The sequence below is a fragment of the Nicotiana tomentosiformis genome, chromosome 1 (assembly GCF_000390325.3).
Source record: "Nicotiana tomentosiformis chromosome 1, ASM39032v3, whole genome shotgun sequence".
In the NCBI taxonomy this organism is placed as follows: domain Eukaryota; kingdom Viridiplantae; phylum Streptophyta; class Magnoliopsida; order Solanales; family Solanaceae; genus Nicotiana; species Nicotiana tomentosiformis.
The window spans coordinates 148,315,140-148,387,228 of NC_090812.1; the positions used below are offsets into that span (position 1 = coordinate 148,315,140).

A 72,089-nucleotide genomic window follows, 5' to 3' on the forward strand; every position below is an offset into this window, starting at 1 on the left:
TGTCCGGTTCATTACCTTTTTTCTAATATTCTCCGGTATTCTGAGAGTGTACCGGTCCAAATTCTCCCCTGGTACCACCTCACAATACTCGTTAGTGGTACCAGGGGAGAATTTGGACCGGTACACTCTCAGAATACCGGAGAATGTTAGAAAAGAGGTAATGAACCGGACAAATAGGTGTGTAATCACTATACCAAGATATGGTAGCACTAGAACATGGTACAAAACCGGAACCGAAGAGGGAAGAAATATCCCTCTATCTCTCAGAATATCCATTTTTGCAACATAAACAAGAATCCTATCACAAGCCATTTCTTCAAGCTTTGGTGCTTCATCAATAAAAGGATTGTCAAAGGGTCGTTATTCCATTTATTTGATGGACAAACAAATTCTCACCATTTATCTACCATTGCTTTTCTTGGATCTTTGTCACGACCCAAAATCTGACCAGTCATGATGGCGCCTATCTCAATACTAGGCAATCCGATAATATCAATAACCCCCGATTTCCTTTAAGTTTGAAAAATATAATATTTAAATATAATTAAAAATCCCATAAATACTGATACGAACACTCCCCAAAATCTGATGTCACTGAGTACATGAGCATCTATTATGAATACAAGTCTGGAAGATACAGTCTACAATAGTCTGAGACCAAATATAGTAAACAAGGAGATAGGGAAGGAGAGCCAAGGTTTGCGAAATACGACAACTACCTCAAAATCTCCGGAGAAATCAACTGCGCGAAAGAATCAATACCCTCTATGTCCGGGAACACTTGGATCTGCACACGAAGTGCAGGTTGTAGTATGAGTACAACCAACTCAGCAAGTAACAATAATAAATAAGGAACTGAAGATAGTGACGAGCTACACAGTTATAGTTCACTTTCAGTAATTCCAGAAAAGAATAGACATGCTTTCGAACCAGCAGTTTAAGTCAAATCAATTTTATATAGTTCAAGTTCATGTATTCCGGATATAAAATCTTTCAGAAAGATTCATAACAATGACAAATAGTAACTAAGTGCAACAACAAATGAAGATCAAGTACAACCTCTCAGGACAACAATCACTCACTGGGCTCTCCGCCCTCAACACTTACACTCAATGGGTACCCACACTCACTGGGGGTGTACAGACTCCGGAGGGGGTCCTACAATCCAAGCGCTATAATCCGCACGGACAACTCACGTGCTATAGTATCAATATCTGGATCCGCACGGACAACTCACGTGCTGCACGAACAACTCATGTGCTATAGTATAATATCTGGATCCGCACGGACAACTCACGTGCTATAATATAATATCTGGAACCGCACGGATAACTCACGTGTTGCACAAACAACTCACGTGCTATAGTATAAATATCTCACAATCAGGCCCTCGGCCTCACTCAGTCATAAATCTCTCCAGTCTCTCGGGCTCTCAACAATCATGAAATCAACCCAAACAACAATGATATGATTCATCAATAATGAACAATAGAGACTAGGATAAAATAATCAAGTAAACTGTGACTGAGTACAAAATAAGAATTAAGCAGATAGTTCAATATGTACACGACCTTTGTGTGTCCCAACAGTACCAACATATAGTCTAAACATGATTTCTAACATGAATTACTGTCAAATTTTTACAACACATAGAGAGCACATAGCTAACAACAAGTTATTCAACTTTACAGTTTTTACGGGACGGACCAAGTCACAATTCCCTCGGTGCACGCCCACACGCCCGTTACCTAGCATGTGCGTCACCTCCAAAGTAATCACATGATACCAAATTTCGGGGTTTCATACTCTCAGGACCAGATTTATAATTGTTACTTACCTCAAAATATGAAATTCTTTACTCTGCTATGCCTCGCAAATCGGCCTCCGAATGCCTCGAATCTAGTCATAACTAATTCGTTTCTGTTAATAAAATTTATTGGAATTAATTCCATATGAAAATATAATTTTCCCATAAAAATCCGAAATTTAACTCAAATATCGCCGTCTCGGAACCCGATAAAAGTTACAAAATCTGAAAGCCCATTCAACCACGAGTCTAACCATACCAATTTTATCAAAATCCGACCTCTAAATCTTCAAATCTATTTTTCAAATCCCTAAGTTCAACTCTCCTATTTACTCCTCAAAAATATGTAATCTAGTCGGATTATTCGATGATAATTCAATATTATGGAGTAGAAATGATCACAAAGGACTTATCTTAAGATTTCCCGTGATTTCTCGCTCAAAAATCGCCTCCCCCGCTTTTGGAAATGTCAAAAATAACAAAATCTCGGACTCCTCTATTTTTAACATTCTGTCCAGGATTTTTGTGTCCGCGATGATTTCTTCGCACCTGCAGTCTTCGCTCCTGCGACAAAACTCTCGCGTCTGCGGTGTCCGCGCCTGCGATGGATTTCTTCGTGCCTGCGTTCTTCGCACCCGCGGAAAAACTCTCGCGCCTGCGGTCTTCGCACCCGCGGTGCCTGGTCAGCCCATGTATTTTCGCTTTTGCAACTCATGCCTCGCTTCCGCGAGCTCGCACCTGCGGCCCTGTTTCGCGTATGTGCGATCATACCAGATGCCCAGATGCTTCAACTCCTCATCCAAATCCAAATTCTATCCGTTAAGCATCTGAACTCACCCGAGGCCCCCTGGGACCCCCAACCAAATTTTAGGCAATTCTATTTTCGATATCAATTTTGGAACAGTTGAATCAAAGCTCATTTCATAATCTTTCTCACATCATCTTATTTCATTGGCAGCATTGGCCACAAGTATAACTTTTACTCTTGGCACATTGGCCATACTTTATATTCCCAATTCACTTATTTCACTTCCAACCATCTTTATCGATTATCAACAATAAGAAATTTTCAATCAAAATTTTAGGTATACATATGAGCAATTAAGAGTCTTAAGCATATTGAGATTTTCTCACATAATTTGGCATCATAGCCTTCATTTGAAACATGACACAAAGACATAGCATTTTAATACACATATCATTCTTGAACACATTCCCAAAGGATAACATAATGTGATAGGAACATTCGAAACACGTTTTGAATGCATAATTCTTGACACTTTGCTTATTCAGGACAATCGAATTTATTGGGAACATCTTGAAACATAAAATAAGGAACTTAAGACAACCATATTTGAAACTTACAGGAACATCATGGAATTCAATTCTAAGAGAGTAGTTTAGCCAACTTACCTTACTTTGAGCTTTCCTTAAATTACTACAACGTTCCGGAAATTCTAATAATCCAAATTTATTTTGAGATATAACAAAATTGAACCATTATTAAGAAGATATTCATGGTCTCAGCTCATTTGAGCATTTTATCAAACACTAGGTGTGCAAATTTACCTACAAGGTTCTTCTATAAGATTTTCTTCACTCCACAATCCAATCTTTACTTATTTGAGCTCAACAATCTTTTCACAAACCTTATTAGTACAAGCATGTATAAATAATACTTTTACACCCAAGAATCATACTCCCAATCACCCATCTTTTACCCCAAACTCGAAATCGAAGACTAGGGGTTTGAATCTTACCTCTTAGATGAAGATCTTGTGCGTACTCATTTGAAACTTTAGTCTATCATGAAATTTCCAGCTTGACTTGGACTTAGGGATCTTCTTAGACCATAAACCATTCTTAATGCACCTCATACATATATTATCATGATCAATTGATATCATTCATATAATAGTCCTTGTCTACACACAAAATAATACAATTAGTGTATATCAACTTTCTTAATAGCGCTTAAGTACTTCGAAATTTGTAGGGGTGTTACAATAAGTTTGGCCCGAATAGCTATAAATAAATTTTGCTCTTAGAAATACCATAATGTGATGCAAGTGTAACCAAGAATACGACTCATGCAACGTTATATCTCCAATAGCCACTTTTAACACAAGCAGGGACGCTATTACTCTTTCAGCCCCCGGCGATTACTATTACGTCTGCGGAATTCCTGGCCATTGCCAAATTGGCCAAAACGTTCATATAAAAGTTGGCTCTCAAACAAATGGTGCATCACCCCTTTCTTTCTTCTGGTTTTCCATGGGCTTTCTAGGGTTCTGCTTTTTCTTTGTTTTGTAGATTTTAGATTTCTCCACTAATGTTTAGTTGGTGCTACTACTAGCCATATAGGTTTTTTCTTTTCCTTTATTTTGATACCAACACCAACTGAAGAATGCAATGTTGTTACAATGCAAATAGTCGTAATAAAGGAATACATTCAAGAAAACATAAGCATTTATCGACTCCTCAAAAGAGAAGTTAAACAATGTTACCAGTGTTATCGGAAAATATTCAAGAAAAAAAAGTTGTTGAAAATTTGTTTTTCCATTTTCTGTATGTCAATAACTCTAGTACAGTGTTCTCTATATACACAATGTCATGTGTCTGATGTGTATTACTTTAGGATCCTTTCTATCCTAACAAACTGTGTAATTGACTAGTAAAGATAAAACAAATATAATTTTATTTACAGGTATCCATACTATTCTAGACTCCTTACAGAAGAGGGACGTTGGCTTTATCTTAACTGTATATTTGAGATGTTGAGTGCGCGCCATGTTCCGTTCAATGAGACCAAGATTTTAACATTTTGGTCGTCTCTCTCAGACATAACCCAAAGCCAATCAATAGAATCTAAGTCTCTTCTCCTCCACCATCTTCCCTATTTATTGTACCACCAGTGAAGAAATTATTTCCAGCAATACCCCCCCCCAAGTGGGAGACAGGAGCTCGGACTCCCAACTTGTAAAGAAGAGATCGATGTAATAGACTTGCAAGAGCTTTTGTGAATAAATCGGCGAGTTGAGACGAAGATGGAATAAAAGATAGAGAAATCAAGCCTTCAAGTAGTTTTTCACGAACAAAGTGACAATCAAGCTCGATGTGCTTGGTTCGTTCGTGAAAAACTGGATTCTTTGCAATATGAATCTCCGATTGATTGTCGCAATGGAGAGGAACTGGTAAAAGAGGGGAAAGCACCAATATCATGAAGAAAGCGCACTAGCCATGTAATTTCCGCCATAAGTCGTCTCATAGAACGGTATTCTGCTTCTGTAAAAGAGAGGGAAACAACCGCTTGTTTTTTCGACTTCAAGAGATGGGCTGCCTTCCAAACTGAGAAAAACTCCGCTCACCAATCTGCAAGTATCAGCACAAGATGCCTAATCAAAGTCGCAAAAGGACAAGACCTGTAAAAAAGACCGGGAGACATGAACAAACCAAGGCTAGGATCCCACTGATGTATTTGAGAGTACTTAAAGCCGCTTGAAAATGGCTAGTGTGTGGAGATTCCATGTATTGAATCAAATTCTCAATATCATAAGAATGATCGGGTCTCGTATTGGTAAAAAATTGAGCTTTCCAAGTAATCGTCGGTAAACCATGGGATTAGGTAAAGGTGCACCCTTTGTGTAATTGAGTTTAAAAGTTGGTTCAAGAGGCGTGGAGATTGACCGACAATCTATGCAGTTGAATTCTTCAAGCAACTTTAGGGAAAATTTGTGTTGGGTTACAACCAGTCCTCCTCCTTCCCGTATTAATTTCATACCCGAAAAATAGCGAGCCTCTCCTAAATCCTTAATTTTGAATTCAGTATCCAAAAATTATTTTTCACTAACTTCTTGTGTATTGTTACTAGTAATGAGAATGTCATCAACATACACTACAAGAAGCTAATCAAATTTCCGGTCCTTTTGAAGAATAAAGAATAATCATTTAGCAAGGAAGTGAATTCCCTGGTTGCGAGTGCGGAGGACAAACAGGCATACTATTGGCGTGAGGCCTGCTTTAAGCCATATAAGGATTTTCGAAGTCTACGCATATGAGAGGAATAAGGAAGAACTAGACCCGGAGGAAATCTCATATAGACTTCTTCGTGCAAGTCACTATGCAAGAATTCTTTATTAACATCAAGTTGGTGAATCTTTCAATCTTTCTTAACTGCCAAAGCTAAGATGCATTGAATAGTTATCATTTTTACAATAGGAGAAAAAGTCTCTGTATAATCAATACCCTCACGTTGTGTATCCCCTCTGATTACCAATCGTGCTTTCAGGCTTTTCAAAGATCCATCTGACTCCAATTTTACTTTGTAAACCCACTTGCAAGCTAAAGGTTTCTTGCCTTTGGAAGCTGAACTATGTCCCATACTTTGTTAGAATTTAGTGCCTCAAACTCTTTATCCATGGCAACTTTCCACCCAGGATGCATCACAACTTGTTGGTAAGATGTTGGCTCAGTAATTTGACAAATAGAAGTAATAAGTGTCAAGTTTTGTGGTGTCATTGTAGAAAAGGATGAATGATAAAAAGGAAGACAAGGTGGATTAGGTGAAACAATAGTAAAAATAGTGTCACATATGTAATCTGATAGATACTTAGGTGGATTGTGATCCCTCTGTAATCTCCTCAGTTGATGCTTAAATACTGAAGGCAACACTTCTTCGCTAGAAACGGATGTAGGAATATTCAAAATAGGAGAAATAGAAGGAGGTGAGTGAAAACTAGGTGACCTACCTGGCTGAGATGTAGAATTGTTAGGAGAAACTACAGTATAGGGAGAAGAAGGTACATACTCATTAGAGGATGAAAAAACAGACTCAATATTAGAAGAAAAGTATGCTGGAAATAGTTTAGACAGTGGAGCTAAATAGGAAAAGGGAAAGGTAGTCTCAACAAACTTGACATCTCTAGAAATGATTACCTGACTTGTTTGCAAATTCAGAATCTTGTATCCCTTTTTTTCCCAAATGGATACCCTATAAAAACATCATGGAAGGCTCTAAGAGTCAACTTGTCTCTATCTCTGAAAAGAGAAAAACTGAAGCACAAACAACCAAATGGCTTAAGGAAGGAGTAATCTGTACCTGTCCCAAATAGAACTTGGTAGGGAGATTTAAGTTGAAGAACTTGAGAAAGGAATTTGTTAATCAAATGAGTAGCTATAAGTAAACACTCCCCCAGTATTTCTTAGGAACATGTGACTGAAACATCATTGCCCTGCAAGTTTTCAACAAATATCTATGCTTTCTTTTAACCACTCCATTTTGTTGTGGGGTTGCTACACAACTAGTCTGATGGATAATTCCTTGAGAATTGTAGTACTCCTTTTGAATATGTCATGTCCCTAGTTCAAAAGTCTTATATGATATGATTATTTTCACTTTGGTAGAAAACTTTCTTTCAGCAAGGGTTAGGAAAGCTTTCAAAGTAGGAAATGCATTAGGTTTGGTGGATAGCAAGAAAGTCCAAGTATTTCTAGAGAAATCATCAACCACAGTTAGAAAGTACTTCTCCCCTGTATATGTTGGAGTGTTGTATGGTCCCCATATGTATGTATGTATCAAGTCAAAATAATTTTTGGATCTAATTGTACTCTTGGTAAATGGTGGTTTATATTGTCTTGCCATAGGACAAACTTCACAAGGGAATTTGTTGTTATTTCTAGAAGTAAGTCGTATTGCTTTAATATATTTCATAGCATCTTATGGTAAGTGTCCCAAACGAAAATGCCACAATTTGTCTGAATCAGTCACATCTATGCCATCATTTGAAGCAAGAACATTCATATTCATATTTTCATTTGAATTTGTAGGACAAACAGAACTCAAGAGGACAAGACACTCTGCCATTTCACAAACAAGCTCTCAAACAGAAGACAAAGACCATGGCAGTCTATACCTTTTACTAGAAGAAAAAGAAGCTGAAACATATGATTTAATTGAGTGTATTCCTAATGTAGAAGTTTCATCCATGAGCACATAGAGACCAGCTATGGTTTCACCAAAGAGAGGCTCATTTCTCGTTAGATCATGAAAAACACATCCTGCCTTAGTAAACAACAAATCATAATTCATATCATTGACAAACTAACTTACTAACAAAAGATTATGCTTGAAATCTGGCACATGTGACACATTGGAGAGTTTCATCCCTTGAGAAAGAAGTATATTGCCTACAACATAGGCTTTTACTTTACAAGAATTGGCCAAATTAACTAGAAGTGGTGTGTGAAATATTCTTAGATCATGCAACAAGTGTCTTTCAAAAGTCATATATTGTGTAGCACCACTGTCTAGACTCCGAGGATTTTTGGTTAAGTTTGAAAGAAGTGTGATAAGGGAAAGTAAAGCATGTCACATACCAGCTACATTTGCGACTGCAATAGGTTCAGAGGAAGTTATAGGGGTTCCTTGAAGAGATTGAAATATTTGGATCAACTGGTCACACTGCTCCTTGATGAATCCTTGTGTTCCAACCGAAGTGGAAACACTTTCTCCTGCCATTCCTTAGCTTAAATCCCTTCCAGGTATTGCCATGTTAGCTTGTTGATTCCCAAAAGTTCCTCTTCTTTGCTGTTTACCTTAAAATGTTGTGGATATCCTACCAATATGTAGTATTCTTCCTTAACATGCCAAGGTTTTTTTTACAGTAGTTACAATACAAATCATTCTTCTTAATTCCAGCATTATAGCTCAGATTAGTTGACTTGTAGTCATTTGTAGTCCTCTGTGCATTCCACTTTTGTCCAGAAGTCCTAAAAGTAGTGGAATCAGTTATAGAACTAGAATTAGAGTGTACCTCCCTTTGTGATTCCTGATGTAGCAATGCAGAATATGTATGTGCAATAGAGGGTAGTGGCTTCATCATCAAGATACTTTTTATCGCATCAAAATAAGCATCATTAAGTCCCATAAGGAGTTGAATAAGTTTTTGATCCTCGTTTATCTTAGCATTGTGTGTCTTTGCTCCACACATACAATCACAATTGCATATCATAAAAGTGTTGAGTACCTTCATTTGGTCCCATATCCTTTTGAGCTTTGTGAAATATCCTACCATGTCACTTGTTCCTTGACTGATATTTTTAAGTTCTCTTTGCAGTTGGAACAACTTGGTACCATCTGCTTGACCATACTTCTCCTCCAATTCATTCTAAAGTTCTTCATCCATATCCGATTAGATATACTCCCTGCAATATCTCTGCTACGAGAATTAAGCAGCCAAGCAATGACCATGTCATTGCACCTCTGCCACTGATCAATCAAAGGAGAATGAGAAGGTGAACACGGACAAGATCCATTAATAAACCCCATTTATTTTTGGCTGACAGTGAAATCAACACTCCCTTACGCCAGTTTGCATAGTTGGTTCCATCAAAATTGATGTTGATCAGGTTAACACCTAGATTATCCGAAGATGTCAAGAAGTAGGGATGACAAGGATCAACTTGCTCAGAAAGAGATGAATAGATCTGAGAATTCCCAACTACTATGGGGTTTTTGGGATCAACATCAGTCACTCCCATGGCTATTCAAAAAGGAAAATCGAAAAAAAGAAAAGAGAAGAAAAAAAATGAACTCGTTTTTACCAGTGCTCTAATACCATGAAAATATTCAAGAAAACAAAGCTGCGTGTAACGACCCGGCCGGTCGTTTTGAGTATTATAATCTCGTTCTCCTATTTATTGCTCAATGTATGCTCTATATTTATTTTATGACTTATCGGGTTAGTTGGTTAGGGTCCGAAAGGAATTCGGAGAGAAATGAGACACTTAGTCTCATAATTAAAAATTTAAGTTAGAAAAGTGGACCGGTTATGGACCTATGTATAAACAACCTCAAAATTGAATTTTGATGATTTCAATAGCTCTGTATGGTAATTTTGGACTTAGGAGCGTGTCCGGAAAATTATTTGGAGGTCCGTGGTGAAATTAGGCTTGAAATGCCAAAAGTTTAATTTTTGGGGAGTTTGACCGGGGGTTGACTTTTTGATATAGGGGTCAGAATCATATTCTGAAAATATGAACACCTCCGTAATATTATTTATGACTTGTGTGCAAAATTTGAGGTCAATCAGACGTGATTTGATAGGTTCCGGAGTCATTTATAGAAATTAGAAATTTCAAAGTTCATTAGGCTTGAATTGGGGTGTAATTCATGGGTTTAGCATTGTTTGAGGTGATTTTAGGGTTCGACTAAGTTCATATGATGTTTTAGGACTTGTTGGTCTATTTGGTTGAGGTCCCGAGAGGCTCGGGTGAGTTTTGGATGGTTAACGGATCAAAACTTTGGACTTGAACAACTGCTGAAATTTTCTGATATCTGATCCTGGTTTCCTTCTACGCGATCACGTGAATGCGTCTGCGATCGCATAGGCTTAGTTGGTCAGTGGGGGGGTTTTGTTCTACGCGATCGCGTGGAGATATCTATGATCGCGTAGGGTTAATGTGAGGCAGTGGCATTTTATGCTTCGCGATCGTGTGAAGAGGGACGCGATCACGTAGCTATGTGAATTTGTTATTCGTGAACGAGTGAAGAAGGTCGTGTTCGCGTAGAGGAAATTGGGCAGAAATGGAAATCACGTATTTGTGTTTCGCGATCGCGTGGTTTGGTCCGCGATCGCGTAGGTCTGTGATGTCGTGCATCGCGATCGCGTGGGAAAGTCAGCGATCGCGTAGAGTTAAATCTGGGCGATGGAAAATTATTCTTCGCGATCATAGGGGAATGTTCGCGATCGTGTATAGAAAATGTCTGGGCAGAGAGTTTAAGTTTTGAAAATGAGACTTCGTCCCATTTTCAATTTTTGACAGATTGGAGTTCGGGAAGAGGCGATTTTCGGAAGTTTTTCAAGGAAATAATGGGGTAAGTGTTCTTAACTCAATATTGGTTAAATTACCCGAATCCATGGCTGTTATTATCATTTAATTGGTGAATTAAGTTGGAAAAGTTTGAAAACCCTCTTGGTTTAAATTGAAGATTTGAGGGTAGAGTTGGGGTCGAATTTTGGTAAAATTAGTATGGTTAGACTCGTGGTTAAATGGGCTTCCGGATTTTATAATTTTTTTCGGGTTCCGAGACGTGGGCCCCATTGGCAGTTTTTGAGCTAAAATTCAGATTTTTATGGAAAATTAGAATTTTCTTATGGAATTACTTCTAATAAATTTTATTGACTGAAAAAAATTATTTATGACTAGATTCGGAGCATTTGGAGGCCAATTCACGAGGAAAGGACATTGCAGAATAAGAATTTCACTGCTTGAGGTAAGTAACGGTTTTAAATCTGGTACCGAGGGTATGAAACCCCAGATATTTGTGCCATGTGATTATTTTGGAGGTGACGCACATGCTAGGTGACAGGCGTGTGGCGTGCACCGAGGGGATTGTGATTTGGTCCGTCCCGTGGAAACTGTATAATTGAATAATTTATTGTTAGCTATATGCTCTCTATGTGTTAAAGAAATTTAAATGTAAATCATATTAGAAATCTGCTTAGGCTATGTTATAGTAATGTTGGGACCCGCAGAGGTCGCGTACTTGTTGAATTATTTGCTAATTGCTATCTTGTACTCAATCATGATTTTTCTTGCGTATTATACCTTAGTCTTTCTGGATATTTGTTGATACACTATGTTATCTTTGTTTGGGCTGATCTTTGTGATTTCTGAGAGCCCGAGAGATTAGAGAGGTTGAGGACTAAGTAAGGCCGAGGGCCTGTCGGTGAGGTAAGGATATTATGGCACGTGAGTTGTCCGTGCAAGATATTATAGCACTTGAGTTGTCCGTGCAGATTATGGAGCTTTCGCTGTAGGAGCCCCTCCGGAGTACACCCCCAGTGAGCGCGGGTACCCATTGACTGTGAGTGACAAGGGCTGAGAGCCGAGTGGTTGAGTTGTAGTGACGAGTGTAGTGACTGTTGACCTGAGAGGCTGTACTTGCTTTTCATTCGTTGTTGCACTTAGTTGCTATTTGTTATTGTTGTGAAATTATCTGAAAGATTTTATATCTGAATTACATGAACTTGGACTGCATAAATTGATTTGAATTAAACTACTGGATTTGAAAGCATGTCTATTCTCTGTTGGAATTACTGGAAATGAACTATGACTGTGTATCTCGTCACTATCTTCAATTCCTTATTTATTATTGTTACTTGCTGAGTTGGTTGTACTCATACTACACCTTGCACATGGTGTGTAGATCCAGGTGCTTCCGGACATAGCGAGTGTTGATTTTCTCGCATAGTTGACTTTTCAGAGATTCAAAGGTAGCTGCCGTATTTTGCAGACCTCGTCTCTCCTTCTCTATCTCCTTGTTTACTGTATTTGGTCTTAGACTATTATAGACAATTTTGTTTTGCCTTATATCCATATTAGATGCTCATGTACTCAGTGACACCAGATTTTGGGGAGTGTTTGTATCAGTATTTGTGGGATTCTGTATTATATTTAAATAATATATTTTCAAACTTAAGAGAAATTGTAGTTTTTTGAAATTATCGGTTTTCCTAGTATCGAGATAGGCGCCATTACGACATGTTGGGATTTTGGGTCGTGACAAGTTGGTATCATAGCTTTAGGTGACATAGGTCTCACGAGTTATGAGCATGTTTAGTAGAGTCTTGCGGATCGGTACGGAGAAGTATGCACTTATCTTCGAGAGGGTGCAGAACCCTTAGGAAAATTTCACTTTCTTTTATTCTATCGTGCGAATTTGTTGATTCCAGAAACTAAATTTCTGTTATTCTATTCTCTCACGGATGGTGAGGACACGTACTACCGGATCAGACGGTCATCCACCAGTGCCACTAGTTAGGGCCGCGAGAGGCCGGGGACGTGGTAGAGGCCGGGGTCGAGGTAGAGGTCGAGGTGTAGCTCGTACCACAGTTGGACCAGCTCCTGTAGTACCACTAGTTGCTCCAGTTCAGGAGCAGATTCCAGATATAGCTGAGCCGACAGGATCAGCTCAGGCACCAACTGTGCCAATTGAGGTTCCAGGCCTTCAAGAGACTTTGGCCCAGATATTAGCAGCTTGTACTGGTCTGGCTCAAGTGGTTTCGGCTCAGGCCACACCTGCCACTTCTCAGGCCGGGAAGGTACTCATACCCCTGTTGCCCGTACTCCAGACCAGGTAGTACAGGGACTTCAGATACGGAGGGCACTACCTACCCAGACTGCTGTAGCTTCTCAAGCCCCGGTAGTTCCTATTATGGCAGATGATGAGCAGAGGAAACTTGTGAGATTTGAGAGGCTTCAACCTTTATCTTTTAGCGGTGCGGAGTCAGAGGATGCTCATGATTTTCTAGATAAGTGTCAACGGATGCTTCGGACATCAGGTATTTTAGAGACCAGTGGGGTCTCATTCACTACTTTTTAGTTTTCTGTGGCGGCCTTCAGATGGTGGGAGGCTTACGAGAGGTGTAGGCCAATTGGTGCAGCAACCCTTACCTGGAAGCAGTGTTCTGGTCTATTCCTGGAGAAGTTCGTGCCTCAGTTCCCTAGAGAGGAGTTGCGCAGGTAGTTTGAGCAGCTTCGTCAGGGTGATATGTCCGTGACACAATATGAGATGAGATTTTCAGAATTGGCCCGTCATGCTATTTGGTTGATTCACACAGACAGGGAAAGGATCAGGAGGTTCATAGATGGCCTTACTTTTAGCTGCGATTACTCATTACTAGAGAGAGAGTGTCTGGTGATACTTTCGATGAGGTTTCGACATTGCTCGTCAGATTGAGATGGTTCACAGCCAGGAGCGGATTGAGAGGGAGGCTAAGAGGCCTCGTGGTTCAGGTGATTTCAGTGGTGTTCCTTCAAAGGGTCAGTTTTACCGCGGTAGGGGTCGTTCTTAAAATATGCTCAGACGGGTCGTCCCTCTCATCGTGGTGCATCAGCTAGCCACGGTTCTTACAATGCTCACTCAGGCCAGTCTTCATTCAGTTCACTACCAGTGCAGAGTTTTAATCATGCCTCGTCCGCTCAGGCTTCTACAGGTAATTCTTTGGGTTATCAGGAGCAGCAGTTTCGTAAGAGGAGGGGTTGTTTCGAGTGCGGAGAATTAGGTCATTACAAGAGAGATTGTCCTAGGTTGTTGAGTGGGGCTCTACAACAGAGTTCTCGACCGACGGTACCAGCACCAGCAGTTACACCACCTGCCCAACCAGCTCGGGGTGGGGGTCAGGCAGGTAGGGGTCATCCAAGAGGGGGAGGCCGTTCAGGCCCGATTCTATGCTTTTCCTGCCAGGACAGATGGTATTGCTTCAGATACAGTGATCACAGGTATTGTTTCAGTGTGCCACAGGGTGGCTTCTATATTATTTGACCCTGGTTCTACTTATTCATATGTATCATCGTATTTTGCTCATTATCTGGATATGCCCTGTGAGTCCTTAGTTTCACCTGTTTGTGTATCTACACCTGTAGGCGATATTATTACTGTGGATCATGTGTATCAGTCGTGTGTGGTAACTATTGGGGAACTGGAGACTAGGGTTGATCTCTTATTACTCGGTATGGTTGATTTCAATATAATCCTGGGTATGGATTAGTTGTCTCCATGTCATGCTATTCTGGACTGTCACGCAAAAATCGTGACGTTGACAATGCCGGGGTTGCCAAAGGTTGAATGGAGGGGTTCTCTAGATCTTGTTCCTAGCAGGGTAATTTCTTATTTGAAGGTCCAACGTATGGTTGGGAAGGGATGCTTGTCATACTTGGCCTTTGTGAGAGATGTTGATGGAGATACTTCTATTATTGATTCAGTACCTGTCGTGCGAGACTTTTCGGATGTATTTCCTGCAGACTTGCTGGGTATGCCACCCGACATGGATATTGATTTCGGTATTGACTTGGTGCAAGGCACTCAACCTATTTCTATTCTTCCGTATCGTATGACACCAGCTGAGTTAAAAGAATTGAAAGAGCAACTTCAGGAACTCCTTGAAAAGGGGTTTATTAGGCCTAGTGTGTCACCTTGGGGTGTACCGGTTCTGTTTGTGAAGAAAAAAAATGGTACTATACGGATGTGCATTGATTATAGGTAGTTGAACAAAGTTACAATCAAGAATAAATATCCTTTGTTGCGTATTGATGCCTTATTTGACCAGCTTCAGGGAGCGAGTGTGTTCTCCAAAATTGATTTGAGATCGGGGTATCACCAGTTGAAAATTTGAGATCCGGATATTCCAAAAACGGCATTCAGAACTCGTTATGGCCACTACAAATTTCTTGTGATGTCTTTTGGGCTAACCAATGCCCCAGCAGCATTTATGCATTTGATGAATAGTGTGTACCAGCCATATCTTGATTTATTTGTATTAGTATTTATTGATGATATTCTAGTGTACTCACGTAGCCAGGAGGACCTTGCACAACACTTGGGTATTGTATTACAGAGGCTGAGAGAGGAGAGACTTTATGCCAAATTCTCTAAGTGTGAGTTCTGGCTTAGTTCGATGGCAGTCTTGGGACATATAATGCCCAGTGAAGGAATTAAGGTGGATCCGAAGAAAATAGAGGCAGTTCAGAGTTGGCCCAGACCATCTTCAGTTACTGAGATTCGGAGTTTTCTTGGCTTGGCCAGTTATTATCGTCGTTTTGTGGAGGGATTCTCGTTTATTACATCGCCTATGACTAAATTGACCCAGAAAGGTGCTCCGTTCAGGTGGTCGGATGAGTGTGAAGAGAGATTTCAGAAACTTAAGACAACTTTGACTATAACTCCAGTATTGGTATTGCATACAGGTTCAGAGTCTTATACTGTGTATTGTGGCACGTCGTGTATTGGTCTCAGCGCAGTACTGATGCAAGGCGGTAGGGTAATCTCCTATGCGTCCAGACAGTTAAAGGTACATGAGAAGAATTATCCAATCCACGATCTTGAGTTAGCAGCTATTGTTCATGACTTGAAAATTTGGCGGCATTACCTGTACGGTATCCAGTGTGAGGTATATACCGATCATCGGAGTCTACAACATCTGTTCAAAAAGAAAGATCTTAATTTGCGGCAGCGGAGGTGGTTAGAGTTACTTAAGGATTATGACATTACCATTCTCTATCATCCCGGAAAGTCCAATGTGGTGGCCGATGCCTTGAGTTGTAAGGCGGAGAGTTTGGGCAGCTTAGCATACTTACTGGTAACAGAGAGGCCTTTAGCCTTGGATGTTCAGGCCTTGGCCAACCAGTTTGTTATATTGGATGTTTTCGAGCTGAATCGAGTTTTGGCCTGTTTGGTTTCTCGGTCTTCTTTATATGATCACATCAGAGAGTGCCAGTATGATGATCCACATATGCTTGTCCTTAAGGACACGGTTCAGCACGGTGATGCCAAGGAAGTCACTATTGGAGATGACAGTGTATTACGGATGCATGGCATGCTATGTGTGCCTAATGTTGATGGTTTGTGTGAGTTGATTCTCTAGGAAGCTCACAGTTCTTTGTACTCCATTCATCCAGGTGCCGCAAAGATATATCAGGATTTGAGGCAGCACTATTGGTGGAGGCGGATGAAGAAAGATATAGTTGGGTTTGTAGCTCGGTGTCTAAATTGTCAAAAGGTAAAGTATGAACATCAAAGGCCGGGAGGATTGCTTCAGAGACTTGAAATTCCGGAGTGGAAATGGGAGCGTATTACCATGGATTTCGTAGTTGGGCTCCCACGGACCTTGAGAAAGTTTGATGTTGTTTGGGTGATTGTAGATCGATTGACCAAGTTCGCACATTTTATCTCAGTTGGTACTAATTATTCTTCGGAGAGGTTAGCTGAGATTTATATTCACGAGATTGTTCGCTTACACGGTGTGCCGGTGTCCATCATTTCAGATCAGGGCACGCAGTTTACATCACAGTTTTGGAGAGCAGTGCAGCGAGAATTGGGCATACAGGTTCAGTTGAGTTTCACCCTCAGACGGACGGACAGTCCGAGCGCACTATTCAGATATTGGAGGATATGCTATGTGCTTGTGTAATTGATTTTGGGGGTTCTTGGGATCAATTTCCGCCACTCTCGGAGTTTGCTTACAATAATAGCTACCAGTCAAGCATTCAGATGGCTACGTATGAAGCTTTATATGGGAGTCGGTGTCGGTCTACGGTGGGTTGGTTTGAGCCGGGTGAGGTTAGAATATTGGGTACTGACTTGGTTCACGATGCTTTAGAGAAGGTCAAAGTGATTCAGGAACGGCTTCGCACATCGCAGTCTAGACAGAAGGGTTATGTCGACAGGAAAGTCCGTGATGTTGCTTACATGGCTGGGGAGAAGGTTCAGCTCAAGATTTCACCAATGAAGGGTGTGTTGAGGTTCGGGAAGAAAGGCAAGTTGATCCCTCGGTATATTGGGCCTTTTGAGATACTTAAGGAAATTGGAGAGGTGGCTTATAAACTTGCTTTGCCACCTAGCCTATCAGGTGTTCATCCAGTGTTCCATGTATCCATGCTCCGAAAATATGTCGGGGATCCATCTCATATTCTGGATTTCAGTACAGTGCAACTGGACGGTAATTTGACTTATGATGTGGAGCTGGTGACTATTTTAGACCGGCAGGTTCGAAAACTGAGGTCCAAGAACATAACATCAGTGAAGGTGCAGTGGAGAGGCCATCTAGCCGGATAAGCTACTTGGGAGATATAGCAGGAGATGCGGAGCAAATATCCACACTTATTTGAGACTCCAGGTATTATTCTAAACCCGTTTGAGGACGAACGTTTGTTTAAGAGGGGGAGAATGTAACGACTCAACTGATCGTTTTGAGTATTATATCCCCGTTCCCCCATTTACTGCTCAATTTATGCTCTATAGTTTTTTTATGATTTACCGGGTTAGTTGGTTCGGGTTCGGAAGGAATTCGGAGTGAAATGAGACACTTAGTCTCATAATATAAAATTTAAGTTAGAAAAGAGGACCGGATATGGACCTATGTGTAAACGACCTCGAATTTGAATTTTGATGATTCCAATAGCTCCGTATGGTAATTTTGGACTTAGGAGCATGTCCGAAAAATTATTTGGAGGTCCGTGGTGGAATTAGGCTTGAACTGCCGAAAGTTTAATTTTTGGAATGTTTGACCAGGGGGTTGACTTTTTGATATCGGGGTCGGAATCCGATTCTGAAAATTTGAACACCTCCGTTATGTCATTTATGACTTGTATGCAAAATCTGAGGTCAATCGGACGTGATTTGATAGGTTCTGAAGTCATTTGTAGAAATTAGAAATTTCAAAGTTCATTAGGCTTGAATTGGGGTGTAATTCATGGTTTTAGCGTTGTTTGAGGTGATTTGAGGGTTCGACTAAGTTCGTATGATGTTTTAGGACTTGTTGGTATATTTGGTTGAGGTTCCAAGGGGCTCGGGTGAGTTTTGGATGGTTAATGGATAAAACATTTGGACTTGAATAACTGCTGGAATTTTCTGATATCTGATGCTGTTTTCCTTCTACGCGATCACGTGAATGCATCTGCGATCGTGTAAGCTTAGTTGGTCAGTGGGGGTTTTGTTCTACACAATCGCGTGGGGATATATGCGATCACGTAGGGCTAATGTGAGGCAGTGGAATTTTGTGCTTCGCGATCGCATGAAGCGGGACGCGATCGCATAGCTATGTGAATTTGTTATTCGCGAACGCGTGAAGAAGGTCACGTTCGCGTAGAGGAAATTGGGCAGAAATGGAAATCACGCATTTGTGTTTCGCTATCACGTGGTTTGGTTCGCGATCGCGTAGGTCTGTGATGTTGTGCATCGTGATCACATGGGAAAGTCCGCGATCGCATAGAGTTAAATCTGGGCGATGGAAAATTGTTCTTCGCGATCGCGTAGAGCAAATGTCTGGGCAGAGAGTTTAAGTTTTGAAAATGGGACTTCGTTCCATTTTCAGTTTTTGACGGATTGAAGTTCGAGAAGAGGCGAAGTTTGGGAGTTTTTCAAGGAAAATAACAGGGTAAGTGTTCTTAATTCAATATTGGTTAAATTACATGAATCCATGGTTGTTTTTATCATTTAATTGGTGAATTAAGTTGGAAAAGTTTGAAAACCCTCTTGGTTTAAATTGAAGATTTGAGGGTTGAGTTGGGGTCGGATTTTGGTAAAATTGGTATGGTTAGACTCGTGGTTGAATGGGCTTCCGGATTTGGTAACTTTTGTTGGGTTTCGAGATGTGGGCCCCACTGGTGACTTTTGAGATAAAATTCAGATTTTTATGAAAAATTAGCATTTTCTTATGGAATTAATTACAATGAATTTTATTGACTGAAACAAATTATTTATGACTAGATTCATGGTGTTTAGAGGCCAATTCATGAGGAAAGGACATTGCAGAATAAGAAATTCACGGCTTAAGGTAAGTAACAGTTTTAAATCTGGTCTTGAGGGTATGAAACCCCAGAATTTTGTGTCATGTGGTTATTTTGGAGGTGACGCACATGCTAGGTGATGGGCGTGTGGGCGTGCACCGAGGGGATTGTGACTTGGTCCGTCCCGTGAAAACTGTATAGAATAATTTATTGTTAGCTATATGTTCTCTATGTGTTGAAGAAATTTGACTGTAAATCATGTTAGAAATCATGCTTAGGCTATGTTGTAGTACTGCTGGGACCCGCATAGGTCGCGTACTTGTTGAATTATTTGCTAATTGCTGTCTTGTACTCAGTCATGATTTTTCTTGCGTATTATACCTCAGTCTTTCTGGATATTTGGTGATACACTATGTTATCTTTGTTTGGACTGATCTTTATGATTTATAGGAGCCCGAGAGACTAGAGAGGTTGAGGACTGAGTAAGGCCGAGGGCTTGTCGGTGAAGTAAGGATATTATGGCACATGAGTTGTCCGTGTAGGATATTATAGCACGTGAGTTGTCTGTACACCCCTAGTGAGCGCAAGTACCCATTGAGCGTGAGTGCTGAGGGCTGAGTGGTTGAGTTGTTGTGACGAGTGGAGTGACTGTTGCCCTGAGAAGCTATCACAACCCGAAATTCCAACCTTCGGACTGTGATGGCGCCTAAGATTTTACTTGCTAGGCAAGCCAACGTTAGAATAATATTAGCCATATTTAAATAATTTTTTTAAATTTATTAATAACCAAGAAATAAATGCGGAAGTAAAGTCTGAAATGTAGTGAATAATCTATAAATCAACGGTGTCTAAATATCATCCCAGAATTTGGTGTCACAAGTGTACAAGCTTCTAGAATAATACAAATAAGGGTCCGAATAAAATAAAGCTGTCTGAAAATAAACACACAGCTAAAGTAAATTAGACGGGGACTTCAGAACTGCGGATGCCATGCAGTTATACCTCAAGTCTCCTCTGGTAGCTGAAATCCGAGCAAGTCTATGGTACGCCGCTGGGACCAACTTCGAAATCTGCACAAGAAGTGCAGAGTGTAGTATCAGTACAACCAACCCCATGTACTGGTAAGTGCTGAGCCTAACCTCAACGAAGTATTGATGAGGCTAAGGCGGTTCACTTACATTAATATGTACACAATATTAGTAACAACAACAAATAATAAAAATATATCAGGTAACTCATTTATAATAATTGAAGCCAACTCAGCAGTCATAACCAATTATCATTTCCATCAATTTTCGTTGCAGCGTGCAACCCGCTCTCACAATATATTCATATTCAATTCTATTGCGGCGTACAACCCGCTCCTCCAATATATTCATTTCCATCAAGTCTGTTGCGGCATGCAACCTGATCCCCCAATATATATATATATATATATATATATATATATATATATATATATATATATATATATATATATATATATATATATATATATCGACTTTTAAATAAGTCTGTTGCGGCGTGCAACCCGATCCTCCAATATGAACTTTTAATAAGTCTGTTGCGGCGTGCAACCCGATCCTCCAATATGAACTTTTAATAAGTCTGTTGTGGCGTGCAACCCGATCTTCTAATATGGACTTTTAATAAGTCTGTTGCAGCGTACAACCCGATCCTCCAATATGGACTTTTAATAAGTCTGTTGCGGCGTGCAACCCGATCTTCCATATATCCATTTTAATCAATTCTGTTGCGGCGTGCAACCCGCTCCTCCAATATATTCATTTACAAGTTCTTATAGAAGAAATTTCCCCAATAATGCAACAATTAATATAAAATTATAAGACAAAAAACATACAATAATTATGATTTAATTATGAAACAAACAATGACAAATAGCAAATTATTATGAAAATCAGGGAGAAAATAGGCAGTTTAATATTTAATATGCTAAATGTCAAATAATAATTAAGACACATAATTCAAATAACATGTAACAATTAATGCAGGAATTCAAGAATTAATATTTGACAAAGAATAGGAGAGAAATAATTATTATTATAATTAATTCATGATTTAAAATGATTTATGATTTTTCAAGTAATTATGCAAACAATTAATTTGACGACGTATAGACACTCGTCACCTCGCATATACATCGTTCACATGCATTTCACATAACAAATAGTTTAAGGATTCTATTCCCTCAAGTCAAGGTTAACCACGACACTTACCTCGCTTTGCGAATTCTAATAATTTATTCGACCACATCCTTTCCTTTTGAATTTGTCTCCAAAAGCGTTAAATCTATTCACAAACAATTCGATATACTCAATACGGAAAATAGGATATAATTCTATATGAATTTACTTATTTTTCGGATAAAAATCCGAAATTCATTTAAATATTAGACATTGGGACCCACGTCTCAAATCTCAGAAAAACATACGAAATCCAAACACCCTTTCTGATACGAGTTCAACCATATAAAATTTATCAAATTCCGATGTCAAATGGACCTTCAAATCTTAAATTTTTGTTTTTGGAAGATTTTATAAAAATCTCATTTTTCTTCCATAAATTCATGGATTAATGATGTAAATGAGTATGGAATCATGAAATATAATCAATATAGGATAAGTAATACTTATTCCAATGTTTTCCTGTAAATATCGCCCAAGAATCGCCTTACCCGAGCTCAAAAATGAAAAATGGTTGTAAATGGGAAGAATCCCATTTTCTAGAACTTAAGTTCTGTTTTCTTGGATTTTTACCTTATGCGATCGCGTACAATGCACATTTTTGGCTGCCCAATTTTTTTCTCTACGCGAACGCGGAAAGGCTTATGCGAACGCGAAACACAGCTTCTCAGCCTTCAGCAATCGCGGACCACCTTGTGCGATCGCATAACACAAATATTTGCTTTAGCTTCTGCCTCATTCCTTCTACGCGAGCGCGACTTGGCCCTCGCGTTCGTGGTGCTTTGCCTACTGTCACTGTGCGATCGCGGACCTCACTATGCGATCGCATAGTACAATTTCCATCAGTGACCATTAAGCCTTCGCGATCGCGGACACAGTCATGCGATCGCATAGAAGGAAACCAGTAGCAGCAGGTTCAGCAGTTTCATGGTTCCAAAATGCGCCGATCTTGATTCGTATTACACCCGAGCCCTCAGGGTTCCAAACCATATATGCACACAAGTCATAAAATATCGTACGAACTTGCTCGCATGATCAGATCACCATAATAACACCTAGAACTACGAATCAGACACCAAATCAAAGAAAATTTTCAAGAAAACTTTAGAACTTATATTTTTACAACCGGACGTCCGAATTACGTCAAATCAACTCTGATTCTCACCAAATTCGGCAGACAAGTCATAAATATTATAGTGGACCTATACCAGGCTCCAAAACTAAAATACGGACCCGGTGTCAATAAATCCAACATCAGTAACTTCTTAAAATCATTAAGCTTTCAAACTTTTAATTTTTCATCAAAATTCCATATCTTGGGCTACGGACCTCGGAATTCGATTTTGGGCATATACCCAAGTTCCAAATCACAATACGGACCTATCTGAGTTGTCAAAATACTGACCCGAGTCCGTTTGCTCAAAATGTTGACCAAAGTCAACTCAATTGAGTTTTTTTAAGCAACTATACCACTCGGCAGCACTTGCCTTGTGGCTAATAAATAAATAAAATCCCAAAATGGGTCCAAAGCTTACAAGATGTCCAAACCAAAATAGAAGTTGCATGAAGCTACTAGCAATTAAAAAGATAGAAAAGCTAAAATCTAATGAACTAGCTATTACAACATAATAAGTTGAATGCTTCCTTCTCCTATCAGTGCATGTGAATCCAATTGTCATTGGCAAATACCAAGCAACACCTATCAAGATCTCAGTAGGCGCCAGGGTATACTATCCATAGGCTAAAATGAATTCCAAATATCTCCACCACAGAGTTAAAGCCAGCATAGTCTTCCAAGTGTAGCTACTATATGATCTCCATATGTAGTGGACTGTTTTTGTCCAAGTATTAATCATGTGCTCACTCATCAAAATTAATGTGTAGAAGAGAAGTCTGGCTTTAGGCAGTGTTTGCAAGGCAAAAGCCAGGCTTGAGCTGGCTTTAGGCAGGCTTTGCAGGGCAAAAGCCAGGCTTGAGCTGGCTTTAGGCAGGCTTTGCAAGGCAAAAGCCAGGCATGAGCTGGCTTTAGGCCGGCTTTGCAAGGCAAAAGCCAAGAATGAGCTTGCTTTAAGCAGGCTTTGCAAGGCAAAGGCCAGTCTTTGAAATTGTACCTTTTTGTGATCTTGTAAGCTCAGATCCTTCCCTACTAGAACCTTTAATGTAGACATCATTCTAAACATTGTTAAACCATCCTTAGATTGAGCATGAAAGCATGCTAATACCACTGAGAAATGATTCAACAATCTCCAAAAATACCATATGATGGGTTGAGCATTTTCCTTAGCATTTGCACATATCATAATTAGGATAAATTGTACCATCCCACACCTGCTTATCGTATTTTTTATGTACACTATCAAAGAACCCCTAGAGTGAGCATGGGACCATGCTAATACCATTGGAAAGTACCTTAATATCATACTGAATAAGACAAAGAAACATGCAGGTTTGTGCAGAGTCCAATCCTATGAAGCCATCAGTCTGGGGTTCTTCTCTTTGCTATCCTAACCCTAAGGTTAGGTGATTGAGATTTGTATAGATTGATAAACCTCCTCTGTGCACTAGGCAGTTCAGAGAATGAATGAAACTCAGATGTACCTGCAAAAGAAAACACAATGTTAGCTATAAAATCCGCCACTGAGTTGCCTTCTCTGAACACATGTTGAAAGATCATATTGAAGTTGTCCTTCATCTCTATAATTTTATTCACATCCTGTGAAATTACCCAAGGAGGATCCCATTCCCCTTCTATCACCTTCTTCATCACCAATGAATCAGTCTCCAATATGGGAGGGTGAAGATCATGCTCCACACAGTATTCCAACCCTTGAAGAATAGCCTTAGCTTCAGCTACCACATTAGTTATCACTCCCAGGTCTACTACCCTAACATACACCACATCACCTTCATCATCCCTCACACAAAAGCGTAGGGAGTTAGGTCCAGGGTTTCCCTTTGAGGCTCAATCAGTATTACATTTGTACTAACCATGAAAAGGAAGCTTCCATGTTACTCTTGTAGTGATCAATATAGGTTTATATCCTTCAAAGTATTGAATCATGTTTGTCCATAACAATGGAATATTAGGCATCCAAGCATACCTCACCCTTGCCAGTTGATGCAACATCCTATTTATCTCATGAATCACCCTATTTGTGGACACTGAACCCCCTTGTTTACCTGCATTTCTTCTCTTCCAAAGCTCCCAAGTTATGATAGCTGGTACTTCTTGAAACAATGGCTTTAATTTTGGACAACACTGAGCATACCACCAATGCCTAATAACATGCTTCAATTGAATCAATGGCACAGTAATTCCAACAGCCCCATGAACAAGTTCCATACCTTAGAGGCAGTAGGACTTGTGACAAATATATGCTGAATGGATTCTTCTTGGGGCTGCTGACAACACCAACACCTAGACATCACCATTTGCCCTTTCCTCCTCCACATGTCATCAGTGGTTATTTTCTGCCTCCACAATCTCCACAAGAAGAAGGATATCTTGAATGGCAAACCTTTAATCCACATTAACTTGAATTCCTGATTAGGATAAGCCCTATGCCTTAATATTTGCCAAGCACTGCTAATACTGAACTTGCCTGAAGGAGTTGGAATCCAGTATGGCCTATCCCAATATCCCTCACTGCCATCATGATGCACATTTAGCCTTATATGTTATGAAATTTCCTCATTGAAAGTTTGATCTAGCAGCTGATCATCCCATGCTTTCCCTTGCCGCAGTTCTGCCACCTCCTGAAGATCTTCATTGATTGGAAAGTCTTCAGGTAATACGTGATACAGTGCACCTAATCCAGTCCAATTTTCATGCCAAATATTAGTGGTTCCACTCTTCAATTTCCATACGATCTCATGTTCTACTTCTTCCCTAGTATTCAGCATTTGTCTCCAAACATGAGACCCTCCCCTAAAAGCACCATTGTTGGTAGCTCTTTCTTGCAATACTTATTCCATATGAAATTAGACCACAAAGATTTTGTGGTCCTAAACCTCCACCATAGTTTAGCAAACAGTGCCCTTGAGACATCATGTAAGGACCTAAAACCTAGCCCCCCTTCCTTTGTAGGAAGGCATAGATTTTGCCATGAAGCCCAGTATCTGCTTCTCCCTTCTTTCTTTGTTCTCCAAAAGAACCTAGCAAATATCTTATGTAGATGCTCCAAGATGTTGTTTGGTGGATCAAGGACTGATAACATGTGAACTGACATACTTTGCAACACACTAGAGATGAGTGTTGCCTTTCCTCCAAATGACAGCAACTTTCCTTTCCATGAATGCAATTTAGCCTTCACCTTCTTGATAAGATCCTCATAATGGTCCTTCCTCATTTTAGTGTAAAAAATAGGACATCCTAGATATGTGAAGGGGAATTTACCTCTTGCAAATCTTGTAATAGCTCCAACTGCATGAAACAATCCATTAGCAACCTTTGAATGAATGTAGTATGAACTCTTATCTTTGTTGATCATCTGACCTGATATCTTCTCATAGTTCCCCAATATTTCCATAATCTTTCTCAAGGAGGGAGGATGAGCAGATACAAAGATTAGGATATCATCAGCATATGCCAAGTGGTTTAAAGGATCAGACCACTTAGGTATTCCAAATCCCACAAATGACTTGTCTTCAAAGAGCTTATTCAAAGACCTGGAAAGTACCTCAACTGACAGAATGAACAATGCTGGAGATAGGGGATCTCCTTGCTTCACACCCCTTGTAGACTTAAAGAACCCTGAGGACTTCCCATTCACCAATACTGAATACCAATTATTTGACATGAAGTTCTACACCATGTTGATGAAGTGCTCAGAAAATCCCATATTCCTTAGCACATGCAACAAGTACTATCATGAAACCCTATCATTGGCCTTTGACATATCAAGCTTGATCACCACATTAGCTGGCTTTCCCCTTAACCTTATGTCAATGACAATTTCTTGAGTCAATAAGATGTTCTCAAATATACTCCTACCCTTTACAAATCCGGATTGATTAGGAGATAATAGAGATGGCAGAAAACTCTCCAATCTGTCATGTAACACCCTAGACAAGACCTTGTTAGTGAAGTTGCTCAAACTAATAGGTCATAAGTCAGAGAAGGTCTCAACTCTAGGTTTCTTGGGCATCAACACTATATTGGTGTGAGTGATGGATTTAGGCAATGCAGCTCCTCCATAGAAGTGCAGCACCATGTTGTGTATATCAGCACCAATAACATCCCAACATGTTTGATAAAACATGCCATTGAATCAATCAGGACCACTAGCACTCTCCCCACTAAGCTTAAAAACTGCTGCCCTTACTTATTCAATTGTTGGCAATCCGCTAAGTTCCAAATTTTGATCCATAGTGACCATTCAAGGTACATTACTGAGCAAGGAAAATTCAGAAATATCACCTTCATTTGTGAACTATTATTTTTGATAGAAGTCCACTGCAACTGTAGCCAATTGCTCCTGGTCTTCAATCCATACCCAACTGCCACTTTTAATCCTCTTCAGTTGCAATTTCTTTCTTTTGCCATTGACATGATTGTGAAAGAAACTTGTATTCCTATCTCCTTCAACAAACCAAATCATCCCAGCTTTTTGCTTCCAATACTGCTCCTCAATACTAAAGTATTTCTTCAATTCAGATTGAGCCTTTTGAAGCACAATCTTATTCTCAATTGTAGGCTCTTCTTCAAATAACATCTCCTTCACCCTAACAATGTCCTCCAAAATAGCCAATTGCTTGAAGATATCACCAAATGTTTCCCTACTCCATTTTGAAACTGGTGCCTTCACCCTCTTGATATTCAGCTTGAACATCAAAAATGGATCCCATATGAAATCAGCTTCAAAATTCTGCCTCACCACATCCATAAATGTAGCATGCTTTGTCCAAAAGTTCAAGAACCTGAAAGGCTTGACAAAATTGGTTGTCTGCTCCCCACATGTCATTAGCAATGGTGCATGATCTGATCCAGTTCTGATTAGATGCTCAACTTCAATAGTTGGCAACATGTTCTAAAATGGAAAATTCACAAAAATCCTATTCAATCTCTTGAATATACACTCAGCATTGGATCTCCCATTCCACCATGTAAATGGACTTCCTTTGTACCCTTGCTCAAACAAACCACAAGAGTTTGCACAAAATGCAAAATCCTCATATTCAGGAGGGTGTACTGGAAGTCCCCCTATTTTCTCATCTTCATGCAATACCACATTGAAATCCCCTCCTACCAACCATGGTAATTCCATATCACTTGCTAAGAAATACAAGTGATCCAACAATTCCAACCTCTCTATTGCCGAATATTTTGCATAAACAAATGTTATCATCATGTGCTGCCCCAGGTCATGGTGAAACACTCTCACAGTCACCTGTTTCTCAGTATCCTCCACTAATACCCATTCCACCATTGCATCGAATAACAACCATATTTTTTCATTAATATTTGTATAAGCAGTCTCCATATTCAACTTCCTTCTATATCTATCAATGAGTCCCTTCTTTTGAAAAGTCTCCATCAATGCAACTACACAAAAATTATGCTCCATATTCATATTGATCACCCTAGGAAAGGCCTGTTGTGTATTCACAGACCTTATGTTCCATATTAATGTTTTGATCATCATCATTTAGATAGAGAAGCTGCCATCCTGGGCATTATTCTTGAAGGTTGTGGTGGATCTTTACTTTGATTCTTCTTAGTTTTCTTACCTCCTTTAGCACTAGATGTGGGTGATAAATCCCCTAAACTAGCCACTTGTTTGAAGTTTTCTGCAGTTGATTCATCATCTCCTCCATCCTCCATTGGGTTTTGTCTCAATAAGTCTTCATCAATTGGTATCACATTGTGTGTAACTAAATCATGTAAATGTTGTAAAGGAGTCTTAAGTGGAACATTAAGATGTAGATGCATAATTTTATCAGTGCCAGATTCCATAGGCACTTCCTCTATTTCCCTAGGTGCTCTTGGAACAATTGCCCGCTCATCAGCCCGTTCATACTCCTTGAATTGTAGCTCGTAGACACTGCCTAGCCCAGTAGTTATTGAAGTAGTCTGCTATGAATGCACTGTTCTAGTGAGATCACCACCCTTCCCATTAACTAAAATTTGGTCTGAACCCACTATATCATCCCTAATCTTCACATTAACATATCCATCAAGTTTGTTCTCCGATGCATACATCGGAACACCATCTACATAGGCCAAAATCTCTCTAGTTGCACTAAGGTTGGGATTTACTGTAGCTGCCTCATCAGGTGAACCTGGCTTTAGGCCTGGCGTCGCCAGCCTAATGCCTGGTGAGCCTGGCTTTAGGCCTGACATTGCCAGCCTAACGCCTGGGGAGCCTGGCTTTAGGCCTGGCGTCGCTAGCCTAATGCCTGGTGAGCCTGGTTTTAGGCCTGGCGTCGCTAGCCTGTCGCCAGGTGAGCTTGGCTTGTTGTCCTTCTTTACCTTGTCTTCTGTTGTCTTTGTTTTGCCCAGTTGATCATCCTTAACCTCAAATGCATCGCTCCATAAGACCTTTGTAGAGTTTACCTCATCAAGATCCTCAATCTGCCCAGAATCTTTAAATGTTTGAGATGGAATCTCATAACAAGATTTGTTTGTGGTCACATTGAGTGTTTTAGCTCCTCTTTGCTAGTCCCAGACCTTCTATGAACCCAGTCGATTGTGGACTGAATCCCAGAAGGTTTAGGACCATCTTTAGAACTGAAGACTGGTTTTCCCCCCCACCAAAACCAGTTGGTTGTTTTCGTTTATATCACTTTGTTCCTCCTCTAATACTGCAAATTTATTCCTTGCTTGAACCTTGTTTGTCTGATCTTCTTCGACCTCCACCAGTGCAAAGTTATTTGTAGCATGCACCTTCTGTACACCAGCATTCACTGGCACGATTGCATTGCCAGTTTTCCCTTGTACTTGAGTTTTGTTATTTTCGTTGATTCCCCGATTATCTCGAACTTCCCTCCACTGTTCACCTACGTTCCTGACTACTTTTCCACTCATGAGAATCATTAAAGGGGCATTGTGATTTTTTGTTTTTCCTTGTTCATCAGCAGCATCATTCCAGTTGTTCGAATCAGCAAGATCATTCCTTTTATCGCTGCTTCAATTCTCAATAAGCTCGGGGTGCAAACGCCAACATTCAATTTCATCATGTCCTTGTAGTTTACAGTCCTTACAATATTTTGGTAGCATGTCATGCTGAATTCTCACCCATTCTGTTTGAACACCACCAGAAACTTCATCATCAATATCCAGTCGCACCTTTTTAGGTAGTTCGGCCAACAAATCGACAAGAACTTTTACTCTTGCGCAACTCGGCCTAGTTTTGTTTGTAGTTGCCGAGTCAAGACACACTGGCCTTCCCACAGCTGTAGCTAAAGAAAATAGAGTTTCCTTTACAAAAAAGGTAGGCAGGAGTCCAGGAAAAGAAATCCACGCCATCGCCATCAGAGTTTCTTCACCCGCCTTAAATTTTGCATCGTAGATAAGGGTACGCAATTGGTATTCATACCCATTTTTGGATTTGATATAGTACGTACTCTTTGATGTGAAATTGAGGAAGTCTTACCACAGAGTTAATCTAATTAACATATGATGATCTTTAAGGAATCCGATATTGCGCTCACCTTTGATACCACATTGAGTTGGAATTATTCGGCGAAGCTCGTGAATCTCCGGAGATGCATTTGAAAGCTTGCCAACGATAACATATTGGAGGCCTTAAATCACATTCATTCGATCTACTTCTTCCTCTGTGAATTTAACCACTGGTTGGCCATTAAAATACACTGCTCATCGCAATGGAATGTGTTGAACTGAAGCTGCAGCAGTAGCCATCGTTGGAGGATTTAAAGTATTTGGTTTCAAAATCTTAGAGTAATCTAGAGGAGCTGGGTTGGATTTAGTTGTTGTATGTTGTTGTGCGACGCTGGAGAAGGGCAGACTAGCCGGAAAAGATGGCTGGTCACCGGCCATTGTAGCCATTAAAGCCTAAAGCTCCAGCTTGTCTACTGTGTAGCTCGTCACTATCTTCAATTCCTTTTTTATTATTGTTACTTGGTGAGTTGGTTGTACTCATACTATATCCTACACTTCGTATGCAGATCCAGGTTCTTCCGGACATAGCGGGCGTTGATTTTCTCGCACAGTTGACTTTCCGGAGATTCAAAGGTAGCAGCCGTGTTTCGCATACCTCGTCTCTCCTTCTCTATCTCGTTGTTTACTGTATTTTGTCTTAGACTATTATAGACCGTTTTGTTTTGACTTGTATCCATATTAGATGTTCATGTACTCAGTGACACCAGGTTTTGGGGAGTGTTTGTATCAGGATTTGTGGGATTCTATATTATATTTAAATATTATATTTTCAAACTTAAGAGAAATTGTGGTTTATTGAAATTATCGGCTTGCCTAGTATCGAGATAGGCGCCATCACGACAGGTTGGAATTTTAGGTCGTGACACTGCTGAAAAATTATTTTTCTATTTTCTGTATGTCAATAGCTCTGTATAATGTTCTCTATATATACAATGTCATGTGCCTGACATGTATTACTCTAAGATCATTTCTATCCTAACAAACCGTGTAACTGACTAGTAAAGATAAATACAAAAAATTTTATTTACAGATATCCACACTATTCTTGACTCCTTCTAGAAGAGGGACGTTGGCTGTATCTTGACCGTAGATGTGAGATGTAGAGTGCGAGCCATGTGTCCGGTCAATGACACTAATAATTTAACATTTTTGTCGTCTCCCTCAGACATAACCCAAAAACAATCAGTAGAATCTAAGTCTCTTCTCCTCCACTATCTTCTCTATTTATTGTACCATTAGTGAAGAGATTATTTCCACCAACTTTAATATCGTACATGCATGGTAATGATATAAACATTGTAAAGCTTAAGTAAACACTCCTCACAAAAAAAGTTAAACAATATTACGAGTGAAAGCCATTTTCCTAAGATGATAAAGCACTTTATGATAAATAATGAAAAAGAGTAAACAAATTAGAAAAGAATGGAGAAATGAAAGTCCACATTGAAAATTATTCCAACGTCTCTCATGCATGAAAAATACCACATTGTCTATGTAGATAGAAGCTGAACCAAGGGGCGAATTTACCTTAGGCCAAGCGGTGTCACGTTACACCGCTTGGTCCGAAATTTTTATTATATATATATATATATATATATTTACGGTTAAAATCCTTCAAGTGACACCACATGAAATAAAATAACTGTGTAGAAAAGAGAAGGAAAAAAAATGATTTGGTTTTTACGAGTTCTTTGATACCATGAAATTATTCAAGAAAACAAAGTTGCGGAATAATTGTTTTTCCAATTTCTGTATGTCAATAACTCTGTATAATGTTCTCTATATATACAATGTCACGTGTCTGACGTGTATTATTCTAAGATCATTTCTATCCTAACAAACTGTGTAACTGAATAGTCATGATAAATACAAAAAATTTTATTTACAGATATCCACACTATTCTTGACTCCTTCAAGAGGAGGGACGTTGGCTTTATCTTGATCGTAGATGTGAGATGTAGAGTGCGCGCCATGTGTCCAGTCAATGGGACCAAGATTTTAACATTTTGGTCGTCTCCCTCACACATAACCTAAAAACAATCAGTAGAATCTAATTCTCTTCTCCTCCACCATCTTCCCTCTTTATTATATCATCAGTGAAGAGATTATTTCCAGCAACATTAATATCATACATGCATGTTAATGATATAAACATTGTAAAGCTTAAGTAAACATTCCTGACAAAAGAAGTTAAACAATGTTACGAGTGAAAGCCATTTTTCTAAGATGATAAAGCACTTTATGATAAATAATAAAAAAGAGTAAACAAATTAGAAAAGGACGGAGAAATGAAAGTCCACATTGAAAATTATTCTAACTTCTCTCATGCATGAAAAATACCACATTGTCTATGTAGATAGAAGCTGAACCAAGGGGCGAATTTACCTTAGGCCAAGCGGTGTCACGTGACACCGCTTGGTCCGAAATTTTTATTATATATATATATATATATATATATAAAATTAAAATATAGAAACAAAATACGGTTAAAATCCTTCAAGTGACACCACATTAAACAAATAACTGTGTAGAAAAGAGAAAGAAAAAAATGATTTGGTTTTTACGAGTTCTCTGATACCATGAAAATATTCAAGAAAACAAAGTTGCGGAATAATTGTTTTGCCATTTTCTGTATGTCAATAACTCTGTATAATGTTCTCTATATATACAATGTCATGTGTCTGTCGTGTATTATTCTAAGATCATTTCTATCCTAACAAACTGTGTAACTGATTAGTCATGATAAATACAAAGAATTTTATTTACAAATATCCACACTATTCTTGGCTCCTTCAAGAGGAGGGACGTTGGCTTTATCCTGATCGTAGATGTGAGATGTAGAGTGCGCGCCATGTGTCCAGTCAATGAGACCAAGGTTTTAATATTTTGGTCGTCTCCCTCACACATAACCCAAAAACAATCAGTAGAATCTAATTCTCTTCTCCTCCACCATCTTCCCTATTTATTATATCAACAGAGAAGAGATTATTTCCGGCAACATTATTATCATACATGCATGTTAATGATATAAACATTGTAAAGCTTAAGTAAACATTCCTGACAAAAGAAGTTAAACAATGTTACGAGTGAAAGCCATTTTTCTAAGATGATAAAGCACTTTATGATAAATAATAAAAAAGAGTAAACAAATTAGAAAAGGACGGAGAAATGAAAGTCCACATTGAAAATTATTCCAACTTCTCTCATGCATAAAATATATATATATATATATATATATATTGACTCCCAAACGGTGTCACGTGACACCGCTTGGTCCGAAATTTTTATTATATATATATATATATATATATATAAAATTAAAATATATATATAAACAAAATACGGTTAAAATTCTTCAAGTGACACCACATGAAATAAATAACTGTGTAGCTAAGTTGGTCATTGCTTTATTTTCCAGTATAGGTCGTGGGTTTGAAGCCCGAAAGCTTCATTTGTTAATTCAAAATTTTGTTTGCCTCATTTACGCAAGAAGTTCATTATATAGAAGTACTTTTCTATATTCTTAAGACAATTAATTATTTGTTCATGGTTAGTTGTTGTACTAATATTTTTTTCCTTTATACTTCCATCTCCTTTATAGCCAATAAAATTGGTTAAGAACAGTATATGAACTTTTTGTGATTATTAGGTGCGTTATATAGAACAATAGTATTTAGTATTATTTCTAATAAGGCTATTTGAATACTTTTCAAAAAAATAAATTCATCGAAAAGAATTATCATAATATATTTAAATTTTGTTTTTATTAAATATGATTCGAATTGTGTTATCTTTTTATATGATGTTGTTAGTAGTGCTTTGTTTACTTGTACATTTTTAAAGTGTGATACCGCTTACGAAAAACACTGGTCAACCAAAACATCTTTTTGTGGAAAAATTATTCAATATAGAACTGGAAATTTTGGAAAGAAAAATTGATGCTTACTTTTCAAAAATTGCAAAGGAGGGGTAAGAATATTGATAATTCATTAACGGGAAACAACTTTAAAAAGGTGAAATGTGCCTGAGAGAAATCAGAATGACGAGAGGAGTCACTAAACATAAATATAGTGCCTTTTGCCCATTCCTTATTTTTAGTTTTCACTAAGAATTCAGTCACTAAACATAAATATAGTGCCCAGAATTCCATTTGAGTTTCTGTTCCTCCTAACAAATTATTATCTTTTTTGTATCCCCGGTAAGTAATTCTTAAAAATTTGAGCCTCAAACTTTGCTCCAACACTTCATATTTCCTATTACCATTTAGGAGTCCTCTCAAATGTTTTTGTTCTACAAGAAATCCTGCAGAGTAAAGAAAAGGTCTATAAACAAAAAAAATGGAAATAAGTTAAGGAATACGTACCTTGAAAGGAAACAAGGAAAACATCTCAAGAAAATTCTCTTGTGGATTTTTCTGTATATGTATAAACTACAAACTGCATCCTTTCCATCAACAAAGAACAAAGAATAAAGGATAAAAGGAAAGATTACATAATAGCCAAATAAGAAGGAAAAGCAACACAGAAAATGGATTCAAAGGGAGCTGCAGACACTAGACTAACTCAAATATTTGAAGATATTTGTGCCAACGTCAAAGCTGGTTCAAGAAGAACACTTTGACACTCTTCACCTTAACCTTTGTTTACCCTAAAAATCGGATAACAATTGAATTTATACACGGTTTTAAGGATACGTGATATAACTCGATACCAATTAAGGAAACATATTAGAATTGAAATTGACGATAATAGAATTAATGCAAACCACACGAATCGAGCAACCTTAGCCCACGAGTTCGATCATCCTTGATCCAAGAGATGTCTCAATTGATGAATTAACAGAATAACAAGATGATTAAAGCTAGAAATTGACAGTATATTGCTTTATGTTGCGTAATGTGTCCCTTTAAAAATGATCAGACCTCCTTTATATAGTAGGAGAGTCCTACTCTTGATACAATTCTATACAATGTGAGAAATCTCATGATTTTCTAATCAATCAGCCTATCCTTGATACGTGCAGAGATTTTCGCCGTAATCTATAACCGATCGCGAATATTTCATCCTTCTGTTATTTGGCTTGGTAAATTTCCCTTGATCGCGTCTGATCTCGATTTTGTTCGATGACATGGTCTCGAGTTTAACGATATAGCTTCGCACCTCGGTTTGATATAATTCGAGGTTGAACTTCAACCTACCATTTTTCATTCTCGATTAGTCGCACAAGAGACCAACCCGGTTTTGATCGTATACAAATAGTCCCCTCATTTCTCGGAGAGAAGATGACGAAAAATGATATGAACTTTTGAATCCCCTCTCGATGGGCCATGACGTAAGCGACAAACGAATATCGAAACATCCCGTCGGCCCAGTTACCAAGGCATTAAATGCCTGTCAGTTGCTGGTCGGCCACTACGGGTTCTGAACAATCATCAGCAAGCTATTAATACCCTAACTTTTATTTATTCAAACTTTACGTTCAAAGCTCCTCCTATTCCTGTACTTCAAAAATCCCTTTGCTCTCCAACTCTTGCACCCAAATTTCTTGAGTTTTTAGCAAACCGCTAAACATACCTTCCTAATTATCTTTACTTCTATTCTACAATGGCTAAAACTTCTAAGACTGTCCCGCAAAAAGAGGTCGCCTCTTCATCATGGCCCGCCAATGACGTGACTGTGGAAGAACCACATCATGAGGAGTTCGTTACTGCAGGGTGCCCGACCGTTGCCGATTTTAAGATTAAAAAAACTTCCTCGGTACTGAGTCGATGCGAGCCGGTCTCGAGGTACATATGTACAATCACCGATGATCTACTCACCAAGGTTAAAGAAGATTGGAACTGGGCCAATAAACATGTGGTGGTGCCTTCGCTTGAGGAGTCAATCACTACCCACGTGGAGGTTTTTTTTAAGTATTTACACTTTCCCCTTCACTTTGGGTCCCTTAGAGCCGATCATTATTGCCTTCTGCAGAGGTACGACGTGACTCTTAGCCAGATTCACCCTTCGTTCTGAAGAATAGTGATTCTCCTTTGATTCTTTGTAAACAATATCGAAGGGTGTTCCTTCACCCTCGATCACCTTATGCGTCTCTACAGTCCCCGACTCTATCGAGGGTGTCTAGTCAAGCTTGCTCGCCGGGCCAGTAGGGCCCCGTTCTCGAGTATAGATGAGGCTCGGGACCGAGGTTGGATGGGCCATTTTTTTCGAATAAAGACTTCAGATTTGATCCCTGCCGAGGACATGCCGTTTCCCGAGAAATGGAACATGAAACGTAAATATTACTTTATCTTGAAGATTTAATTTGTTGTTTCTCTTCTTATCTCCTTTTTATGGGTGTTTTTGGTGTTGCAGCTATGGTCCAGATGTCGGATGTGGTTCCCCAACTCAAGGAATAGGTCGAGGAATTTGTGTCATAGAGACCATACTTCGAGCGTACTTGGATGGAATTATCGAAGGGTCGGTAGGAGGCCCGTAATCATGGTAAGTTTCCTTTTCTGCTTCGATAAGGTTTTGTCTTTCTCCTTGTGTTGTTGAATTCTTATCAGATATATTTTTTTGTAGGTCTCCCTAAGGACATTGCTATGAGGTCTCCATCTGAGGGTAGGGATGGGCCTCCCGAGTCCTCGACTCCGAGGCAAGGTGTCGAGAAGAAGAGGAAAAGGGCCCCGAGCCCTCTGGACTCGGAGAAGAAAAAACCAAAGACGAGGCTAGTGCGTAAAGCTAAGGAAAGTACTAGCGCCCTCCCATCAGACTCGATCCGCCAACTGGGGGATGAGTCCGAAGAAGAAGAAGATAACTCTGAGCTAGTGGCTCGGGTGGGGACCGCTTTGCCTAGAACTAAGTAGTCCTTTAAGAAGGCATTGGCCGACACCTACAAATTTGAACGAGGTGTGGCTACTTTGCCTCAGGCCAGGGAGGTCGAGAGAGAGATCAGGGACGACACTTCTCGGGCAGAGGGAGGTGCCCTGTGGGACGAGCTTGGGGCGATCGACCTTATCGGGTCCCATCAGATCTCAAACGCCATGATACATGACGTCCGTATGGGCGATTGATATCCACAACTTCTTGGATGGGTTAGAGTCCACTTCCTCAGAAGATGTCACCGGGCTTGGTGACTTGCCGGTGCCAAGAAAGGTACCATCATCGGGTGCCAGTGGGTCTTTATCGAGCCCGAAGCTGGTGGATTGGTTCCCGACCCCAAGTGTTAACCCTGACCGCAGGCGGTCGATAGTTTTTTCTGTCTCGGAGGATGCCCGGGTTTTTTCTGTCCCTGTGGGGGTTGCTAGCTACCTCAGTTGCTTGGTCACCTAAGAGGACCGAGCCGTGATGGAGGCGGTGGAAGATCCTTGCCTATTCAATGAAACCCAACACACTTTGAATCGGGTAACTTCGAGTGTCACTCCATTATTTATTTTAAATTTGAAGTTGTAAATAATCCTAACACCTTTCTTTATGCTTGTAGGCCTCGGTATTGCACCACGAGGCTGTCCACCGAATCCGGGAGGAGTTAACCCAACACGAGGCTGAGGTTCGGGAGTTCACCGAGAAGAGGGATACTTATAAGCTTCTGAGTGAGAAGCTTCAGAACGAGTTAGAAGCGGCTCGGAAGGATCATACCGAGTGGGCCGAGCAGGTAAATCGAGTACTTGAAGATAGTGATGATGAACTGGACTCAGTGGCTAATGATCCGATCCTACAGGTTTGACAAAAGCTTGAACAAATCGGGCAACTCCAGGCGCAAATAGACACGATACAAAATGACGCCGAGGAGTTCAAGAAAAATATGGACCTCATAACCTCGCAAAAGGAAGTTGTCCAAGTACAACTGGTGTCGGTTGAGGCTCAGCTTTGGGTTACAAAGGAGAAAACCTCGGTGCAAGCCAAGAGGATCTAGGAGCTCCAATCTGAGCTTAACTCAACTGTTGCTGGCCAAGAGAGCCTGGCCACAGAGCTCGAGGCGGCCAAATCTGAGGTGGCTGTGGCCAGTACCAAGGCCAATGCTAAAGTGGACCAATTCAAGGTTGACGTCGAAGCTATTCAGGCACAGGCCAAGAGCATGGTGGATCATGCAAATTGGGAAGCTCTAAAGGAAGCCCTCGAGGGAGTCCATGCTCAGGGCTTTGACATACTGGCGAAAATCGAGAATGCCAAGGTAGAAGAAGCCAGGGCTCGGAAGCTGGTTTTTTCCGAGGAAGACTCCAAGAGCTTAACCAAATCTGAAGGTAGGGAAGACCCCGAGGATGAAGACGCTACCCCCGACGAGGACCAAGCCTCTTAGGCAACTTAGGCCTTTAGATGTTTTTATGTTTTGCTTTTTGCATCTTTTTGAGGTCGTTTTGGCCATTGTACATTTCTATATCGGGCTATTCTGGCCTTTATAAAAAAATGTTATATATACAAGGCTTTCTTTCCCCTTTGGCTTTCAATTTTTTCCTTTACTTTATTACTTGTATTCATAAGGCCGAAACGTCTTAAAATAAAGTAATTTAGGCTGTGTTCGAAAGTTCCAACAAACCTTGCCTTTGCCCTACTTTGTTTTAAGGCGTCTTGGGGATTCGGTGTTACCGGAACCTTTTCCCTAAGTAGGTAGCTGAGATTGTAGTTTGCTGAGGGTAGCCTTTAGAACCGGTTGTGAAACTTTTTCTTTTTTGAAGGCCTAGTTCTTGTTACGGGTTTCGGACGTCTCCGAGCTGTGTTAATTTGGCCGTAGCCTTTTAGTTTGGGACAAACTTGTTTTCCCGAGCTATCCAGGCTTGCCCAAGATAATAATCCCCGAGTGGGGTGGTCGTGGCCTTTAAAACCCGGGGAGTTGCCTAGTAGGTATTATGCCCCCGAGGCCTAGTGATTTGGGCCTGTTCGAGTTTTTCAGATGGCGATCCCCAAGTGAGGGAGAGGTCGTTAGTATTCAGATTATAGACTGCCCTTGGGCTCGTTATTTTCAGGAGATCGTAAGTACGAAACTCTTTAAGGTATGTAAAGAGGAAAAGTTTTAAAACATAAGATGATTGCAAGGAAAGTACTTCTCTTTATTCATATGCAAAACAGTCATACATGCGTACATGTTTTATGCCAAGGTTCGAATAATCAATGTGGGCATAGTTAGTTTGACCGTTTGGCCCTTACAATAAATCCTACCTATCGATACCCTTCCTTTATAAAGTAATTTCCTCGCTAAAGTTGATATTCGAAGTTAATGCATATCCTTGGGTAATACCCCCCCCCAGTATTCGAGGTTGATTGTAAAGGGACCTCGGATATTGTTGAATTGACCTTCGACACCGATTTGTGATCGGACTTGATTCTAAGTTAGAACGATCCATTATTGCCTCGTTAAAAACCTTGTCGAAAAACCCATTTGGGACAAAACAGGTCTAAGGAAAATAGAGTGCAACGTGTGCTTTCAGATCTAAAACCTTTGTACCGCTTCTTGTTGATCACCTGCAAGTGTTAGTCCGAAATAAAAAAGAAATGAAATGGGGTCATACCTTAGCAATAATATCGTTTTAGGTGGGATATAGTCTAATTGCTCGGTAGTTGTTCTTCGTTCATCATTCTGAGCTTATAGGATCCTTTCCCGGTGACCTCGAGAATCTGGTACAGTTTTTCCCAGTTCGGACCCAATTTCCCTTCGTTCGGATTCCGGGTGTTTAGGGTGACTTTCCTTAGCACTAAGTCCCCGACAATAAAGTATCGAAGGTTGGCCCTTCGATTGTAGTACCTCTCGATCTGTTGTTTTTGGGAAGCCATTCGAAAAAGGGCGACCTCACACCTTTCATCCAATAGTTCCAAGCTCGTATTCATGGCCTCATCATTTGACTCCTTTGTTGCATATCGGTATTTGATACTTGGTTCCCCGACTTTGACCGATATTAAGGCTTCGGCACCATAAACCAATGAAAACGAAGTATCCCCGGTACTAGATTTCGCAGTCGTGCGGTATGCCCAAAGGACTTCGGGTAGGATCTCCTTCCATTTTCCTTTGGCATCGGTTAACCTCTTCTTAAGGTTTTGGATTATGGTTTTGTTGGTCGATTCGGCTTGCCCGTTCCCACTAGGGTGATACGGTGTCGATAAGATTCTTTTGATCTTATGATGTTCGAGAAACTTGGTCACTTTATTGCCGATAAATTGTTTCCCGTTGTCACACATAATTTCGGACGACATCCCGAACCAACATATGATGTGGTCCCAAATGAAGTCGATGACTTCCTTCTCCCTAACCTTCTCATATGCCCGTACTTCAACCCACTTAGAAAAATAGTCAGTTATAAATAAGATAAATTGAGCCTTACCTGGTGCCCATGGAAGAGGGCCAACGATGTCCATTTCCCACTTCATGAATGGCCATGGTGACAATATTGAATGCAGCAGTTCCCCGGGCTGGTGAATCATTGGAGCATATCTTTGGCATTTGTCACATTTTCAAACAAACTCCTTCGCATATTTTTCCATGTCGATCCAGTAATATTCGGCTCTAATTACCTTTTGAACTAATGATTCGGTGCCTGAATGATTTCTTCAAGTGCCCTCATGAACTTCCCTCAGAACATACTCGGTATCTCCTGGTCCCAGACATATTGCTAGTGGGCCATCGAACATTCTTCTGAACAAGGTTCGTCTTCGGACAAGGTGAAATGGGCTGCCTTTGTGCACAGGGCCCTTGATTCTTTTGGATCTAAGGGAAGTTTCCCGGTCTTCAAATATTCTACATATTTATTTATCCAATCCAGGTTAAGCTTGTGGAATATATCTCGGCGTGACCTTCTTCTACTACCGACCTCGTGAGTTGCACAACGGTCCATGTGTTTAGCTCATCGTCCTTGACTGACGACCCTAATTTTGCGAGGGCATCAACCTCGCTATTTTGATCTCGAGGCACGTGCTGCAAAGTCCATTCTTTAAACTGATGTAATGTCACTTGTAACTTATCTAGGTACCTTTGCATTCGTTCTTCTCTGATTTCGAATGTTCCGTTAACCTGATTCACCACAAGGAGCGAGTCGAACTTAACTTCGATTACCTCCGCCCCAAGTTTTTGGCTAGCTCGAGATCTGCAATCATGGCCTCATATTCGGCCTCATTATTAGTCAGCTCCACAGTTCTAATGGATTGTCTAACCATGTTGCCTGTGGGTGGCTTCAGTACGATGCCAAGTTCGGACCCCTTTGTGTTCGATACACCATCCGCAAAGAGGGCCCAGATTCCTGAGGACGTTATTGAGTTTACCAACAACACTCTTTCAACTTTGGATATTAGGGCCGACGTGAAGTCGGCCACGAAATCTGCTAAGATTTGAGATTTAATGGTTGTTCGGGGTCGATATTCGATATCGTACCCGCTTATTTCCATGTCCCATTTGGCCAATCGTCCCGAGAGTTCGGGTTTATGCATTATATTTCGCAATGGGTAAGTTGTCACAACACATATATGGGGCATTGAAAGTACGGTTTCAGTTTCCTAGAGGCGCTTAACAAAGAGAACGACAATGTTTCTAGGTGGGGATATCTTGTTTCTACCTCACCCAAGGTTCGGCTAACATAATAAATCGAAAATTGCGTACCTTGTTCTTCCCGAACTAGGACTCCACTTACCGCTATCTCCGATACTGCCAAATATAAGTACAGTTGTTCGTCTGCCTTCGGCGTGTGAAGCAGTGGCGGGATTGACAAGTATTTCTTAAGTTCTTCTAGGGCCCGTTGGCATTCCGTAGTCCATGTGAAGTTATTTTTCTTCCTCATCAATGAAAAAAATTGATGACTCTTATCGGAGGACCTCAAGATGAATCGCCCCAGGGCGGCTATGCGCCCGGTTAGCCTCTGCATGACCTTCACGTTGTTAACAACTGTGATATCCTTGATAGCTTTGATCTTGTCGGGGTTGAACTCGATTCCTCTATTGGATACAATGAATTCGAGAAATTTACCTGACCCGACTTCGAACGCGCATTTTTCTGGATTCAATTTCATGTTGTACTTCCTCAATATACTGAAGGTTTCATGCAAATTCTTCAAATGGTCCTCTGTTTGCAGGGACTTAACTAACATGTCATCAATGTAAAATTCCATAGATTTCCCTATTTGTTCTTTGAACATTCGGTTTCATAGGCGTTGGTAAGTGGTACCATCATTTTTTAATCCAAATGGCATTACGTTATAGCAGTATGTGCCATACTTAGTGATGAATGAGGTCATTTCCTGATCATTCGGGTTCATTCATATTTTGTTGTACCCGGAATAGGCATCGAGAAAACTGAGGATCTCATGGCCAGTCGTGGCATCGATCATGCAATCGATGTTAGGCAAAGGAAAAGTGTCCTTAGGGCATGCCTTATTTAAATCTTTGTAATCCACACACATTCTTAGTTTTTTCCCTTTCTTAGGGACTACTACTATGTTTGCTAGCCATTCGGGGTATTTGACTTCCCGGATGGACCCTATTTTAAGGAGTTTAGTTACCTCGTCTTTGATGAAGGAATGCTTGATCTCGGACTGGGGTCACCTTTTCTGCTTCACCAGATGGAATTTTGGGTCCAAGCTGAGTTAATGAGTGGTGATCTCTGGTGGGATTCCTGTCATGTCGAGATGGGACCAAGGAAAACAATCCATATCAGCTATAAGAAATTGAATGATTTTTTTCCTGAGATTGGGAGTTAACCTCATGCCCGGTTATACCTTTCGATTGGGCAGATGTTCGATCAGTATGACCTGCTCTAGCTCTTCGACCGTTGATTTGGTAGTGTCAAAATCATCGTGGACTATGATGGATCGTGGTACCCCATAATCATCGTCTTCGTAAGTCCCCTGCTTATCTAGTTGGGTCGAGGCCGACATATGTGATTGCTATTTGGCTTCCTGTTTTTCTTTCGAATCTGACTCCTTTGTCGATGAGAGTGTCGATATTGGAATTACTTCATTGATGGGAAACATTTCCTTCGTGGCGGGCTGCTCCCCATAGATTGTTTTAATCCCTTCTAGTGTTGGGAATTTTAGCACCTGGTGAAGGGACGAGGGCACAACCCTCATGTTGTGGATCCACAGTCTCCCAAACAGGGCGTTATATCACATGTCCCCTTCGATCACATAAACTTTCGTCTCCTAGATGGTCCCAGCTGCATTCACTGGTAATGCTATTTCTCCCTTAGTGGTTTCACAAGCCATGTTGAATCCGTTTAGTACTCGAGCTGTGGGCACAATATTGTCCTGTAGGCCGAGTTGTTCTACGACCCTTAATTGAATAATGTTGGCCGAACTAGCTATATCAATTAACACACGCTTAACTCGAGTCTTATTCATCAGTATGGATATTACCAGTGCATCAATATGGGGATGTATGATTCATTCTACATCCTCATCGTTGAAAGATAAGGTTCTTTCTGGTATGTAGTCCTGAGTTCGTTTCTCCTACGTGATTGACACCTTGGTGCATTTTAACATCAAACTTTGGGAATATCCACCCCTATGATAATCATATGAATGATGTGTTGAGGTTCTTCTTGCTCGTTTTGTTTATTGGAATCCCTATTTCTGAAATGATTCTTGGCTTGATCACTCAGAAACTCCCGAATGTTCCCGTCGTTGAATAACCTGGCTGCTTCTTCTCCCAACTGTCAAAAATCTTCCATTCTGTGGCCATGGGTGCCATGATATTTGCACAATTGGTTGGGATTTCTCTGGGCCATTTGGTATCTTTGATGTGTCCGATAGCCGATACGATGCCAACTGCGTCAACATTAAAGTTATATTTTGTTAATCGTGGTGCCTCTTTAGGTCCGATAGGCCTGTCGAAGCCGTTCTTACTCATAAGCCCTCGAGAGCTCTCACCTCAATCACTTCTCCTTTCATTTCGTACAGGATTTTGCCCAGATCCGTTGCTCCTACGATCTCTATTATACGGCTAATACTGATCCCTGTTCAACCTCGGTTCTCGGTCAATGTCCTTCTTAATTCTATCAACGGGCCTCATAAGATAAACGAACCTAGAAGGAGCTCGAAGCTGGTCGTCTTTGACCCTGATCTTTGATTGATACTGATTGTGCACATCGGCCCAAGTAACAGCCAGGTATTCTATCAAATTCTGCTTCAACTGCTGCGAAGCCACTGAACTTCGAACATTGAGTCCTTGGGTGAAAGCTTGAACAACCCATTCATCGGCGACCGGTGGAAGATCCATTCGTTCCATTTGGAATCGAGACACGAATTCTCTGAGCATTTTGTTGCCCTTCTACCTTACATTGAAAAGGTCCGACTTCCTAGTTTCGACCTTGATGGCCCCAGCGTGTGCTTTTACAAAAGAATCTGCAAGCATAGCAAACAAATCAATAGAATTAGGTGGTAAATTGTGGTACCATATCATAGCTCCCTTTGACAGGGTTTCCCCAAATTTCTTTAGCAAGACAGACTCAATCTCGTCATCCTCTAGATCATTCCCTTTGATAGCACATGTGTAAGAGGTGACATGCTCGTTTGGGTCCTTCGTTCCATTGTATTTAGGAATATCAGGCATGCGGAACTTCTTGAGAATCGGTTTGGGAGCCGTGCTTAGGGGGAAGGGTTTTTGCACGAACTCTTTGGAATCTAGGCCCTCTAATATTGGTGGTGCCCCTGGGATTTGATCGACCCTGGAGTTATAAGTTTCCACCTTCTTTTCATTTGCCTCGATCTTCTTTTCCCCTGACTCAACTTGTTTTTTAGTTGTTCGAGCATCTTTATGATTGAAGGATCGGCCCCCGATTCCTTATCGTTTGATTTCCTTGAAACAGATTCGACCCTATGGACTGCTTCCTGAGACAGCTAGGGATCGATCCTTCTCGATAGGTGATTCTGGTTTTGAAGTTGGGCTATCGCTGCTTGTTGAGCCTGCAACATTTCGAAGATCACCCGCAGGCTGATGTTGCCCTCTTCGCTGCCACGTGTGCTTTAAGCGGCTAATCGAATAAATCTACGGATGCTGCTCTCGGGATTGATGACCAAATTTGCATTGATGGCTATATGCGAGCTGACGTCAATTGAATCTATAGCTGGAACTCCAAAGAGGCCAATTGGAGGTACGTCGTTCCCTGGTGCTATGTTATCAGTTTCATCGTGGTGACCGGAATCATTATACACGTTGACTGAGAGTTTGACATTTTGGTCATGAAATCAAAGATACTCCAAACAACAAGTGTAAAATAGTGTGTTATGGAAGTTTGTACTAGGTAATCACAATTATCTTTAGCCCCACGGTGGGCGCCAAACTGTTTACCCTAAAAATCGGATAACAATTGAATTTATACGCGATTTTAAGGATACGTGATATAACTTGATACAAATTAAGGAAACCTATTAGAATTGAAATTGACAATAATAGAATTAATGCAAACCACACAAATTGAGCAGCCTTAGCCAACGAGTTCGATCACCCTTGATTTGAGAGATGTCTCAACTGATGTATGAACAAAATAACAAGATGATAAAAACTAAAAAATGACAGTATATTGCTTTATGTTGCATAATGTGTCCCTTTACAAATGATCAGACCCCATTTATATAGTAGGGGAGTCCTACTCTTGATACAATTCTATACAAGGTAAGAAATCTCATGATTTTCTAATCAATCGGCCTATCCTTGATATTGTAATAACCCGGCCGGTCGTTTTGAGTATTACAACTCTGTTTTCCCATTTACTGCTCAAATTGTACTTTATAGTTGTTGTGTGACTTGCCGGGGTGATTGGTTCGGGTCCGGTGAGGTTTTGGAATGAATTGGAATACTTAGTTTCAAGGTTTAAAGCATAAGTTAAAATAGTGACCGGATGTCGACTTATGTGTAAACGACCCAGAAATAGAGTTTTGATGATTTCAATAGCTCCGTATGGTGATTTTGGACTTAGGAGCATGTCAGGAAAATTATTTGGAGGTCCGTAGTGGAATTAGGCTTGAATTGCCGAAAGTTGAATTTTGGAAAGTTTGACCGGAGGGTTGACTTTTTGATATCGGGGTCAGAATCTGATTCTGGAAATTGGGATAGGTCTATAATGTGAAATGTGACTTGTGTGCAAAATGTGAGGTCAATCGGACGTGATTTGATGTATTTCGGCACAAGTTATAGAATTTGAAGTTTCAAAGTTCAATGATTTCAAATTGAGGTATGATTCGTCGTTTCAATGTAGTTATGTGTTTTTTGAGGCCTGGAGTAGATTCGTGTTATGTTATGGAACTTGTTGGTATGTTCAGACGGGGTCCCGAGGGGCTCGGGCAAGTTTCGGATGGTTAACGGATCAAATTCAGACTTAGAAGAAATCTGGAAAATTTATGTCTTCTGGTGTGATCGCACCTGCGAGGAATTGGCCACAGGTGCGGTGCCACAGATGCATCCCTTTTTACGCAGAAGCGGAGCTGGCTAGCCTAGACAAGGCGCAGGTGCGAAGGAGTTAACCGCATCTGTGGGCCCGCAGGTGCGAGCGAGGCTCCGCAGATGCAGAGTTGAGGGAGAGGCAAGTCCGCAGGTGCAAGCCTTTGAGCGCAGAAGTGCGACCGCAGGTGCGGTCCTTGGTATCGCAGAAGCGATCAGGGCTGGCCAAGCTGTTCTCACAGAAGCGAAGGTCGCAGATACGACCAATTGTCCACATCTGCGAAAGTCCTGGGCAGAATCCTTTAAATTCGAGGGTTCGACATTTTCACCCATTATCGTATTTTAGAGCTCGTTTTGGGCGATTTTGGAGAAGAAATTTTCCACACAACTTGGGATTCGATCCGTTCGGAAGTTGATACGTGTAGAATGGAATTTCTAGAGCATTGTTTAGCTTGCTCAACATTGGATTTGGCTTGTTCGAGGTAAGTAACTCCTCTAATCTTGGAGCTGAGGGTATGAACCCTGAATATATGTATTATGTGAATTGTTGGGAGGTGACGCACATGCTAGGTGACGGGCGTATGGGCGTGCACTATAGAAATTGTGACATAATTGTTTCTGTGAATTTTTGTAGTCAAGTAATCTTGACATTTTCATGTAGTTTTATTCAATTAAAAATCATGTTGAGACTATGTGACAGTATTATTTGGGACCCACAGAGGTCAATTTGATGTGAATTATTTGTTTTAAATTGACAATTCATATTCAGTCATATTCATTTTATGGCATATCATATCTCAGTCTCTGTTGTTATTTTTTGATACATCATATCATCATTGTGGGCTATTTTACATTTTCATGACATTATGAGCCCATGGGACAGAGGCTGGAGAGATTGATGACTGAGTGAGGCTGAGGGCCTGATTGTTAGGATTATTATGTGGATCGGGGCTACCCGCCTGCAGCATGCTTTATATACTTTATTATTATAGCACGTGAGTTGTTCGTGCAGCACGTGAGTTGTTCGTGCAGATTATAGCACTTGGGCTGAAGGAGCCCCTCTGGAGTCTGTACACACCCCAATGAGCGCAGGTACCTACTGAGTGCGAGTGCCGAGTGCCGAGTGCTGAGTGACTAGGAGGCATGAGAGATGGTGAGGTATGCCCGAGGGGCTGTTTACGAGTGATTGTGAGGTAAGCCCGAGGGGCTGTATACGAGTGATTGTGAGGTCTGCCCGAGGGGCTGTTTATGATTTTATCACTGTGTTGCATCACATTGGCATGCACACATAAAATACAGGCATAGAGGGGTATTTTCCTCATGTTGTACTGCATCACATCATTCATGATTTTTACACATTTTTGACAGATGAGCATAGTGATGCATTTATTTTTACACGGGTTATCTATAAGGAAAATGAAACATCTCATTTATTATTAAAAGGATTTTTTGGAAAAATTATTGTTTTCAAACTTATTTATCTTTGGCAACTTCGGTAAACGATTTGGGTTTTTTTTACTTATGTACTTTAAAGGAAGAACTATTATTTCTGAAATCATGATTTGGCTGAGTATTTTATCTCTTAGTTACTTTTGCTATTATTTGCTTTATGTTGTTATGGACTGTTGTGAACTAGTAGTTTTGGACCCGACCTTGGTAGAAGCTCGTCACTACTTTCAACCTAAGGCTAGGTTTGTTACTTACTCAGTACATTGGGTTGGTTGTACTGATACTACACTTCTGCACATTGCATGCAAATGTTAGCTGCTGTTGTTGCTGTTCTCGATGGTTGTGGGATTTGAAGATGTATCTGCGTTCCTGTTGTAGCTGCCTCTTGTTCATGGTAGCCTTAGATTGATAAAAGCTCTGTTTATGTATTATTTAAACAGACTATGTATTTATTTCATTTTCGCTTTGTATACTCTATTTTTAGAAGCTCATGATTTGTACTACAAGTTCTTGGGAAATGTATTGGTTTTAGATATTTTTTTAAAATAATTGTTATTGTAATTGAATAGTTGGTAATTGGCTTACCTATTGGGTTGGGTTAGGTGCCATCACGACTAGTTAGATTTTGGGTTGTGATAGATACGTACCGAAATTTCCGCCGTGATCTACAATCGATCGCGGATATTTCGTCCTTCTGTTATTCGGCCTGGTAAATTTCCCTCGAGATCAGGCACTATAGACGAACTCAGTTTTGACCGTATACAACCTTCCTGATGCTATTCTTTTAGTAAGATTATATTATGATATTCGACTTAATGTATGCATATTTGATGTATATTGCCTCACATTTGCTCATGTCCTGTAATTTTTGGATGTATAATATAATGATTTGTGCTAATTTGTAGTATTTCTATGTGTAGGAATCATTCAGATGCGATTTGGGATGAAAGTGCCCGAATTGGAGCTAAAATGGGAAGAAAAGGCGAAATGGCCCAGTTGAGCACCACAGGCAGCATGGGGCGCTACCCGTGGCGCACAAAATAGAATGCTGAAAAGTTGAGTGCCAGGGCCAGCGCCCCACATTGCCCTGGATGCTCAAAATGTGAAGATGTCCTATTTCGACTGGGACTTGGTTATTTCGACCCCAAGACGCCTCCAAACTCATATAAAATCCTACCTAAACCTATTTTGAGGAGGAGGACGTGACTTTGAGAGAGAAACAAAAGTACAAAACACTCAGGAGTACGGATTTGATCAATTCTTCCATTCTTCTTCTAGTATTCATTGATTTTATGTTTGAAAATATTATTTTTGATAATTATATGAACATGAGTGGCTAAGAACCCTATTTTCAGGGGTCATGGGTGATGCATGAATGTTGACGTTTGAAATTTAAATTGATGAGTTTGATTTTATAATATCGGGTTGTTTATTTAATTCTAGTTTTAATTATTTTGCTGAGTAGTTAATAGTGAAATACTATCTACGAATCTAGAGTTGAACTCGAAAGTTGAAATTCTTGATTGCATATAGAATTAAATAGAGCAATTTCTTGAACTCGGGCATCGGAGAACGGATTCGCAATTAGGATAGAAATATACCTAGTTGTCTTGCTTGGTTGAAATACAGGAAGTATAAATGCATTCTTGTTAGTCTTAATCTCATAGACATATAGGCTTTAAGTTAACTTGAATAGGCAAGGAAGAACTCGACAGATTCTTATGAGTAATATCAACCATGTCAATCAACAATTCAGATAAATCAATTAGTCATTTTAGTCCAAGAACGCAACAAGAGTGTTAGCTAGCCTATGACCCTGGAATATCCTCTCCTACTGATTTTTATTCGAAATTGCTTAAGTATTGTGGTTGATTTCGATTTATTTCATTGCTTGATAGTTTCTTAGGTAGTAAATTAGTCACTTACACATTTTGTGAGAAATATATTGAATCAATAAGTTATTTGAGTTTGATCCAGTCAAAAGTTAATCATAAGTCTCCGTGGGATGATACTCTACTCACTACTCTATTACTTGACGATCACGTATACTTGCGTGAGTGAGTTTGGTCACAACATATTGCATAATAATAAAGCGACGTAGAGTGAGCAGGGGCAGATGCATGTGGGCCGAAGCGGTGTCATGCGACACCACTTAGTCGGAAACATTTATGAAACATATGTATTAATATTGTAAGGGAATAATAAGATTAACAAAATAACACCACTTGACACAAATTGTTGCCTAGTATATTAGTTGAATGCTTGATTTTGCTCTAGGAGGTCGGAGGTTCTAGCCTTACAAATACAATTTGGGTAAATATTTGAGAGAACCTCTTCTAACTTTCAAGACTCAAAAATAACTAATGGTCTACGACTATTTTTTGTCTAGAAATTTTATAATTAATATTATTTATTCTCCATCTTTTATAAATATCTATACCACTTATGAAATATTTTTTGCATACATTCCTGGGAATGAGGACTCATACAACTGACTCTAACTTGTTGAATTGAGGCGAAGTTTTTATTGTCGTCATTGAATATCTGTTTCCTCTCTCCTCCTACCAATACGATGCATGAATTTGTCTTTCTTTCTAGTTGTGAAAAGTAATTTATAAATGATTCAAAATTAAAAAAGCAGTGGGTGCACCTCCTAATATATACATATATACTTTTTAGAATTTATTTGAATTTTAATATTCTCCAAATGAAATGTTCTTTTTTTATTCAATCCATCTACCTAGGATTTTGTCTCCTGTGGTGGTGGGGGTTTGGCCTAGACCCTACCTTGCATATTAATAATAAATTAGCATAACAAGGAGGGGGACATAAAATCTAACCTCCATAGAACCTAGTTAATCTAAACCATATAAGAACAATGCTGGAGCATAACCAACATTAGACAAAAAATTGAGCAAAGCCAACTTCATATAGGAGTGTTGGTAGTGCCGAAAAAAAAGGCATGACTACATGGTGAATCAGAACATGTCTTGAAGAAAAGATGAAAGATGTTCAAGGAGGATCAAAGTATCACCCGGAGTGTTTGGCTGCCCTTATCCTAAAGGAAGAGAGTCCCAATTTGTCCATTTTATGTGCTGCTTAAGCTTCCATGGGAAAGCATCCCTAGGTAAGTCATTCTCCTGGAGATAGACTTCATTTCAGCATAGTGTTGTGGAATATTTTGCAAGTGAACCATCCATCTTATTTCCTTCTCTATAACAGTGATGGACTTGAATTTATTTTTCCCTGATTTTGTGTTGGATTTGCTCTACTTTATTGTACAAGTTCCATGGGGGATTGAGCTTGTCATTGATCATATTGACAAGTAGTTGTGAGTCAAGTTGAAGGAACAAGATATCTATGTGATGTACATATCACCAATTAATTCCAAGCAAGGCTGCATAGGTCTCACTATAATTGTTATTTGAGAATTGGAGAGGTATAGCAAATGCCATGACCATCTCTCCATTTTTTCTCCTAACAACTCCTCCTGCACTAGCTTTGCCCACCCTAGCCATGTAGCTCCCGTCAGTGTGAAGAGTGAGAGAATTGCAGAGAGTGTCATTCCACTTCACAAGTTTGCTAATAAGCTTAGGCTTGTAATCCATGGCAATTTTATATATCATGTCCCTATTCCACTTGGACTCCATTTTACTGAACCTTTTACCCAGAGATACCTTTACTTGGAAGGTAACCTGGTGCCAAATTCTTGTCAGTGATGTAGCCTGTTGGCCATTTTTTTGGAGCATCTAGCTTTCCACAACTCCCAACATACAATGATAGGGGTAGTTTGTAAAAGCATCCTATGAACCTCGTTGTTAGGCTTGAGCTTCCACCATTTATTAAGAGTATTATGGGTACTCACCGGTGTGATATCAATACCTAATGGACTAGCAATTCTTCTCCATATATTAGAAGCTATGTCACTTTAAATAAAAATATGGTTAGCAGTATCCTCCTTGGCTTCTCTATAGCAAACACATCCAGTAGCTATGTTTAGTCCAAATCTATGTAAATGTTTGTCAATGGGAAGTTTCTTTTATAGGATCCTTCACATCTAGAATGAGACTTTGAATGGTACTTCATTACTCCATAACTTAGCAAGTTGTGGGTTCTTGTTCTTTTTTTGTCTGAGTGCTTTGAAGGCAGAGGAGCATGAGAAGTGGCTATTAGGATTCAAGCACCAAATAGATGTATCTTCCTTGTTTCTAATGTCCATCTTTAAAACCTCTTTAGTGATGTGATTCGGGAGAATTCTCCTGAGTGCATTTGAATTTCAGTTGTTGTCAAAAATGTAATCTTTGAGTTTTGTGTTCCCAGGTTTTCTAGGTTGGATATTGTGCTGGACTAGGGGTCCTGATCTAAGACAATTATCCCACCACAAAAGAACATGTCCCTTTACTAGTTTTCACATGATATTAGAATCAATCATCTTCCTGATGTCTAGGAGTTTTTGTGTTTTGATAGTAAGTTGGTCCTAGGACAATATTTTGTCAGAAGAAATTTTGTCCATAGGTTCTTTTCAGTTATGAGTCTCCACCATCTCTTAGCAGAGAATGAAGAGCATATGTCTTGCAATTTCTTGAATCCAACCCCACCTTCCTCATATGGGTAATACATCTTATCCCAGGAACTCCAGTGATATTTGTTCTTCCCTTCTTTCATACCCAGAAGAAGTTAAAAAAATAAGATTCTATTTGGTTGAGGATAAATGAAATGTTCATAATTGGATGAAAAAGTCAAATTTCACAGTAACTAAATTTCATGCCTAAAAGATTATCTTCTATCTTTTGGAACATATTGATTTCATACATGATAACACACTGTAAAGACTGAGATTCTTCAGGATACAAGAAGGAACAACTAAGGGTTCAACTTATAAGATATATATTGTATAACTATATATAATATTGTATAATTATATATATACTAGTATATAAAGCAGTATATATACTGTAGTTCACTGTATGATTTTATATAAGGATGTATTTGAGTTGCTTAAGTTCAAATAATAATAAAAATAGTGTGCACATTTTCCTTTTTTAACAAAATATAAGCATGAGAAAAAAGGCAATCTGATTTAGGAACCAAAAAAAGCAAAAAAAAGAATAAGAAAAATAAAACAATCGAAATATGTGACAAGAATATGGGTGGAGGGGGAGAAAGGTTTGTTGGATGGACATGGATGAATCTATAGATTTGCTGAAAAAAGCACTAGTGTTGTACATCTAGGCTATATTTTATTGGGTTCCATGTATGCAATTTTTTTCTTGGCTTCCTTAGTCGAAGGTTTATCGAAAACAACCTCTTTATCTTTACAAGGGTACACACAACTCTTCCCAATACTTTACATGTGGTATTATATTAGATTTTTTGTTGTTGTTGTTGTAATCTTTTTTTCTTAGTTATGTAGATAAAATGTGGTGTATTGGTTGTATTGTTATGTAAATATCTCCTCTTTCTTTCTCCATAAAATCGTACTGATTTCAATAATATAATGCAAGAACTAAAATCACCATAAAATAATAATAGTACCCTAAAATTTTATGTTTAAATAATTCTCATCACCAACAACATTGCATTTTTCGGTTGGTGATACTATCTATGATGGTGTCAAAAGTAAACGAAAAGAAAGCCTTTATGGCAATTGGCAAGCACCAACTAAATATTAGTGTAGGCATGCAAAATTTATTCAATTTTAAATCTAATAAAATAACTTGGACTATATTTTAAATTCAAAGTATATTAGTCAAATAAATATTATGGGCTAATATTATTGAATTAATTATATAAGTCCAATAAATATGGGTTAAATAAATAAGCTTTAATTCATTGGGCTAAAGTGATGAGCTCACTTCAATAAGCCCAAGATGTCATCTTCCTAGAGGCCCAATTTGGTGCCACGTGTCAAATGATGTAGCACACCAAGTCAAACAGAAGAGCCAATGGGATCATGTCACATTACAACATGACAAGGCATGCCAAGTCAAATTGAAAGGCCAATGGAACCGCTCCACATGTGCGAGTGACATGTTCTAACCAATCAAATAGTCCCTTGTCACTCTTCAATTTGATTGGTCGGAAGAGTTTGTTCTCATCACAACTCTTCCCTCCCACAACTATAAATAGGAGTCTTCATAACCCAGAAAAGGACCAGAAGTTATAATAAGAAGCAAGAAAGAGCTCGTGGATCAAAAGCTGCAAATTCGTCCACAAGTTTCAAGTTTCAAGCAATCAATTTCAAGTTCAACAATCAAGCTCAAGATCAAGAACGAAGAAAAAATCAAGTTCAAGTTCAAGCAATCAAGCTCAAGCTCAAGAACGAAGAACAAATCAAGATTCAAGGAGTACGAGTTCAAATCAAAGTTTGTGCTAGCTTAATTTAAGATCATTGTTCGTGGCAACAACTACATATTCAAGATCATGCTCAAAGGCCCTTAAATTAATTTACTATTGGAAAGAAGAATCAAAGTATTCATAGAGATTGTACACTCATATTATTTGAAATCAAATACTATGATTGTTGCAATATTTTTCGGCCTTGATTTTATTTTCTCGGCGTAATTTATTATCTACAAATTCTGGCACACCCAGTGGGACAATCTCTACCTCTCATCTCAACTTTTCAATCACCAAAGTTCAAGAACATCGAAATAGCTTCACAGAAAATCAACTCCAGATCAACTTTCATTAAGGGTGCTAATTCCAATTTCTACGCTGATGTGGAAAGCATACTCGATGTTACCTGTGAAAGCTTTGAGCCAGTTACAAGGAACAAAACAAACTCTTTAGAACAACAAACACTTCAAGCATCGTCCCTATCAAGCTCTATTGTCAGATCTTCATCCTCAAAAGGAACAATATCCTATACAAGCGCGACTCAAAAAGGGAACGATGTCACCGAAAGGATAGAAAAGATTCTTGCCCAACTTAGTTTATCTAAGTACAAGAAACCTTTCATACAAGTCGATGATGATGACTTGAGCGCCGGATCTACTTTAACCTCAATTAATACAACCTATGAGCTCTATTTCAATAATGATCTATATCATTCTTCATCCTCTACGTCGATCATGCAAGCAATGGTTATTAAAGCTTCTACCATAGAAGAACAACTTGCAAATTTGACGAAAGCAGTTGAAGGCTTGTCAAAGCACATGCAAGATCAAGATGCTAAACTTTCCAAGTTAACAAATAAGTTGTATAGCATAGTAGAAGGAGAATCCATACAAATACATTTAAATCTTCAAAGGTTACAAGAGAAAGAGGACTCCTTCGAAAAGCAAGCAACGACAACGAAGGAGATCCAAGTCTCCGCTGAAGGTTTAATTCCCGTTGAGAAATTGAAGGACTTCATCATGGAGGCTATCAAAGATAAGCCTGAGTCATCGTCCAAATTATCTCTCATATATGTAAAGCCATATATGCAAAGAATTGATAACTTGAAGATGCATGCTAGTTATCAACCACCTATGTTGCAATAATTCGACGGCAAGGAAAATACGAAACAACATGTAGCGCACTTTGTTGAAACTTGCAACAATGATGGAACGTACGGTGATTATCTTGTCAAACAGTTTGTTCGATCTCTCAAAGGTAATGCATTCGACTGGTACACAGATCTCGAACCTGGATCCATTGATAGTTGGGAGCAGTTAGAGAAGGAGTTTCTTAATCATTTCTATAGCACAAGACACATCGTAAGCATGATCGAACTTAAAACACTCATCAATGAAAGGATGAGCTAGTTATTGACTTCATCAACTGCTGGAGAATCTTAAGCCTCAACTGCAAAGATCACCTTAGTGAAACTTCTGGCATCGAAATGTGCATTCAAGGCATGCATTGGGGTCTTCGCTATATCTTAAAAGGCATACAGCCCAAAACATCTGAAGAACTTGCAACTCGTGCTCATGATATGGAACTAAATATTGCCATAAGTGCCTACCAAGGGCTACCTGTCTTTGATCCTTACGACGAAGAAGAAGAATAAGAAGGCGAGGATGGGGGCAAGTTTTCATTCGAAAATGAAACCAAAGAGTCTATGCATATCACTATGCTCCTTAACGCATGAGACTAAACTGCAAGTTATAATGCTCCTCAACGCACGAGCCTAAACTGCAAGTTATAAAGCTCCTCAACGCACGAGTTTAAACTGCAAAGTATAATGTTCCTCAATGCACGAGCCTAAACTGCAAGTTATAATTATCCTTAACGCATGAGCCTAAACTGTATATTGCAATGCTTCTTAATGCACAAGCCTAAATTGTAGGTTATAATGCTTTGTGACGCATGAGCCTAAACTGCACGTGGCAACGCGCGTGGACGAACGAGCCTAAACTGTAAGTTATAATGCTTCTTGGTACATGAGTATATATTGTATGTCACGAAACTCCCCAATTTTGAACTAAATCTTTAAGGCGTAAACCTCTTCAAATTTGGGCAAAGTGTTCAAGTCGCAAAGATCTTCAAATTCGAGCAAAGTCTTCAAGTTGTAAAGCTCTTCAAATTTGGGCAAAGTGTTCAAGTCGCAAAGCTCTTCAAATGCGAGCAAAAACTCGAGTCGAAAGCTCTTCAAAGTCGAGAAAGGACTTCAAATTGCAAAGTTATTCAAATTTGAGCCAAACTTCAAGATGTAAAGCTCTTCAAATTCGGCAAAGTCTTCAGGTTGTTAAACTCTTCAAAGTCGAGAAAAGTGTTCAAGTTGCAAAACTCTTTAACTTTGAGCTAAATCTTCAAGTCATGAAGCTCTTCAAATTCGAGTGGAACTTCAAGTTGCAAAACTCTTCAAAATTGAGCAAGTCTTAAAGTAGAGAATCATTTCGAATTATAAGCTAAATCTTCAAATTACAATGCTCCTGGATGCACGAGCCTAAACTGCAGGTCATAAAGCTCTTCAAATTCGAGCAAAATCTTCAAGTTCCAAAGCTTCTCAAAACACGAGTTTAAATTGCAAGTCGCTATGCTCCTTGACACACGAGCCTAGATTGCATGTTCCTATACTCCTGGACCGCAAGAGTATAAACTGTGTACAGCCCAAAAAAGGTCCGCTAAGTTGAAAAACTCGAAAGAGGTAGGCAAAAGTTAGGACATAAAATATAAAAAAAACTCACACATTCTGAACTATGGAATGACTTGATCCTCTTCACCGAGATACGTAGGCATCTTAAAGTTTCATTCTAAGTTCAGTTGAAAATATACATATTACCCCAATCGTTATTCGAAGGAAGAATGATGGAATATAATCCACTTTATTGGAACTTAAAAATCGGGCTTACATAAACTTTGTGCCTTATCAAAGGTTGGTGGTTCAATGGGGGAAAGCCTCCATAGAAAATTGGCATCTCCGATAGATGGATGCAGACTTTAGTAGAAGGCCAAATATTTAATTTGAAGTCCTCAAGTTCGTCGCTCTTCAGGTTGAATTATATAAGCCTTCCAAATCTTCAAGTATGTCGCTCTTCAAGTTGAATTTTGCAAGTCCACCGCCTTTCAAGCTGAAATCTGCAATGTAGACAAACTTTAAGTTGAAGTATTCAATCGCTCTAAGTCTTCATGTCCGTTGGTCTTCAATTTGAAGCCCTCATGTTCGCCGGTATTCAAGTTGAATTATTTAAGCCCTACAAGTCTTAAAGCTGAAGTCTTCAATTCTGCTAATTGTTCAAGTTGAAGTTTAAAAGTGCACTATTCTTCAAGTTGAAGCATCAAAATCCACCAAATTTTCAAGTCCGTCAAATATTCAAATTTGTTGGTCTTCAAGTTGAAATCTGCAAAGTCTGCCAAGTCTTCTAGTTGAAGTTTTCTAATTTTTCAATATTAAGGTGGACGTTAAAGTCCCTTTGCACCTTAAGTTGACTTCTTCGTAGGTTTGTCCTTAAAATGAACTATAATTTTTCAATCTTAAAGTGGACGTTTAAGTACCTTTGCACCTTAAGTTGGCCTCTTCATGGATTTGATACTTCTATATATTGTCATGGATTTGATACTTCTATATGCTGTCATGGATTTGTCCTTCCATATAGTGGATTTGTCCTCCCATATAATGTTGAAGATTTGTCCTTCTATTTGTTGCCACAAATTTTTCCTTCTATGTGTGTCTAACCTTGTTTACAAAGATATCTCTATTTCCTACAATAAAAAAAGAAGGCAGCAAAAAGAAAATACAAGTATAAGAAAGATAGTTACCTGCTAAGGCGTGTCAGATTCGAAAATTGAGTTCAAAGTATTGCCTAGAATAATTTGGCATGATTCGGGCCATGATTTTTGGTGAGAACGAAGCACTCTGAGTCTAGTTCTATCAATAAACGGTTTTCAATTCCGACATTCCAACACGAGATACAAAAGTTTTGGTGAAGCCACGATAATCTGAAACTGTTGGCGCGTTAGAATATAGAGTCGACTTCAAAAAATCATCTAGACATATCCTAAAAGTGTTTAATTCTGAAATTCGGATATGTTGTAGATCTTGAACTCTAGTTTCTAAGAAATAAAACTGTTTGCAATTTCGAGGTTTCTACGTCAATAAATAAAACCTTTGGTGAAGTTGCACAAATCTAAAACTGATGGCGCGTTCGAATGTAGAGCCGACTTTAAAATATCATCTAGAACGATCCTGAAAGTGTTTAATTCTGAAATTTGGATATGTTGTAGATCTCAAATTCTAGTTTCTGATAAATCAAGTGGTTTACGATTCCGAGGTCCTACATCAAGATATAGAACTTTTGGTTAAGTCACACAAAACTGAAAATATCAGCAAGACAGAAATTAAGGCTAACTTCAAAAACTCACCTAGGGTGATCCACGAAGATTTTAATTCTAAATTTCGGATATGTTTTATTACTAAAAGTCTAGATTTTATAGAATCAAATAGATTGTGATTTGGACTTTTCTACAACAAAATATTTATTTTATACTACAAGATGTGTTGGCTGTAAAATGGTGATGAAAACAGAAAAAAAGAAGTAGTTACCTGTCAAATATGCACTCGAGAAATTGGCAAACACTGCAGTTGATGCTCATGAGAAGAGCACATGGCTATATATAGGTGCTGGAGAGGAAACATGTTTTTGCCCGTTGTGGGAAAACATCTGCCATCTTTTTGATGGAACAATTGATATCCTACTAGGATATAGTTTACTGGGCGATGGAACTTTTGTATAAAGGAAAAGATTTTGCCTATAGTTGAGGAAAGAAAGAGTCACGTGCAATATTAGAAAGCACGGCAAATACTAGGCCTAATCATTGCAATTGGAAAGGTTTAATTTTCTAATTATGCAAAAGTGAAAAACTTTGGTGTTTACCCGAAAAATGAATAACAATTGAATTTATACGTGATTTTAATGATACGTGATTTATAGCTTGGTACAAATAGAGAAAAGATAAATAATTGTATCAAAATTAGCTGTAAACTAAATGAATGCAAACCGAATGAATCAATTAGTCTAGGCCCTCAAGTTTGATCACCCTCAAACCGAATGGAGGGTAAACTGATACAAGAACAAAATGACTGAATATTGAAAACCAGAAGAAAGGCAGCATATTGCTTTATATTCTATGAATGAATCCCCTCTACAAATGATCAAACCTCCCTTATATAGTAGGGAAGTCCTATTCTTAATATAATTTCTAAATACAACAAGGAATCCCATGCTAGATTAATTGATTGGCCTCTCCTTGATATGCGCCGGGTTTTCCACCGAGATGCTCGCCCAATTACGGATATTCCGGCTTTCTATTTTTTGGCTCGATAAGCTGTCCTCAATCTTAGCCGATCTCGATCTTGATCGATCTCTATTTTGCTCGATCTCTATCTTGGTCGACTCGATCTTGATCGGTCTCCGGGTCATGAGCTCGGCAACCTAACTTCGCATTATGGCTCGATATTACACGAGGTCGAACTTTGCACAGTCATGTTCTACTCTCGATAAGTCACGTGAAAGGAAGGCTCAATTTTGACCGTATACAGATAGTCTCCTCATTTCTCGGAAAGAAGATGGTGAGAAACGATATGAATTTCCAAACTCCGACTAGATGGGTAATCACGTCAGCTATGAGCCCGATTATGACGTATGTGACAAAATATCCCATCGGTCCAGTTACCAAGGCATTAAATTCCTGTCAGTCGTTGGTCAGCCACCACCAGTTCTGAACCATCATCACCAAGCTATAAGTATTAAAACTTTCACACTCAAAAGCTCTTTCTACTCTTGCTTCTTCTTCAGAAAAAATCCCTCTGTTCCATAATATTTACACCAAAATTTCTAGAAATCTAATCTAACCGCATATCATCCTAATCCTCTTTTCCTTTGCTCAAAAATGGTGAAAACTTCCAAAACCATACCGCAAAAGGAAGCTGCTTCTTTATCATGGCACGCCGGCAGTGAGGCTGCGACAAAACCTCACCTTGAGGAATTTGTTCCGGCAGGGTGCCCGACTGTTACTGATTTTAGGGTCGAAAAGGCCTCTTTGGTAGCGGGCCGATGTGAATCGGTCTTGAGGTACATATCTACCATCACCAAAAAACTCCTCCCTAGGGTTAAAGAGTAATGCAACTGGGTCGATAAGCATGTGGTGGTTCCTTCGCCCGAGGAATCAATCACTACCTTCGTGGAGGGGTTTCTAAGTGTTTACACTTACCCCTTTACATTGGGTCCCTTAGATCCCATCATTATTGCCTTTTATAAAAGGTATGATGTGACCGTCGGCCAAATCCACCCCTCTTTCTAGAGAATAGTGATTCTCCTCCGATTTTTTGTAAGAAAAATCGAGGGATGTCCATTTAACCTTGACCACCTTGTGCGCCTCTATAGTCCCCGACCCTATCGAGGGGGCTTGATCAAACTTGCTCGCCGAGCCAATAAGGCCCTGTTCTCGAGCATAGATGAAGGTCGGGACCGAGGTTGGATGGGTCGATTTGTTCGAGTAAGGAGTTCGGATCTGATCCCTATTGAATACATGCCATTTCCGAGAAATGGAACATGAAACGTAAGTAACACTTTGCTCAGAAGGTTTGAATCTCGTTGCTTTTCTTCTCATCTCTTTTTTTTTGATATTTTCTGGTGTTGCAGTTGTGGCCCAAATGCCGGACCCAATCCGTATCTTAGAAATTGGGTCAAAAGCCTCGTGTTACAGAGGCCGTACTCAGAGCGTGCTTGGATGTAGGTGTGGAAGGGTCGATGGGAGGGCCGTAACCATGGTGAGTTTCCTTCTTAGAACAATGATCGTTCAGGCTTTTCTTCGAGCTTACTCATATTTTTCTTTTGCAGGCCTCGGAAAGGATGTTGCAATGAGGTCCCCCGTATAGTGAGGTGAATCAATAATGGATGGACAAAAGTCACAAAGTATGAGATGAAATTAGGCCGTCATTCTTAAGATAAACAGTAATGAGGAAGTATTAAAGGACTTAGATTTATACATATGGGATAAGCAATGAAAGTAACCTGGAGTTTAGTAGCAGACCTTAGTAATGATAAATCGAAGTAAGAGTTATGGTATAGTATGACCTACCTAGATGCAGTAAAGTCATACGAATGGATAACCGGGCCTATGAAATAAGATATAGTAATATTCGTAAGTTCAACGAAGTATCGAGCAAAGAACTTTAGTACACCTATAACTACCCAAAAAGACATCTTTTCAAGCTCTGTATATGCTTATAAAGTGACGCCTAGAGATCGGCTAAAAACCGGAGGAAAGGGAGAGAAGAGTCGCATAGGCGCACATACAAGGAAAAAGTCGTACAGGCTGCATGACGGAAGGTAGCAAGAGTTATGAGATTGGATGGATTCTGACCACAAGTCATGGTGTAAGAAAGAGGCCTAAAAAGGAAAATGCCCTAGCCTTTGGATTTATTCACAGATTTGTTGCCTGAAATGGAAAGGAGAGTATTAATGTATTCGCAAGAGCTATGGGTTATGAATATGATAACTGCATCAGTCAATATTCGGGGACGAATGTTCCAAAGGGGGGAATGATATTACACCCCATATTTTTGTACGTGAAAGTACGCCATAAGTAAATTGATGAAAGCTCGAAAATGAGATGTTACATTCCGCATTTTCGTACGTTAAAAGTTTCTTCGTAAGTTTATCGACGTAAGTTCGGGAATGAGATTATTTTGAAATTATAAGCATTACGCTATTCCACACAAGTGATATGTAAATTCATGAAAGTGAAAGGGCAAGCGAATTGAAGGAAATGAGTTTCGTCGAAGTTTGAGATTTTGGGATAAATACGGTCTGAGCTATAATACCCGGTATTTATGGACTAATACCATTCAAGGTACCACATGATCATGATAGTGAGGTGTATAAGGTATGTTAAAAGAGGGTAGTATTTTAAGTAATTTGAGATAATTCTTAATTATGTGGGTAATTGGTTAATTATTGGTTAATGGGAGATTAACAAGTTAAGCAAGTGATTAGTGGATAATTAATCCAAATATTTGGATAAGTATTACATCTCCAAACGTGGCAGCCCTTAAAAGCCAATTTATGACTCTTATACTCACTTTATAAGGTGTCACATTTAAGGCTAAGTCATCACCTTAGTGGGGCCCACACCCACAAAGGTATAAGACCTCTAAATTCACAAATAGAGGTTGATTAAATTAAGAGAGGTGGCAAAAAATTTAGCAAGTAACGATCTCAATCAAAAAAATTTCATATGAAATTATACTGCGTAATAGCAACGGGATTTTGCAATTCTAAGGGAGTACAATGCAACGTTTCTCAAGAATATCATACGGATTTCCCCCTACATTGATCCTTCGTTACATATTTTGTCGCAATCAACGTGTATTGGAGGGATTGTCAAGAGAATCGATTCAGGTATGTTAAGGCTATCCCTTCTTTCTTTTTGGCATGATCTATACGACACGAACGAAACGAGCAAATGCACAATTTCCATAAATGACTCTATTCATAGAAATATTAGAGGTGTCTATATTCTTGATTCCCCATATGAATTATTATTATATCTTCTGTTCATGGGTCTCAGAAAAATATGTATTTGATAAAATTTATCCGGCAGGCATATTATTTTTATGACATTCCCAGAAAATCTTATTAGCGTATTTCGTATGCATTTCATGCATTTATACATGTACATTGACCCATGACCAGATGGCGTTATATACCCGTATATTATATGTATATGGGATATGGGAAAAGGTTATGTCGTTATATACGCACCACCACCTGATCAGCTGGTATACGTTGATGAATTGCCCATAGTGGCCGAAATGATATGATGGGATGCCCTCAGAGGCTTGATTATGTTATGAACGCATATAACTATGCATGGTATGACATTTATACGCATATGCATGACATTATTAAAATGAAATGATTCACAGAGCTATGCAGACGTACATGTCGAGTCTTTTACTCCATGTATCTCTCATGTCTATTATTTACTGGTTTTCATTCCTTACATACTCGGTACATTATTTGTACTGACGTCCCTTTTGCCTAGAGACGCTACGTTTCATGCCCGCAGGTCTCGATAGACAAGTCGAGAGTCCTCCAAGTAGGCGATCAGCTCAGCAAAAGATGTCGGTGCACTCCATTTGCTCCGAAGTTGCTTGTTTGGTCAGTATGATTTAGATGTGTATTGTTTAGTATGGTGGGGCTCTGTCCCAACCTTTATGATAATTATATATTCTTAGAGGCTTGTAGACAGATGTCATGTATATGAAAGATTGTACGGCCTTCTCGGCCTATGTTTTGAGTTTATTAATGATCATGTTGGCCTATTAGGCCCGTATGTCACGTGTATATGATGATATAATAAGAAATATACATTACATTGGTACTCGATTGAGTAAGGAACCGGGTGCCCGTCGCGGCCCATCGGTTTGGGTCGTGACAAAAGAGGTATCAGAGCAGTTATGTCCTAGGGAGTCTACAAGTCGTGTCTAGTAGAGTCTTGTTTATGGGTGTATTGTGCACCGCACTTATAAGCAGGAGGCTACAGGGCATTTAGGACTATAACTCTTTCTTCTTACTCTAGATCGTGTGGTAGAGCTCAACTGTAAGAACTCAATTTCCTGAACTCTATCTTATTCATAATACGATGATGTCTCCATCCTGAAAGACAGTTGGTAAGAGATATAGCTGTGGAAGAGTTGAGTCAGAGGAACTCGATTTTGCATCATGCTTATGATGAGTAAACGTAAAGTTTTCAGCAGAACATGTGTGTAAGCTTCTTGATAAAGAGCCTTAAGGCATAAATATCTATCCACCCCTATGGTGAAAGGCAATGAGAGATTTAGAAGATAAATACAAATTTCAACAAGTAAAAGAAGCAAGGTGAAAAAGGGTACGAGGTACCCAGCTAATGAAGATTATCAGTATTTACAATTCAGGCAGAGGTATATACAATTTGCCACACCCATCTCATTTATTCCCTATGAAAGCAAACAGAAGTAGTATAAGAGATGGACGAATATTAGGATCCGACTGGGGTTAGAGTAACCCAAAATGGTAAATGGATTGTTTGTGTTAGTTGACATTTCTGAAGGATATTACAAAGGTGCTAATAGATCTCCTTGTGAGGCACCCAGATGGTGCACTCTAGAATATTACAATTAGATGTGAATATTAGCATGAAAAAAAAATCAGAAGATAGGCACGGAAAGCCTGGAAAGGATAAATATTACCTTATTGTGGCTCGCGTCCCTAGTAGAGTGAGAACGTTAAGCAACCCGAAGAGCCACTGGATGGAGCAAAGGGGAGCTAAAAGCAAAAGAATGTCTTGTTCGAGTTTTCAGAACAAAGTGATAGACATAAATATTAGCGGGAATTAAGAAAGAAGTTAATGAAGCATTTGAGTTAGACGTGATACATGGATGACAACAGTAGATCAAAAAGATGATAGTATTACAGAGTCTATAGTCAATTGAAGGAAAAGACGAGAGGTGACATGCCTTGAGACAACAAAAGAGTATAGGCCATAAATTCATATCCTCATTTCGAGAAATAAGTTCGTGACTCCAGCGTGATTACCAAAAGGAAAAGTTAGACCCCAGAGTAATAAGAAATCAGCATGGACTGATAAACAAGATAAGGTAAACATGAATTAGGGACTGAGTGATTTGATAATAGTCGGCATTATGAGAATTTCGGATTTGCATCCCGACGATAATAGAATGGAGGACAGAAGAATATCCTTTAAAGGTCATTCAGGAAGACACTTCTCCAAAGCAAGCAAGGTGAGTAAAGTTAAGCTTAAGGGACTGTATGTGCCAGTTACACTAAGTGTCACCCTCGCGAGCGAGGAATTTTGTTATCCTTGGTACAGAAGGATTACCGCGAGGCGAGTAAGGATCATCGATGATATGAAAATATGCCAAAGATGAGAAGCTAAAACATCTATACGTAGATCATCTTAACACTAAATCTTAGTGCTCCCCTAAAGGGGGGAATATGGAGTGATGTGGCATTAAGTCAGACTTAAGTGATTCTAGTAATTACCGAATGGTAAAGGAAGAATGCGATAAAAATAAAAAAGGAGTGAACTTGCACTTACCCAATCCTACAAATATGCTACGATTCCAGAACATTATGCAAGCACGACGTCAAGGAGAGGAAGTAAGGGTTTCTACCCGAGATGTTATTGATAAATAAGGATCTAGTACGATACGTAAGTTAATGCAAAGAAAATAACCCAAGAAAGATTACGCGGAATATTGATATGAGAATGGGCCAACGAGTAGTTAGTAGTTGATCCAGGAATAGCTTAGTTATGGCTAAACAAGAGGACACAAACAAATCAACAGATTGTGCAAGATGAACATAGTGAACCCCAACATGGGGAATTCAGTCTCGCATATATGACATTGTGATACTTGAGAAATATTAAGATAGGAGTCGGGGTAGTAAAGGTAGCGTATGAGTGTTACGGAAATAAAAGAGAGTCCCACTGGGAAGACAGTCAAAATATTAGTTCAGAAGCAGCCCTACAAGCATAAGGTCGTGGAGGTAAATAATTATGGATAATTATATTCAAGGAAGGACATCAAAAGGTCCGTCGAGTATACGATATAATAAGCTCATAGATTTACAAGAATCAGAGGGTCCTCCATAAGTACGACAACGAAAGACTAGCTGAGGAAATAAGGAAGAAGGCTTCAACCTAAGAACAGTGACCAAAAGAGGAAATGGTCTTGTAACAACAGTCTCACAACAACATTGTATGCACTCCATAAGGAAGTGGCAGCTAGAGTGGCTAATGAGCGGGAAATGAAACCAAAAGTAATATTCAAGAACATATGAGTTGCACGAAAATTCTGGCATGCGTGGGAACAAAGATAAGCTAAGCATGCACGCAACAAAGTGGCAAAACGACCAGAAAAAGTAATAGCATACGTTTAAAGGAAGCTTAGAGGGAACAAAAGGGATTATGCACTTAAGACTTCAGAGTGATATCCATGAACCATATATTTTGACGTTCATACAGCCATAGAAGACTCTGGTATAAGTTAAAAGAAAGAATTGATCCTAGGGCATAGACAAAGGATTGATTTATCAGAAGATTATATCATGGATATTCCATAGCGCCCATGAAAGGCTAAAGTAATAAATAATACCGTGAGCCACAGATCAGAAGATAACTTAACCCTACATAAAGGTTGATCAGAAGGAAGAAACTAAAAAGTTACATCAACCAAGTAAATCAGGAGTGTAAGCCCGTAATTTTTGACCCGCGCGATTTTTAAAGATTATTTTTAGTATTCGTAGTATTTTTAATATTTATTTGAGTTTATAGATTTTTTTATCTTCAATTTTAGTTTTAAAATATAAAATTGAAAATACAAAAAAAATAGTTTCATTTTTTCTATTTAATTCAGGTATTAGGTATTTTTATAAAGATATTATTTTTAACCTATTTCTATTTTAGTATAATCTTTGAAAATACAAAAATTAGTTTCAACTTTAATTTTTAGTTTTATTTTTATATTAATAGTTTATTAAAATTAATTAAGATTTATTTTATATTTTTTATAAGTATTTTATATTACTTTAGAAGTAAATTGAATTTTCAGCTTTTCTTGGCTCAATTTTGTAGAATCTTGGAGCCCAGCAAGAACTGAGTCCAATATCCCCAACCTCATTCTAGCCCCAATCCGCCGACCCGCCTATTTGACCCATCAGCCGACCCGCCCAAAACCCTTTAAATCCTAGCCCTTCATTTAATATAATCTAATGGCCTATACTCCTTTACCCTACCATATAAAAGCTCATTATAACACCCCAAACCTAACCCAGATTCTCTAACACCCAGCCGTATCCCCATTATCCCTCACTTCTATCGTGCCAACAACACCCAAACTCGCCGGAAAACTCACCAAGAACCGGCCGAGTTAACTCATGGTCCCCCTCTCTCCTCCCTCCTCCACGTCATCAAGATTCCAACGACCTCTGACAAGAATATCCTCATGTGCCTGACGCTTTTTGTGATTTTTTGAGAATGCATTTCGAAAAAATGGGGGCCGTGGATTGATATTTAATCGATCCTCTCCCTCCATCTGTCAGAAATTTATTCTAAAAAGAATGTTTTTGGGATTTCTTAGGGAGGAAGGGAAGAACCTTCGAGAGAGCACTATATATTATGAAGTTTTCAGGATTTTGGGAGAGGATTTATTTTCGGGGATTTTCGAATAGAAAAATCAAGAGACAGAGGCTAGGGTTTCAAGAAAGTTCTTCTGCTCATTTTTTTCACACTTTTTTTTTAGATTTTTAGGTTGGTTTAAATTTTTTAGAAAAAATACAAAAAAAATTCTGGTTCTTCTGTTTCAATTTCGGAATTTTTGGTTGCGAAAAATGGGATTTGATTGGAGTTTGGTTTTGAGTTCGCATTTGGGTTTTGAGTTTTCCGGTGCCGATTCGAGTTCCGTTTGTGAATTTTGGTCGCGGTTCCTTGTTCAACATTGTTGCTGTTTCCTCGGATGGATTATTATGAGTTTGGAGCTTGTATCTACTGATTCTCAAAACGTTGAAGGAATTTTACTTAACATGTTCACTCCTTTCTTCTTTATTCCTTTTGTGAGTCGAGCCACGGATGAGCCAATATAGGATGGATTAATTTAGTAATAGTTGGGGTTTATTTAATTAATTTGATTTGGTCTGCACCAATTGGATTGTTTTCTCTTCATGTTTTTCTCCTGCTATTTAGTCGTAACAAATTTGAAATATGTTTGCACTCCATTTTTGGGTAATTACTGGGCTTAATTTGTGTTACCTGTTTGGTTAATCCTCTGAGGAAGTGATAATATATTGGTTTAATTTTCTTTCTTCAATTTTGAACTCTAAAATGGGTGGAAGCTTTCGTTAATTTCCTAGACTTTTAAAGATGGAATCATCGAATTTGCGAAAAATTAATTTATCACTGTTCGGATCCATTAGTTTATATCATAATAACCAGCATGTTCTTAACTTGTCTTTTTAATTTGAGTCAGTAGCTCTAGTTCTCTTAATGAGTTTTTTTATAGTCTCTTAATTAGAGTAAGTTCATGAATCTTCCTATGAGTTCTCCTACCTCCGTTTGGGTAGGAGAACGGAGCGCATGTAATTGAAGACTAAAGGTGGACGTCCTTCAAGGAAGCATTAGTATAGACTAGTTTAGGACTTTTATTTCCTTTTAGGTAGGGGACGACCTCGAGCCTCTTTTCTGTTTATTTTTGCTTTTGTGTGTTTTAACCTCAATCTGAGTATTCTTTAAAGCCAACCAGATCAAGTATGCAACCGTACTCGTTACGGAACTTGGGGAATGCCTAACACCTTCTCTCTGGGTCAAATGAACCCCCTTATCTAGAATCTTTGGTGCAAACTAGTTTAGAGTCAAATATGTGTTTAAAGGGAAAATAGCTTTTAAATGGTGACTCGGCACACCGAGGTTATATGCAAAGTGGCAACTCTGAGTTAATCTATTTTAAACAAGTATTTTGTCACTTTTCAAATTGAAACCCTTGTGATCTTTACAAATCTTTTTTATTCTATTTAAAGATGAGTTAGTAAGGTGAAAAAAAAGAGGTGTGACAGCTTTTGGCGACTCTGCTGGGGATCAAAGGTTCGAGTTGATACTGTGATCTTGTTGGCTTTTTAGAATACACAATTGAGGCATTTTTGTGTTTTTGTTTCTTTTGTGTTTTTACACTTTGTTGCTTAGTTGCTAATTGTTTATGTGTTTACCATTTTTCTTTATGTGTTACTGCTTTATAATTGTCATCATTTGCATTACCCGGTCAATTCTTTCTACAACAAGTCTCGTAGTACGCGTCGCGTACACAAACTCTTTGTTGAGTCACCTTTATTTTAGGAGGGGGGTCGTCGGACGTATGGAGTGTGTGGAAAGCTTGAGCAGCCACCATCGACCATATGCTCCCCCGAATTGCCTTGTCTAGTGAACCTCAAACGTAAGTTAGCTTTTAGGTCATTCTTATTTGCATCATGTCATTAAGACCTAGCAGGGCTCGGTCCCACGCACTATGTCCCTTTGTAGGAGGCCTATCCAAATTATGTCAAAATAGGCCCGCTGGCCCAAAAGGACATTCAATCATTCTACGTGCTAAATGTTGCATCTTTGAGGGTAGAAAGGTCATTTGGTAGACTGATGTTTGGGAAAGAAGGGTGAAAAATGAAGCAAGAGAGAATACTGAGGGTTTTGTCACTTTTAGTTTCTTGCCCCGTTTTCTAAAAGAAAAAAAAAAGAAAAAAATGATTTTACACTTTCTTATCATTTTTCAAAAAAGACAAAAAATAGTTTTTCCAAATTAATTGCATTTTTCAAAGCTTTCTCCCATATCCAATCCTCCCGAACTACGCATACCTAATTCTCGTCTTTCGGGGCGGGATACGTAAGCAGCCCACATAGGGTCTGGTCTTCCTAGCGAGTCTTAGGTTCTTGGCTTCAGGGGTCGTAGACAAATCTTGCATGTCTAACCACATTTGGCCACATCGGCCATTTTTGCAAAATGGGGGTCATTTTTGCAAAAGTGATTTAGTAACCCGTGTCTTAAAATCTTGAGTACACAAATAAGTGTGCCACTACCTTAGGGTCCGTCCTTTTTGAGTTTTCATATTTAGCCACTTCTGGCCATATCGGCCATTTTCGCAAAACAGTTCATTTCTGCAAAGTAATTTTGGACCATAATTATTAGGAGTTTTGAAGTCATATAAGTCTTAGTGGGTTATTTCCATGTCTTAGAGGTCACCTTTGTTAGAGTTTGCACTAATAGCCACCCTTGGCCACGTCGGCCATTTTACAGAAATAGCCCAATCATGTCTTGCATGTGTCTAATAAGAAGTGTTGTGGTGTCACATAGTGTCTTGAGTCGCTAACCGTGTTCTCTCCATTCGGGTATGGACCCGCTAATTCGATCCAAAGTATTGATGGTAGTAAAGATTCCTAGGAAGTTGGTCAAGTGGTGGAAAGTGTTTTCACTGTTAGAGCAGCATGAGCTGATGGAGAAGTTAGGCACCCTCACTTCGCTTCTTGATATCACACCCCGCCCAGACTTAGTGGAGGCAATGTTGACCTACTGGGACCCGCAAAATATAGTTTTCAGATTTGGAGAGTGTGAAATGACTCCTACCTTGTCAGAAATATCTGGTCTCACTCGTCTAAGTTACATAGGCAAAGACATGATACTTCTCCGAGATCACTCTAGGACGAGATTCCTTAGCAACCTCGGTCTGAAAGACAATAAGCATTTAGGATGCCTCAAGCAGTCATGGATATCTTTTGATTATTTGTTTGTTAGATTTGGACCCCACGATAGTTTTGATGTCTTTTGGGATGAGTTTTGCACAACCAAGGCAAAATGGCAAAGACGCCGCCTTGAAGCCTTCAGCCTTGCTTTGCTAGGAATATTGATATTTCCTTTAGATGAGAGGCATATTTGCACCCGTCTGCAATCAATGGTAATGGCGATATTTCATGAGAAGCAACGCAAAGCCGTTACCATTGTACCGATGATCTTGACAGAGTTGTATCGAGCCCTAAGTGAGGTTAGGGGAGGTGTTAGGTTTTTTGAAGGGAGCAACCTTTTGCTACAATTGTGGATGATGAAGCACTTACACACCGCTTCCTTACTTTGCCCTATCGACCGTGCCTTGCGGGATCGAGTGGTATGCATTGAGCGTAGGATGAAGTCTCCTAAGTTTACATACCAGTAGGCGTCATGGCTTGGATTGAGTTCCTAGGTTTGAGCATAAATGGGAATATTTTGTGGGCCTACCTTTGGTTATCTTTAGATGTGATCTTGGTAGGAAGTCGCATGCAGCCTTTCTTGATGTTGATAGGACTTAAGTGTGTCAGGCCGTACACTCCCATTAGGGTGATGCGACAGTTGGGCAGGAGGCAGGAAGAGCCGCTAATTTGAATCTTCGGAGGCACATAAGGAATTTTAGCAAAAGGGCGGCTGATGAGATCAAGTACGTGCAATACTGGAACAATGCAAAGAGGATGAAGAAGAATACATTAGTAGAGGACATTGGGCCCGAGTGTACTCAGGAGTACTTGATTTGGTTGCAGTCTATTCTACCAGGGGTCAGCACCCCATTGCCAGCACAGCTTAGGGGTCGGGCAGTTCAGACAGATGATTTTGGGGAGGCTTTGGATCCAGATCCTTGGGGTAAGCTTGAGTTGATAAGGTCTCAATTGGAAGGATTGGTAGCAAATGTGGAGCAACATGATCAGTATTTGTTTAGAGTCAGCTTTCAAGAGGCGGGGGCACACGCCATGACCTTTGTTCCCAGCATTGGTGCATCTCTATGAGACATGTTACAGAGCTTGAGCATGACAGACACACCAGGACTATCCCAGCCGGGGGCACCGCATTCAAGAGCAGCTTGAGGAGGCTTTTTATTTATATGTTTTGAGTCTGTTTTATTTTGAATTTTACTTTCTAGTTTTGTCCAGTAGTATTGAATCTGTTAGGAGGTGTCAGAGTCTGCCGTAGTCTAGTTGAGTCTGTCGAGTTTTTTGTCATCGTACTTATCACGCCCCAAAACCGAGGAGCGCGATCGCCACTATACCGAGTGAACCCGACCGAGCAAGCCTGTTAGATTTCATTCTACCCAAACTCATCCACGAATAGAGATAATACATATTTTCATTAATTAGATGAAAATGTGTTCATGTCTACAATACCAATTCATTTCCAATAGTTTCATCATTTTTAAAGTCTCAAATGGACAAGTAATACACCACCACATAACATAGTTTGTCTTTCCCTAGCACCAATACACAACCCACACTATGTCTACGGAGCCTCTATAGATAAAGAAGAGTACAATGATAATGCCGGCAATAAGGCCCCGGCTATATCTCAAACAGAATACACAAGTACAAAAGATTCATGACCCCGGAATGAAGTGGGGCTC

The 72,089-nt window shown here is 39.4% G+C and overlaps 4 protein-coding genes across 4 annotated transcripts; 1 reads left to right on the forward strand and 3 right to left on the reverse strand.

Annotated features, from left to right (window-relative positions):
- Nucleotides 1-8,421: 8,421 nt before the first annotated feature.
- On the reverse strand, nt 8,422-9,346 carry LOC138891516 (uncharacterized). Its single transcript, XM_070174926.1, has 3 exons — nt 9,164-9,346; nt 8,940-9,074; nt 8,422-8,781 (listed from the first exon to the last, which is right to left on the reverse strand). Exons 1-3 carry the CDS (start codon nt 9,344-9,346, stop codon nt 8,422-8,424), a joined length of 678 nt encoding a protein of 225 aa, XP_070031027.1.
- A 15,632-nt stretch (nt 9,347-24,978) lies between these two features.
- Nucleotides 24,979-27,866, reverse strand: LOC138891518 (uncharacterized). Its single transcript, XM_070174929.1, has 6 exons — nt 27,528-27,866; nt 26,796-27,329; nt 26,178-26,375; nt 25,796-26,105; nt 25,367-25,723; nt 24,979-25,256 (listed from the first exon to the last, which is right to left on the reverse strand). The coding sequence occupies exons 1-6, from the start codon at nt 27,864-27,866 to the stop codon at nt 24,979-24,981; spliced, it is 2,016 nt and encodes a 671-aa protein (XP_070031030.1).
- Nucleotides 27,867-29,428: 1,562 nt separating this feature from the next.
- Nucleotides 29,429-29,767, reverse strand: LOC138891519 (uncharacterized). The gene has a single exon (XM_070174933.1). It carries the CDS (start codon nt 29,765-29,767, stop codon nt 29,429-29,431), a length of 339 nt encoding a protein of 112 aa, XP_070031034.1.
- Nucleotides 29,768-36,954: 7,187 nt separating this feature from the next.
- On the forward strand, nt 36,955-38,203 carry LOC138891520 (uncharacterized). The gene is made up of 3 exons (XM_070174934.1): nt 36,955-37,059; nt 37,388-37,624; nt 37,820-38,203. Exons 1-3 carry the CDS (start codon nt 36,955-36,957, stop codon nt 38,201-38,203), a joined length of 726 nt encoding a protein of 241 aa, XP_070031035.1.
- Nucleotides 38,204-72,089: the final 33,886 nt, after the last annotated feature.

Bases quoted from the DNA above. Each gene is read 5' to 3' on its own strand.
- LOC138891520 (XM_070174934.1), top strand. From the start codon at position 36,955: ATGACGTCCGTATGGGCGATTGATATCCACAACTTCTTGGATGGGTTA. The intron at 37,060-37,387 runs GTACCATCATCG...TTATGCTTGTAG, and splicing joins ACTTGCCGGTGCCAAGAAAG to GCCTCGGTATTGCACCACGA. The intron at 37,625-37,819 runs GTTTGACAAAAG...AAGAGGATCTAG, and splicing joins CTAATGATCCGATCCTACAG to GAGCTCCAATCTGAGCTTAA.
- LOC138891518 (XM_070174929.1), bottom strand. From the start codon at position 27,866: ATGGAGCATAATTTTTGTGTAGTTGCATTGATGGAGACTTTTCAAAAG. The intron at 27,330-27,527 runs GTATTGCATGAA...TTTCCATTTTAG, and splicing joins TAGGAGGGGATTTCAATGTG to AACATGTTGCCAACTATTGA. The intron at 25,257-25,366 runs GTTTTAGGTCCT...AAGTATTGCAAG, and splicing joins TACAAAGGAAGGGGGGCTAG to AAAGAGCTACCAACAATGGT.
- LOC138891519 (XM_070174933.1), bottom strand. From the start codon at position 29,767: ATGGCGTGGATTTCTTTTCCTGGACTCCTGCCTACCTTTTTTGTAAAG.
- LOC138891516 (XM_070174926.1), bottom strand. From the start codon at position 9,346: ATGGGAGTGACTGATGTTGATCCCAAAAACCCCATAGTAGTTGGGAAT. The intron at 9,075-9,163 runs GTGTTGATTTCA...TTGATTGATCAG, and splicing joins ATGCAAACTGGCGTAAGGGA to TGGCAGAGGTGCAATGACAT. The intron at 8,782-8,939 runs GTACCAAGTTGT...TGTGGAGCAAAG, and splicing joins GAAGTATGGTCAAGCAGATG to ACACACAATGCTAAGATAAA.